Source organism: Carassius carassius, chromosome 24 (assembly GCF_963082965.1).
Source record: "Carassius carassius chromosome 24, fCarCar2.1, whole genome shotgun sequence".
Taxonomy (NCBI): domain Eukaryota; kingdom Metazoa; phylum Chordata; class Actinopteri; order Cypriniformes; family Cyprinidae; genus Carassius; species Carassius carassius.
Window position 1 is genome coordinate 11,562,586 of NC_081778.1, and position 72,089 is coordinate 11,634,674.

The 72,089-nt window shown below is 40.8% G+C and overlaps 3 protein-coding genes across 4 annotated transcripts in view; 2 read left to right on the forward strand and 1 right to left on the reverse strand.

The window, feature by feature from the left end:
* The window catches only part of LOC132102804 (caspase-2-like), a 3,307-nt gene extending 1,756 nt beyond the window's left edge, over window positions 1-1,551 (forward strand). The window contains exons 5-7 of one of the 2 annotated variants that reach the window (XM_059507460.1): window positions 256-450; window positions 553-662; window positions 965-1,551. In XM_059507460.1, the coding sequence (XP_059363443.1) occupies window positions 256-450; window positions 553-662; window positions 965-1,099 (440 nt within the window). In that variant the 3' untranslated portion in view covers window positions 1,100-1,551. The remainder of the gene's footprint in view (window positions 1-255; window positions 451-552; window positions 663-964) is intronic. The other variant, XM_059507461.1, reaches the window with a different exon arrangement.
* Window positions 1,552-6,576: 5,025 nt separating this feature from the next.
* Window positions 6,577-55,807, forward strand: LOC132102805 (chloride channel protein 1-like). The gene is made up of 23 exons (XM_059507462.1): window positions 6,577-6,936; window positions 25,620-25,839; window positions 25,933-26,064; window positions 38,687-38,815; window positions 39,289-39,422; window positions 39,655-39,732; window positions 40,753-40,831; window positions 42,189-42,314; window positions 42,756-42,840; window positions 43,122-43,223; window positions 43,411-43,495; window positions 44,364-44,519; window positions 44,610-44,679; window positions 48,882-48,992; window positions 49,150-49,363; window positions 49,560-49,693; window positions 50,321-50,502; window positions 50,710-50,791; window positions 50,997-51,073; window positions 53,069-53,113; window positions 53,223-53,327; window positions 54,463-54,549; window positions 54,648-55,807. Exons 1-23 carry the CDS (start codon window positions 6,886-6,888, stop codon window positions 55,011-55,013), a joined length of 2,850 nt encoding a protein of 949 aa, XP_059363445.1. The 5' UTR covers window positions 6,577-6,885; the 3' UTR covers window positions 55,014-55,807.
* Window positions 55,808-65,045: 9,238 nt separating this feature from the next.
* The window catches only part of LOC132103796 (uncharacterized), a 57,146-nt gene continuing 50,102 nt past the window's right edge, over window positions 65,046-72,089 (reverse strand). Inside the window, exon 8 of the mRNA XM_059508886.1 lies at window positions 65,046-65,514. Within this exon, the coding sequence (XP_059364869.1) occupies window positions 65,293-65,514 (222 nt within the window). The 3' untranslated portion in view covers window positions 65,046-65,292. The remainder of the gene's footprint in view (window positions 65,515-72,089) is intronic.

A 72,089-nucleotide genomic window follows, 5' to 3' on the forward strand; every position in this document is an offset into this window, starting at 1 on the left:
CATATTATATATATATATATATACATATATATATAAGCATATTGTATGGAAATGTGCTTGTTTTAATTAATTGAAGAATTGGTTTTATCAGCTAGAGCATTTAAATAGGTTTTAATAAAGTTTTTTTATTTATTTCAAAAATAGATTTTAAACTTTTATTATTATCATTTATATATTTATTTTATTTTTAATTGGCAATGAAATATAAAATAGTCATGGAAGCTATCAGCAAACAGACATTTGTTTCTATTTCAGAGGAAATGGACAACGGCGTGGACCAGTTGGATGGGCAGGAACAGACTCAGTCTCCAGGCTGTGAACAGAGGGATGCTGGCAGAGAGGGGGAGAGAGACGATGAAGAGAAAGAGGAGATAGACAGAGAGAGACTGAGAGTCAAACTGCCCCAGAGATCCGACATGATCTGCGGCTTTGCTACCCTCAAAGGTTTCAGTGTGTACACGTTGTTGTATCTTCATCTTATTTTATTACCATTCGTCATGACTTATGTCACAGGCTGTGCAGATTGCTGATGCTTTGTGTTTTGTTTTTTAGGCACTGCTGCAATGAGAAACACCAAGAAAGGGTCCTGGTTCATTCAGGAACTGAACACCACAATCAGACAGAGAGCCAGCGACACACACCTGGCAGACATACTTGTGCAGGTAAACGTTTTAATCCACATTTTGAATTCACTGATTTATGGCCATCGATGGTTTCCAAACAATGTTAACATTTTATGTTTTGTACCTGGCAATTTGATATTTAATTCAGTTGATAGCCATTCAGAATCATATTTTATTGTCAGGCTGTTTTATAAATAACACCTCATTCACAACTTGTAACAGCGTAATAATGTAAAGCCTGATATATATGAAATAAAATCCATATATTTTTTGCATATAAAATATGATAAAGTATCCTTTATAGGGTTAAAATGTATTTTGCTTTCCGTTGTTCTGTAAAGGTGAACAATCAAATTAAAAGCAGAGAGGGATACGCACCTGGTTCAGCCCATCATCGCTGTAAAGAGATGTCAGAGTTCACCAGTTCCCTCTGTAAAGACCTCTACCTCTTCCCTAAGTACTACCCCAACAACTAGACACACGCACACATACAAACACACATTCCCCAGGCATGAAGCACATGCAGAACACACTGCCCTAGGAACTGATTTTGATGCAGTAGCAGGAGCTCAGCGCTCGTGTGTGTGTGTGTACATCCATCACCTGCTGCAAGCTCAGCACACAACACACAGAGTCATGTAATTCTACTTATACCCGTTAAGATGTGTCATCTGTTTCACATTCCCTAGCACAATGACAGGTTCATAGGATGTGTGTTATGTACAGTGGATTTGCCAAGATGGATCAGATTTTTTTTTTTATCTTCTTGGGTGCACTTAGAAAATGCATGATCAAAAGCATTCTCCATTTATTCCTATTTTTTTCACCATTGAAATATGCTAAGGAAAGGGTAACGATGCCATTTGTGAGTATATGTGAAAAAATCCATTTGTTTTCCTGATTTATAGGGGGAAATGGGGGTTAAAAATAAGCAGAAAAATGAAATTTCATTCTTCTTTGTACATTGTTTTTTCTCAGTAATTCATTTTCTGTATGTTCTGCAGTTGTGTAGCCTTTTTATAGCCAACCCGAAATCTTGTTGGTACATTCGGAGCAGCTTAATGATACACCCCTCATCATCTGTCACACATACAGTACACGGTTGTATGCATAGACATGCATAGTAACATTGTGCCAGTACCATACTAAACTCCTCCATACCATTTCACTTATTAGATTGGAACAGAGCAGATCTGCTCTTACTTTATCTTTGGTTTCTATTAATGTTCTCTTTAAGTACTGTGGCATGACATCTGTCCATTTTCTTTAGTTATCCTGTGTGCACCATGGAAGCTTTTTTACATTTTGATAGGGCTTCCTGACTCAAGTTAAAAGTTAAACTATTTATCCATTTTGGTTAGCATATAATAGTTATTTTTTAAATCATTACTAGGATGCATATCAAAACACTTGATCGTTCTCCAGACATTTGTGAATTTCCAGGTGCATTCCAAATGGTGTTTCCACTCGTTTATATATCCTTCTAACAAGTTTTGTAATTATTCCTGTGCATATGCATGTTTCTCTTACTTTTGCACATTTCTTTACACTACAAAGATTCTGTGTGCTATTGAATGTACTGTACACTATGGAGACTCAAATATGCTGTCTTAAAGAAAAGCCTGCAGGTGGCGGTAGAGAGCTTTTCCCTATTTTATCAGCTCCCCTTTTGACATTTAGAGCTTCCAGGATTTAGACACACAGTCTTCCTGCTCTGCAAACACGACGTTATTCCTCCTGGGGATATAGACTGTAAATTTAAGTGTGCTGTTTTCCATGTGTGTATGCGTCTTCTTGATCCACTAGGCATGACCTTTAGGTTAATTGTTGCAACCTTTGACCTTTTGACACTGCCATGGCATGCCTCAAACTTTCTTCTTCATTCTACACTCATCACCTTTACCATAGGTTATCACTCAAGAGGTTAGAATGTTTTATGTAGATGTACACTGTTAATGCTGATATTGGAATCAAGCAACTGTTGCTTTTTTGGTTTTATTTTGGTATTTTTACTAAAAAGCTTCTTTGAACAGGTAGAATAATATGGGCATAGGTTCATTTCAAACAAACATTAAAATCCTAAGTGTAAAAATTAGGGGCTTGTGCAGAACTAATTTATATTCTTTCCTAATGTAAACAGTGCCATGATAATTTAGAAAAAAATATATTGAAATATATATATATATATATATATATAAATGGCTGGTTGTTTTCATGAAATACTAGAAGTTATTTTCATTAGTCAAATGTTGTTTCAAAATGAAAAATACACTTGTGTCAATTTCATACTCACAGTTGTACTGGACTGTGTAAGTATTTCTTTAATGCTGCAGTCGTTCCATTGAGAGAATGCCAGCACATTGATGTTCTCCAGAACCAGCCTAACATGAGAGGAAAGATGGGTTCATTTTAAACAACTACTCTAACAGTATTTATGCATTTTAATCAGTGTTTCTCAGGCTGTGTTAACCTGGTTTTGAATGTGTGTTCAGAATTGTAATGGTGAAAGCGTGACACTGAGTGCTACAGGTTCAAGTTGTGGTAACAAATGTTTAAAAATCCCCCTGTGAAAGTATTAAAACCCAAAATGGACATAGATGCATATAATAGAATCAAGTTTAGTCCCTGCCAGCCTGACTGTGCCAGATGTGTGCCTAGCAAACTTGATATTAAATGGTTTGTTCACTGCCCTTGTCATCTGTACTAACCAGCTCTGAAGGGTGCTTTAAATAAACTATAGGGAAATTTTCAATTTTGTATTTTTGTAATGCAAAAGCTGCCATGTAATAAAGAAATACTGTTCAAAAAACCATTGACTTGTGCTGTGGATTTCTTTCTGTAGTTGTTTGCAAGGATAAATGTATCTATTGTAGTGTGTTTGTGTTGGAGTGTATTGTCTGGTTGGTTATAATCGAGTGTCATAACCATGTTGGATGTTATATTCTGTATCGAGTTGTTTAGTATTAGGTGTCTCTCACTCCCTCTCCCTCTCCCTCTCTGTTTTTCAGAGTTGTCCTCGGCTTCCGTGGTGATGCATTTTTATCCGTGTGCTCGGGTTTCTCTGTCCTGCCATGGCTGCAGGAACGGCCGTCATTGTACCGATCCCGTAACACTTACCCATCTGACCTATTAGCGTGACTCCAGCACTGAAGCCTTTGCAGCAAGGCCCAGATGGTATGTATATAAACGCGTGGAGGATTACTTTAATCACTTTATTTATTTTTAAGCTTTATTTAGTCGTCCACCGAGACGTTTTTCCAGGTATATCCCGGCCAATCGATTGGCAGGCCAAGTTGTGATATAAAAGGCGACGACCTGCACAATGAATTTCAGATCCACTTGATGTCACGAAGGATTGTGTATGAGGTTTTGCTCTATGAGGTTTAGCATGTCAGATCAGCAGATGCTTTGCCAGGACGTCTCTCTAGGGTAATTCCTCTAAACATTTCGGACTCTAGAAGCCATGAGTTGGCGGAGAGTTTACACATTCATCAGCCCGTTAATCAGAGAAGAGGTTGAATCACGGCAAGAGTGAGTTGTATTTTAAGACTGTGCGGGGCATCTGAGTTTCCTCGCTGCTGCATTGACACTGTTGTATTGGGTCAAGTTGCCCCCCCTCTAGCTCCTTCCAAAACGCATGCTCACTCATCATGTTACACGGGTGCCCCCGAGGGGGTGGTGTCCTGTCAAAAAAAAAACACCCGTGCTCGCCAGAAGGAACAAAAACAAGAAGAGGTGGAAGTAAATGGAAATCCAGCTGGGAGGGGCTCAGACACTCAGATAGATGGGGAGGTATGTTGCTGCTAGTAACGGCTGAGAGTGGGGATGTCTTTAATGTGAGGTGAGGCGGCGATTAGCCGTGTGCCACAGCTAAGAAAAGACAAGCAAATCTGGACCTGTATTATCTATTTAACACAAAACACATGTACGCTCGTTTGGATTCATCTGTTTCAGTCACTCTCTGCCAGCTGTTGGTTTGAGTCTTTTGAGTTTTTACTCACTACACCACGCTTTATAGTTACTTTTTAAAAACTGTTTTCTTGCCCAATTCATAAAGTTGATCCTTATTTATTTTCTATATCCTGACAGTGCTTATTCTAGTGTTTGGATTATATGTTTGTATTAAAGAATGTGTAGATAAAACGAGTGGTCCCATAACAAGAATTTACCATGCAACCATAGTTTCCTCTAGAATAACATGGAGGCAGATTATTGTTAACATTGCAAAACAATGTGTGTGTGTGTGTGTATACAGTACAGACCAAAAGTTTGGACACACCTTCTCATTCAAAGAGTTTTCTTTATTTTCATGACTATGAAAATTGGAGATTCACACTGAAGGCATCAACACTATGAATTAACACATGTGGAATTATATATGGAATTATATACATAACAAAAAAGTGTGAAACAACTGAAAATATGTCATAATCTAGGTTCTTCAAAGTAGCCACCTTTTGCTTTGATTACTGCTTTGCACACTCTTGGCATTCTCTTGATGAGCTTCAAGAGGTAGTCACCTGAAATGGTCTTCCAACAGTCTTGAAGGAGTTCCCCGAGAGATGCTTAGCACTTGTTGGCCCTTTTGCCTTCTGTCTGCGGTCCAGCTCACCCCTAAACCATCTCGATTGGGTTCAGGTCCGGTGACTCTGGAGGCCAGGTCATCTGGCGCAGCACCCCATCACTCTCCTTCTTGGTCAAATAGCCCTTGATGCCTTCAGTGTGAATCTACAATTTTCATAGTCATGAAAATAAAGAAAACTCTTTGAATGAGTATATACACACACACATACACACGCACGCATATATATATATATATATATATATATATATATATATATATATATATATACTGTATGTATATATATATATAGATAGATAGATAGATAGATAGATAGATAGATAGATAGATAGATAGATAGATAGATAGATAGATAGATAGATAGATAGATAGATAGATAGATAGATCTTTTAGCTCTAAAGTCATTTATCAGGTAGAAATAATCTTCGAATTTGAAATGTACAAATATGTATACATTTTATGGTAAGGTTTTGCTTTTTAACATTAGTTTACATCACTTTAATATGAGCTAAAAGTCAAATACTTCTGAAGCTTATTAATTTTCGTTAATGGTAATTTCAACATTTATTAATACATTATTAAAATTAAAAGTTGTATATGTAAATATTACTTAATAGAACAGTTGTATTTTTATTAATAACTAACAATAATAGCGATTAATAAATAGTGTAACAAATGTGTTGCTCATTGTTAAAGTGTTCAAAATTGGGACCAATTTGTGAAGTGTTACCAATATTTTTAACATTACATATTAATATTAATAACTTTTCTGTTATTCAAGTAATTTTCAAACTTTTACCCAAAGTGATTTATAGAAATATCAGGCAATTTCAAAGGTGTGATTCCTGGGCAGGAAAGGTTTACAAAGTAATAAAATGGAAATATATATAAAAAAAGAAAAATTAATTGTTAAGAAATTGTGGGAACCCAGAATATTAGAAGTTTTCCAGAATATTTCAGTCATTCTGAATAGAATTAAAATTAGTTTACGGTATACATTTTTCAAGGTTTTTATGATCATGGAACATTTCATGTAAAAAAAAAAAAAAGGGGGTTTTAAATTAGTGATTTTAGGCCCTGGGATTTTTTTATAAGATTAATAAAACATTAACATATCTTGGAGATTAATTGATATATATAAAAAAGAGTATTGCTCTTTGTGAGTACAAACTATAAAATAATTTAAAATATTTATCCCGTACTCTAGGATTGGAATAATTCTGGAAACTCATAGCTCAATGTGATTAAGAACCCTGACCTTTTGTGTAACCAGCTTGCTTCAAACTAGCCAATACCAATTATTGGACAGAAACTAAGGATACTATGGTAATGTTTTGTAAGAGTTGTGAATATCTGCATGTTTGTGATGTGTTTGCATTCTTTGCGCCTTCATAAGTGTTGTTGTTGCAGTGTATTACAGGTAGGCCGACACTGACAGTTTGTGGAAGCGTGTTCCAGTGTATCTAATTGAAGAATCACTCGTCTCAGCATTTTTCTCGCAAGTGTGTGCTGCGGGTACTGTAACATAAGAGTGAGGCAGCATGTGTATGTCGCGCTTTGAGCTGGGTGGTATGTGTAACTGAATAAACGGGTAAGAGTCGGTGAGTGTATGTGTTTCATATGCTGTAACACAGGAGTGAGACTGCGTGTGTTTATTTTTGGCTCAGTGCGAGCGTGTCGATGGCTGCCGATGCGTCGCAAAGGAAAGCTCTGAGATACCAGCAAACCCTGGTCAGTCACTGTCTTTCTGTGCCTCTTTCTCTCTCCCGTTGTTTTGTTGTCTTACTCCGAGGTGTTTCGCTGGCTTGCTTTTGGTCGGTGGCTTGCTGAGGTTTGTCGAGGACAGTCTGGTCTGTTCTAACCTAGAAACGCTTGTCTGACCAATTTATGAGACTTTAAATAATCGGTCTCAAAGTCTTTCACTTCACTAGCCTCAGCTTTAATTGATTTTCCATTCTATTCTTAGTGGCGACACACATGGAGCTCACTGGGTTGTTCTAGCACAACTCATGAATAGGTATGAGAATTGTCATAACTTATGTCAACACCCTGCTGATTAAAGACAATTTGTCTCGTAAACTTCCATAAGAGTCAATACTGTAGATTTGTGATTCTTATCAGATGCTTATTGGGAGAAAACCACGTTTGCATGATCTGCTTTCCACCTTCTTGCTTTTTTAATGCTTATCGGTATGCTTATAGCTTCCCGTTGCAGAATTTTCTGTCCAAAATCAGTTTACTGGCCTCATTTGGAGTGGAAAGAGTCTCAGGTTTCTGAAGGTTCTGTAAAACACCTCGAATGCCTTTGAGGATTGTTTGCAATGTCATAGACTTGCTGAACTAAGCAGATGTGTGGACCAAACCTTGTGATTTGTGCGTATTCGTGCTAACCTACGCACTCCATCTCTGCTGCTATATGCTTGCAGAAACCTGAGCATGCAGGTTAAATATACACCTAGCTCTCTCCATCGGGCTGCTCTCGATGGCCGAGAGTAACGTATGGTTAGCTGGTCAGGTGCATTGAGCTATTTGTTTGAGTTTGGTTCTTTTAGACAGCTTAATGGGAATGACTGAGGATTGTAATAAATTAAAAGGAAATGGATTGAAAACAAAAGGTCAAGTGCCAAAAGAAACGTGAGAGAATAGTCGTAAGTTATGGTGTTTGAGAAATTGAGACAAGCGTCACTTCTTTAGCAATCAGTTTTGCACTTTCACAAGTCATTAAGTTCTCACACACAAGCTCCCCTCAACAGTCCATTTCTCCACCTGTTTTCCTCTCTTCTCTCGCTCGTGAGTTCCCATATCGATTTTCCTCTCCTGCCGTACAAAATATTGGAAGCAGTATTTTGTCTGCAGGACACAAAAGAAGATATTTTGAAGAATTTTGTTAACCACACAATTTTGGTTACCATTTTGGTTGCACTTTATATTGCAGTTCATGTACTTACAGTGTAATTACCTAAGAAAGTACTGGGTAATATAAAGTAACGACAGGTTAATTCATTCTAGATGTAGAGGTAGATTTTCAGTTAGTATCTAGTTATAATTGTTATAATAAATACATGTGGAACAGGAAATTATGGCTTTAATGTTTAGTTATTTTGAGCGAACTATCCATTTTATGAGGCAATGAAGGCATAGTACACCCAGAATGAAAAGTTTTCATCTGTGGAGTCCACAAGACATTGGACACCTTTGATTCTCATTGTGTGGATAATAAAATATATACATGTTTTACGTAAGAAAGTACGTCATATAGGTGTGGAATAAATAATGGTGAGTAAATTTTTGTGCAAACTACCCCTAAAAATGCTGAATGGTTTCTGAGAGGGTCAGGTTTAGAGTGATGGAAATTATAATTTGCTTGGTGTGAAACAAAAGAAGTCAATGGAAAGTTTCCACCACTTTGGAAAAACTAATGATAGTGATAGCATATATGGTATTGGATGGCCGATGTATTGGTTTACAGCAGTGTTTGCTTATACTAATGTTGAACAGCACTGCATGTTGTTTTTAATGGTCACAATTAAGTGATTTCACTTCCAGGTCGGGCAGCTTCTGATGACCTCTTCTTTAGCACAGAGGCCTCTGGGAGTCTGACTGCTGAAAGATTTTAAACGAATTCAACTTCAGCACAAACGACAATGAATGTAATGATGCAAAAAACTAATTCACATCCAGTTACCTGCAGTGGACTTCAGCTGACTGCCAGACAGGATTAGGAAGCCACAGTCCTGTGAATTAACAGTTGCTGACAGCCCACTGTCAACCACAGTCTGTAAATGAAGTGCTCTGCATTATGGATAATGTGGTTTACTTGGGTGTTAACCTACAGGACACCCCCTATAAGACAGAAACAGTTACTAATATCTGAATATCTTGTGGAGGTTAAAAGGAGAAGGAGACAAGGAACATGGGTACATAGCAGATAAAAAAGAAGATAGGAAACAGACTGACACAATAAAAAGAACACAATGATAAGGGAAACCATTTAACACTTTTTTGTTAAATGTTTTGTTTTTGTTCTGAATTTTGACCAGATTCCGGTGAGATTAAACATTATAATTTTTTAATTTTTTCTCGACACAAACATTTTGGTCTATACTGGACAGAATTTTATATACTGGGACTAATGGATGTTGATAATGTTCTATTTTATTACTTGGGATCCTTGGGATGAAGGCCAGTCTATATTTTTTATTTTATTATTAGAACTTCTTTTTTTTTGTAGTATTTACGTTTAATATTACTGCTAAAAAGAAGAGCAACACTTATGTGAGTTTAGTTGCTCATTATGTTGACCACTAATACAAACTAAATATGTCCACATTATTGCATATTAATTATTCATGTAATATTTTATAATGTTAATATAGTTTAATCTTAATATAATTACATTGATATTAAGTTTATGTGTATGTTTATATTTTTTATGATATAAAAATGTATGATATGATAAGTCTTTCTTGCTCTCCTGGTCAGTCAGTCAGTAAATGGGTCAGACTGAATTAGTATACTTACACATACACTGACCATTATATTTCTGTTTTTAATTAACTCTCAAAGTCACTATGTCCTTCACTGCTAATGTCTGTTAGCAATTTTCAGTCTCTCTGCTCTGTCTGTCTTCAGCTCTCTCTAGCTGTCTTGTCTTTGAGATAAGCCTACACTATGGAAATCAGTTAGAGGAACGAGGATAACAGGTGTCTGAGAAAGAGAGAGAGAATATATTGTCATGAAAGTAAATGTTTTTTCTGTTATAAAGCAGGCTCTCTCATGCTGTCATCCAGAATTAGTGTACTGACTTTAGAAAAATTAAGAGGCAATAGCAGAAACAACCTTCAGTCTGTTCTCTGTCTGACACAAGCTCTGTTATCTTATCATGATAATTTAATAAATGAGAAAATAATTAAAAGTTGTCTTACTCTGTCAGGATTATAGACTGTTTTGGGTTGTGTTTTCGTTCCCCACGTGCTCGTTACCCAGTTTCTCCATTGTTTCCTGCCCATATATGGTGTTCCTGGTCTCATTTTGTCTAATTGGTTACCTGTGTTCCCCCAATGCTCCTCATTATTGCCTCATTAAGTCATGTATTTAGTTCCAGTCTGTGCGTTCCTCCTCCTTTGGATTTACCCTGTGTATTGGATTTATTAAACAACAGTTTTATTTATCCACGGGTCCTTTGTTCCTTCCGGCAGCATAGTTTCACAGAAGACCTGACCAAAACAGTGTTATTTGCGTGTTTCCCCCTGTTTTTGTTTTCCGTGTTTTTTTACAGTGTTTTTTTTTCTGTTTTCCCTGTGTTCCTATGGATCCCCTTGCCTGGAAGTTTACCTCTCTTGCCTGAGAGGACCTTTCCCTATTGGAGTATGTGGTTGAGGTCAGTCAGCTTGCTGTTTTAATGGCACTCGACTGAGCTGGAGGGAAGCCATTATCCGGTGTCTGAAGAGTGACTACCCCCGATCCGGAACGCAGCCAGACCCAGATCCCAGCCCACCACCTCCCCACTGTGGGCGCATGGCCAGAACCCATCACGACCTTCGAGCTGTCGCCTAGGATGTGACAGAGCTGAGGATCACCATGGAGCCAGAGCCTCACGGATCGTCAGACCAGGTGTAAGAGCTGACTATAGCGCTCCCCACGAGGGAGAAAACCATGGACAGAGAGAGTGTGGAGAGGAGCTCAGCCCCCTGTGCTGTGGCTGAGGGTGAGCTGAAAATGGATTTGGGATCATGCAAAGCGAAGGAAAACATAATTGACTTGTTTACCGACCTGCCCCATTTCCTTCCTCTGTCAGTGAACTCTGTCCCTCCCATTCCTGAGTTTAGCCCAGAAATTTTCCTGTTCCCATGTCTAGCCAAGAGAAATTTCCTGTTCCCATGTCTTTCCAAGAGAAAGTTCCTGTTCCCAAGTCTAGCCCAGAGAAGGCTCCTGTTCAAACGTCCAGCCTTGAGAGGGTTCCTGGTCCTAAATTAAGCCCAGAGGCTCACAAATGCCTCTGTCCACCCACCCTTTCCTGCCTCCTCCACCACTGTCATCTGGCAGCTCCTCTGCTCGCCCTCAGCCCAACATCAACACGATGCGAGCTCCATCGGTCTGCCATCCTCCATCATCACAGTGGGTGCAGAATCCATTGACTCTCCCTCCTCTCCGCCGTGGCCCATCAGTCCACTGGCTCCACCAGACTCCCTTGTCCCTTCGGCTCTGCCTTGGTCTGTCATTGATCATCCGTTACCTCAGGACTCCACTCCTCCAGCTCTGCCTTATCCCTCTGGCTCTGTCAGGCTTCTCCATCCCCTTGGCTCCACCTCAGTCCTCTGTTGCTCCAGCTCCATCGCACCATTCGGATCCATGCCTCCGTGTCACTCGCCCCTATAATCTGCTCTGCTTCGGTCCTCCGGATTATCCCCGTCGTCCTGGCTCATTGGCTCTCCCTTGCTGCCTCTGGCTTTTTCGCCACCTTCTTCGCTGCCATGGATTGGCCCCCTGGAGTCGTCAGCCCTTTCTCCTCCATGGCTCCTCCATCCGTCAGCTCCACCATGGGCCAACATCATGGCTGTGGCCTGGGTCCAACCTGGCACCATATGCTCCAAGTCCCTACTCCCTGGCTCCCTCCTCCATCTGGTTCATATTGTCTCCCTCCACCTGTTCCTCTCTGCTCCACCATGGCTTCCTGAGCTCCCTGATCCACCTTGAAGGCCTTTGATGTCCCGGTCCTGCACCCGCCCGCCTTTCTCAGTGGAGTTGTCACGGTGAGGGACATGCTTTCCAAGAGGGGGGGGGGGGTGCTTATGTCAGGATTATAGACTGTTTTGTGTTGTGTTTTCCCTCCACATGTGCCCAGTTTCTCCCTTGTTTCCTGCCCTTATATGGTGTTCCTGTCTCGTTTTGTCTAATTAGTTACCTGTGTTCCTCCCAATGTCCCTCATTATTGTCTTGTTAAATCATGTATTTCCAGTCTGTGCATTCCTCCTTTGTCAGGTCTTCTAGTTGTGTATGTGTGTCTTCCCTCCCTTTCTGTGGATTTACCCTGTGTTTAAGATTTAATAAATGACAGTTTTGTTTATTCATGGGTCCTTCGTTCCTTACGGTAGCGTATCATGACACTCTCGGGGTGTTTGTTAAATTATTGGTCAATCAAGAGTATTTGGGTGTATGCACCAATATTCAAGTGCAGTGTATAAATGTTGTTGTTGTATAGCTGGATGTCTCATAGTGTGAAATGCTCTGTGGAAGAATGCAAAATCTCTATACAGTATGTTCAAGACTGCAGCTACACAAGGTGGGTTTGCATTCGTCTCTATATTGAATGCATGTCATAAAATTTAGCATTCTTGTTCACTTTCATTCAAATAAATTCTAAATTAATTCTAAATATAATTATAAAGTCATTAACAGTAATGAATATTAATAATCATAATGTCACTATATATGCTAACGTATATTACACATATAATTACAGACAATAACTTGCATGCACAAAAGCATATACATACATATATAAATATATGTGTGTATAAATTATATATGTCTGTGTGTGTGTTCACTTAGTCAGTTAATCCACATACTAGTACCTGCTTATTTAATGTACTGTCCTTTTTTCATACCATTAGTAAATAATCCTTATTACAGACTACTGGCCTACTGTATATTAATTGTTTGTGAATTAATTAATAAATAAAAAAATACATTGTCAGTTATAAGTGAATGAGAATAACTTAGCTTAGTTAAATTAAAACGGATATAAATTCTGGCCTGTAATTTAAAGGTCCTGTTTTTCATGCTTTTTTGAAGCTTTGATTGTGTTTACAGTGTGCAATATAACGTGTTCATGTTTCGCGTGTAAAAAAACACAGTATTTTTCACACAATTCACCTATCTGTATACCACTGTTTTCACTGTCATAAAAATGGGCTGATGACTTCCTTGTTCTATAAAGTCCCTCCTTCAGAAATAAGTAACGAGTTCTGATTGTGCCAACGGTTCCTGTGTTGTGATTCGACAGCAGCTGCGCGCCCACTGCCCTCCTGGAATCGCGATTGGGCTAGTTTTGAGAAGCAAGTGGGCAGGATTTGTTTTAAAAACCTGGCAATCCTAATCTGAACCATAGGCAATTGTTAGATGTTGCTGTATTTGACTGAGCAGTAGTTTGGGTGGCTCGCCAATGTACTAGATTTCTCTAATACATAAAATAAGTAAGCTTGACCAAAGTTCTTGTGGGGAGAAGAATTTATTGAAGGTAGCAGTGTAGCAGTTCTTCAGCAGTGATGTTAGCATGTCATCCTTCAAATAGCCTTAACCCAAAGTACTGTCTGTGAGAACAGACCTTTATACCTGTTAACAAATGTGCTACAAACAATACAATAACTCCACATGGAGAGCTAATGATAGTGTAACCTTTTGATGACTTGAAAGGATCTCTCCCATGGAGAGCCCATTCATTGACCTGATGTTGACCTAAGAGGCTGATTATATGTGCCAGTTGTTTCACTCTATTGTGAACAAAGTACAGTTGCATACAGTTGATAGCAAATACAAAATATATTCAACCAAAGTTAAATAAAAACAAATAATCTTTCAATCCCCCCTTTGATAATTTTTGATCACACATAGTAGAAAGAACATACAAAACAGTTATAATTTTAGTAGTCATGTACACATGCTGTATACAGGTTCCTTCTTGCTATACTTTTCAGTAATCATGAATACAGAATGCTGCATACAGGCTCCCTTACTTAAAATGACAGAATAAGAGTTCATGGTGAGGTTTGCATTATCTTGAATGCAAGTTATTTTTTATTTTAATGTTGCAATCTTGTGAAAGTGACGGATGTTGTTGTGTTCTGTGGATGTTAAGGCATGTTTATCTAGGTGGCCAGTGCAGTTTGGTCCAAGTGTTGGATGTCCTTGCTCATCCTCTGAAACGCTGGGACACCTACAATCACATACAAGCGAAAAGGGAAACACATCTTTCCAAAGAAATAGTTTAAACAAAATATGCCTAATTACCAATAAAACTGTCCCTATTTATTGTTGGTAGGACACTACAGTGTTTATCAGTGGTGAAATGTTCATGTCTTCGTCCTCAGGCGACAAGCTAGAGCCTAAAAAACCCTAGTCCCGCCATATCTGGACTCTGAAAAACACTACTGCCATCTATCCCTCATCTCTAGGCAAATTCACATCAATCCACTCATTATTTCCCTGTGTCTTAACTGCTGTGTCAGTTACTAAAAGATCCTCAGTTGGTCTTTCCCATCTGTATTCTTGTTGCGACACATCAGTTTTTTAATCTTTACCCGTTTATTGGGCACTATACCATGGCACTCCTTTGGAGGTGACAAAACTCGATTCTTGGCATTGTGTACTGCCAGGCAGAGTCTTTCATCAGTTTGGACAAGGCTGTCAGATGTTAGATTTTCAGTGGACATGGGCCGGCCTGTGACTTGTTCAAAAAGCATAGTCCATTTTCCTTGTGGTTTTCCTTAAGGCATTGGTTGGCATCATGTTTTTTTCCCTGTGGCTCCACAGCATTTAGCAGAGTCTGTTTTTGTTTGGCTGTCAACTGCTGAAACCTCTTCAACAGGTTGTCCTCATCACTTTGATGTCTCAAACTCAGCTTACAATCACGAATCCAGTGTCCATCCTCGTTGCAATTTCTACATCTTCCCTGAGTTTTCTCTCTTGAGTGTCTCTGATATTCACTTTTTTTATACCCCATTGTCCTGTTGCTGTATGACACGGTTTCGGATTGTAAAACTCTGAGATTGACTTCCTGTGTTCTTTCAATCTTTGCTGACCATTCAACAATTTGCATAAATGTTGTTCTAGTGCTGTCCCAGGCATCATACCTGATTTTAAGAGTTTTAGAAACCTCAGGTTTCAGTCCATTCACAAATGTGGTTTTAAGAGGCATGCTAGTGTCTTCACAGAGTTCTTCAATGTTGTTGTTCAAACCAGCATGTTCCATCCAAGTTTGTCTGAAGCGTTCTTCAAACTCTGCAACACTTTCTCCTGTCTTCTGCACACAAGAGGTAATTTTAGCCCAATTAACCTCTGCAGGTTTCAGTTCAAATAAGAAGGTTTAAACCGCTTCCCATCCAGCTTGAATGTTTTCTTGAGATTCACCAATCCTTCTTTCAACACTTTCTGCAAGTCTCATCAAATGTCTGTAGAGGAGCGCTTCCAGGACTCAAAATGTTAGCTTGAGGTGCTCTTTGGATGGGATAATCATAATATAGAACAAATTAGGGAACTCCAAGGCACTCTCTTTAAGAAAAATTAAAAAGCCACAAAAATCCTGTTCTATTAAGTACCGAGGAGGACATCTACTAGTCTTTTTATAATCCTACAACTTTGAACCTACCTCTGCCAAATGGAGTTTTTTGATTGGTTGTGTGAAGACTTATAAGAAGGACTCTTGTTTTGGAAACTGTTGACTCCCTGACGAAGGCTTGTATGCCGAAACGCGTCGGAGTTTTTAAAGGTTTATGATGACCAAGCCATAAAATAAAGGCTTTTTAATTTTTCTTAAAGAGAGTGCCTTGGAGTTTCCTAATTTGTTCTATATTATGATTATCCCATCCAAAGAGTACCTCAAGCTAACATTTTGAGTGCTGGAAGCACTCCTCTTCCATTTGATGAATCTTATATGCACTTGGGACGTGCTTTAAGGAGCTGCTCCACAGTTTTCTGTGTTTGGACCATTTTTTGACTTGGCACATTAATATGGATAAAACATTTTCTTATTCCCACTAAGAGGGACAACGGATTATCACAACAACTTCACTATTGGATGATTTTCCAGACGGAGAGCTACCCAAAGCTGATCTCCAAAGAACATACAAAGAACTGAGGCACCTATTGGAGAAAGACACATGGCTCCAACTTAATTCAGTTACTTTGTCAGACTACTGGAGAAAAGGATATATCCCCAGAGGTCTAAGGAATAATAAATTCCCACCCTACGGAGGAGATGACAAAAAGGATTTTAGAGACAGGAGGGAAGCCATTCTCATCTGATTTGATGCTACTTCTTATAGAAGAGTCGAATAAAGATAGAGAAGAAATGGAGGAAGAAATCGCTGAGGTGAAAAAGTCAATAGCACAACATTCAGACAACACCTCGATACAAGAATATGAAGATAAACTCAAGACAGATCTCATGAAATTCACCCAAAGCCTCAAAGAAGATAAAATACGTAAGTTTCAGAGGGATCCTACAGACTACAAGGAAGGCAATGTCTACACCTGGAAAAAGCGAATTACTAGGGGTACATTTGAAGGCACATCAGCAAGACCAAGATCTAGAACAGTCTTGTTCAACTTTTCCAGTAGTGAAGATGATAAAAGTTCCACACCTACTACAGTCCAGACACCTCGGGGGGATTTTTTAGAGCACCCACCCCACCCCAGCGAAAGAGGGAGTGGATCGGGGCGGGGACGTGGATACGGCCGAGGACGTGGCAGAAACAGGAGCAAAAGCAAAGGAAGAGGAGAACGCGGAGAGGCAGAAAGAAACTGGGAACCCAGATGGACACGGAGCAGAAACAGACATGAGTCGTGATTAACATCTCTGGCAAAGCCCTGTTGGAAGAGAGCATCCAAGTCCTTTCAAAAGGGTTATCTTTTGCACCAACCTACTCTGCTAAGGAATTTGATACAAAGATCGACCTCTTCCGCTTCTACAAGAATCTACACCTCAAGACCTGGTACAAGCCACATGCCACTTCTGCAAGCTCCATAGACAAAGGTCAGACAGTCTCTTTTCTCCATAGGCGACTTTTTAAGCCTAAATCAACTTTTTGCCCACTGGTTCAGAATACAGCATTACATATATTTGCTAAAAAGGTGAATTATGATATTGAAAATTTAAGCAGAAAAGACCACCCAAGCAGAGTAATCTGTCGTACAACGAAAAGAAGGCTTTGGAAGCATTATCCAAAGATAGGGATCTAGTAATTAAAAATGCAGATAAAGGTGGTGCTATAGTAATTTGGGGAAAGGATATGTACATAAAAGAGGCTTTCCGTCAATTGAACAACACAGAGTTTTACCAACCACTGACATTTAACCCCATTGAGTCTCTCAAAGAGGAATTGAAACAACTACTGTATGTGGCCAAAGAGAATGACTGGATCTCTGAATCTGAACTTGGCTTCCTGTGGAATGAAAACCCAAGGGTGGCATCATTCTACATGTTACCCAAAATCCATAAGTGTGTTGATAACCCTTCAGGGAGACCTGTCATCTCTGGGAATGATAGTCTGACTAAAACAGTCTCTAAGTACATTGACTATTTTATTAAACCCTGTCTTTCGTTACTTCCAGCATTTGTTCAAGACACCACAGATGTTCTAAATAAGATCACACAACTACAAAACATAGACTCTGATACATTTCTAGTCACTATGGATGTAGAAGCGTTCTACACCAACATTGAACATACGCAGGGCCTTGCAGCTTTGACACATTTTTTTAGTAGGAGACCTGAGTCAGAAATGCCACCCACAGAGTTTTTATTGTCCTTAACTAAATGGACATTGAATCCATTGAATACAGACATATATCTTCATATTCCAGGATAAGACTTTTAAACAGATAAAAGGTTGTGCTATGGGGGCCTGTTATAGTCCATCATATGCAGGTCTATTTTTGGGAAAATGGGAGGAAGATTTTGTCTTAAACCAGGAAAAGAATGCCTTCTTCAAACACATTATCTGGTGGGGATGTTACATTGATGATGTTTGTTTGTTTTGGTCTGGTTCAGAGGCAGATTTGAAAGAATTCCACATTTTTTTGAATAACATTAACCCCAACATTAAACTATCTTTGGAATATAGTAAAGATTGTATTAATTTCCTTGACTTAATCATCTTCAAAGACAATCATGGTGCCCTACACACTTCAGTGTTTAGAAAACCTACTGACAGGAACACTATTCTGCATGCTAAAAGCTTCCACCCGAAATGGTTGAAGGAAAAGGTTCCTTATGGGCAATTCCAGAGAGTTAGGAGAATTTGTGACCTAGAAAATTCTGTAAAGCAAAAGAGATGACGTCACGTTTTAAGGAACGGGGTTATAAAAACACAACTCTCCATAAAGCATATAGCAGGGCCAAATATGCAAATAGGGTATCACTTCTTCAAAGAAACGCACTTAAGCCAACAAAAGAGACCCATTTTTGTTGCCACGTATAGTACAGAGGCAGACCAAATTAAGAGAATAATTTGAAGAAATTGGGGTATTATTGAAAGCGATGAGATGCTTGGCCAGCTGTTTCCTGAGCCACCTCTGGAAGCTTTCAGAGATGTCCTACTATTCGAGATAAACTGGTCCGGAGCCATCTGAAACCAGAAGGCCAAAATATGTGGTTGGGATCTAAACCCAAAGGGTCTTATAAATGTCAACACTGCAATCATTGTGCAAATGTTTTGCAGTCTAAAACCTTTGTTGATACTATTTCCCAAAAACAGTTTACCATCAACCACTTTATAAGCTGTAAAACAATATTTGTTATATATAGACTGGAATTTCCTGAGTGTAAAGTGTTTTATATAGGAAGGACAAAGAGGCGCTTACAGGACAGATTGGCTGAACATAAATATGCGATTCGCACGGGCAACATGAACTATCCTATGGCGAGACATTACGGGGAACACCACAATAGTGATCCATCGACCGTACAGATCTGTGGAATTGATCATATTCCATTGTCACTAAGGAAAGGAGACAGGCAAAAACTACTAAACCAGAGAGATAGTTTCTGGATTGATAAACTGCAGGCGACTAGATATCCAGGCCTGAATGAAGAACTTGATCTCAGTGTTTTTCTCTAAAACTACAATTTTATTTTATTTTTTGTATTTATATTTTCTGTACTTTGGTGATGCATGTATTGTATGTAACCTTGGTGTGTAGCATAGACTGTAAAAAAAGATGGACGACTCGCCTTCGCTCTCTTCCATTGGTCAAAACTGAAGCCGCCAGTGTCCCGATATGGCGCTGACATCTTGGACTTGCGCCTGCGCAGATAGCGATCTAGGGACCAGTTCTGCGCAGTAGCTATGCGCAGTAGCAAGCAGGAAGTAAAGCCTTAAAGCCGCGAAATCAACGGCCCCGCCCCTGTGCCCCGCCCTCACTCTCCCTCGCAAAATGCACATACCGTAATCTGCACTGTTTTGGAAGTGGAGTCCTGCTCCTGTGAACTCTGTCTGCTCCGTTCCACTCCAATCTCATTAAAATAAGGTAAATACAATCTCCTCAGTCCTCCGAAGATCATGAAAAAAGCCTGTTGACGCTTCAGTGCCTCCTCCGGCTCAGAGAGCTGTCAATCACAGCTGTCAATCACGACGTCACACCACCGTTTTTAGAGCATTAAATAACTATCTAAAAAACAACTTATTTTAAAAACGAACACTTGAATTTACATTAGCGTGATACAAACTACAGTAAATGACAAAAAACAGCTTCGGAAAAAAGATATTTGAAGGGTAATTTAATTGTTTAGTTGGTCTCGCGTCCCATTGAATAACATGGGGAGGCGGGGTTTATGACCTGATTATTGTCGAAATCACACTCTAGATTTAATACTGTCACATGGAATTGATGTTGATGGTGTTGAAATTATTCAGCCAAGTGATGATATCTCAGATCATTATTTAGTTCTGTGCAAACTTCATATAGCCAAAATTGTAAATCCTACTTCTTGTTACAAGTATGGAAGAACCATCACTTCTAACACAAAAGACTGCTTTTTAAGTTATCTTCCTGATGTATCCAAATTCCTTAGCATATCCAAAACCTCAGAACTTGATGATGTAACAGAAACTATGGACTCTCTCTTTTCTAGCACTTTAAATACAGTTGCTCCTTTACGCTTAAGGAAGGTTAAGGAAAACAGTTTGACACCATGGTATAATGAGCATACTCGCACCCTAAAGAGAGCAGCACGAAAAATGGAGCGCAGCTGGAGGAAAACAAAACTAGAGGTATTTCGTATTGCTTGGCGGGAAAGTAACATATCCTACAGAAAAGCATTAAAAACTGCTAGATCCGATTACTTTTCTTCTCTTTTAGAAGAAAACAAATATAACCCCAGGTATTTATTCAATACAGTGGCTAAATTAACGAAAAATAAAGCCTCAACAAGTGTTGACATTTCCCAACATCACAGCAGTAATGACTTTATGAACTACTTTACTTCTAAAATCGATACTATTAGAGATAAAATTGCAACCATTCAGCCGTCAGCTACAGTATCACATCAGACAGTGCACTATAGACCCCCTGAGGAACAGTTCCACTCATCCTCTACTATAGGAGAGGAAGAATTGTATAAACTTGTTAAATCATCTAAACCAACAACATGTATATTAGACCCTATACCATCTAAGCTCCTAAAAGAGGTGCTTCCAGAAGTCATAGATCCTCTTCTGACTATTATTAATTCCTCATTGTCATTAGGATATGTCCCCAAAACCTTCAAACTGGCTGTTATTAAGCCTCTCATCAAAAAACCACAGCTTGACCCCAAAGAACTAGTTAATTATAGACCAATCTCGAATCTCCCTTTTCTGTCCAAGATACCAGAAAAGGTGGTATCCTCACAATTATATTCCTTCTTAGAGAAAAATGGTATATGTGAGGATTTCCAGTCAGGATTTAGACCGTATCATAGTACTGAGACTGCTCTCCTTAGAGTTACAAATGATCTGCTCTTATCATCTGATCGTGGGTGTATCTCTCTATTAGTTTTATTGGATCTTAGTGCTGCGTTTGACACAATTGACCACAACATTCTTTTGCATAGACTTGAACACTTTGTTGGCATTAATGGAAGTGCATTAACATGGTTTAAATCGTACTTATATGACCGCCATCAGTTCGTAGAAGTGAATGAAGATGTATCCTATCGATCACAAGTGCAGTATGGAGTACCTCAAGGCTCAGTACTAGTGCCGCTACTCTTCACGCTTTATATGTTACCCTTGGGAGATATCATCAGGAAACATGGTGTAAGCTTTCACTGTTATGCTGATGATACTCAACTCTATATTTCTTCGCAGCCCGGTGAAACACACCAATTTGAAAAACTAATGGATTGCATAGTCGATATAAAAAACTGGATGACAAGTAATTTCTTACTGCTAAATTCTGAAAAAACAGAGGTGTTAATTATAGGACCTAAAAACTCTGCTTGTAATAACCTAGAACACTGTCTAAGACTTGATGGTTGCTCTGTCAATTCTTCGTCATCAGTTAGAAACCTAGGTGTGCTATTTGATCGCAATCTTTCCTTAGAAAGCCACGTTTCTAGCATTTGTAAAACTGCATTTTTCCATCTCAAAAATATATCTAAATTACGGCCTATGCTCTCAATGTCAAATGCAGAAATGTTAATCCATGCTTTTATGACCTCAAGGTTAGATTATTGTAATGCTTTATTGGGTGGTTGTTCTGCACGCTTAGTAAACAAACTACAGCTAGTCCAAAATGCAGCAGCAAGAGTTCTTACTAGAACCAGGGAAGTATGACCATATTAGCCCGGTCCTGTCAACACTGCACTGGCTCCCTATCAAGCATCGTATAGATTTTAAAATATTGCTTATTACCTATAAAGCCCTGAATGGTTTAGCACCTCAGTATTTATATGAGCTCCTTTTACATTATAATCCTCTACGTCCGCTACGTTCTAAAAACTCAGGCAATTTGATAATACCTAGAATATCAAAATCAACTGCGGGCGGCAGATCCTTTTCCTATTTGGCGCCTAAACTCTGGAATAACCTACCTAACATTGTTCGGGAGGCAGACACACTCTTGCAGTTTAAATCTAGATTAAAGCCCATCTCTTTAACCTGGCATACACATAACATACTAATATGCTTTTATTATCCAAATCCGTTAAAGGATTTTTAGGCTGCATTAATTAGGTAAACCGGAACCGGAAACACTTCCCATAACACCCTATGTACTTCATTAGAAGAATGGCATCTACGCTAATATTTGTCTGTTTCTCTCTTGTTCCGAGGTCACCGTGGCCACCAGACCCAGTCTGTGTCCAGATCAGAGGGTCACTGCAGTCACCCGGATCCAGTACGTATCCAGACCAGATGCTGGATCAGCACCTAGAAAGGACCTCTACATCCCTTAAAGACAGCGGAGACCAGGACAACTAGAGCCCCCGATACAGATCCCCTGTAAAGACCTTGTCTCAAAGGAGCACCAGGACAAGACCACAGGAAACAGATGATTCTTCTGCACAATCTGACTTTGCTGCAGCCTGGAATTGAACTACTGGTTTCGTCTGGTCAGAGGAGAACTGGCCCCCCAACTGAGCCTGGTTTCTCCCAAGGTTTTTTTCTCCATTCTGTCAACGATGGAGTTTCGGTTCCTTGCCGCTGTCGCCTCTGGCTTGCTTAGTTGGGGACACTTCATCTACAGCGATATCGTTGACTTGATTGCAAATAAATGCACAGACACTATTTCATTGAACAGAGATGACATAACTGAATTCAATGATGAACTGCCTTTAACTATCATTTTTTCATTATTGACACTGTTTTCCTAATGAATGTTGTTCAGTTGCTTTGACGCAATGTATTTTGTTTAAAGCGCTATATAAATAAAGGTGACTTTGACTTTGATTTGGAGGTTCTGTCCCATGTCTTTCTGTTGTTGGCCTCAATGCATGACTATTGCCATTGTTTTGTTCAGAATCAGCCATGTCGGATACAGGAAAAGTGCCCTCAGAGGTGTGAAAACAGAACAAAAGGTGTTAGAACTGTTAAAGGTACTTATTCAGATTTAAATTCACAGCAGTCTGTTAGACTGACCATTTTCAGTTAAACAGACAAATCATTAGTTTAAAAGCTCAGCTTAGTTTTCAATCTTCCATTTAAAACAAAACATTTACATTCAGGCTAATTTTCCTTGTTTAATGTCTGAATTGAGTTTTAGCTCAGAAGGCTAAATTTCTTTATCAAATTTGTCCCTTAGACAATTTACATGATAGTTTTCTGTATTTTTATGGAAGGCAAACAAACTTATAGTTTCATGGTTTTATGCCATCATCTTCTAACTCGGTTTGAACATTCATTACAATCTACATTAGTGGCTACTGAATTAGCACCCAGTCAAGAATTCCCAATTCTTGCAGCAACATCAGTCCCAAATATCTATGACTCCTACAGTCTCTGGAGAAATGGACTAAGTAGTTTTTTTTACACAATCCTACAAACAAAAAGAGAACTGACCAAGCCTCTGCTTCTACAATCTCTTTATGAATGGACTAAATTGTTTCTTAAACAATTCCTACAGACATAAAGAGAAAGGACCAAGCCTCTGCTTCTACAGTCTCTTGATGAACGGACTAAATTGTTTCTTAAACAATTCCTACAGACTCCAGAGATCAGGATTAAGCCTATAATTACACATCTATGGCTCCTACAGTCTCATGGGAACTGACTAAACCTCTTTCTTAAATGATTCTTACAGACTTGAGAGCAGGACCAAGCTATGAACACTTTTTCTAAAGCTCTTACAGTCTCAGGACAATTACCTAAATCATTTAAAAGTTTCCTACAGACTCTAGAGAAACGCCTAAGCCAAACATTTCTTAAACAGTGCTACACTGGTTATTACACTACATACATCAAATGATCTGCTTACTTATGAAAAAGTCTTCTTCAAGTTCTTTTAGAGAGCTGATAGCTTCAATCACCAAATTAGAATCTTTGATACAGGATCAAGTTGATTAAAATAACTTATGTCCACAGACACGGTCTGTTGATCTTCAACACAAAAACTGTAGAATCTCCAAAACTCTTTTGTTCACTTCTTGTTGCAGTTGGTGAGTTCTCTTCTTGTCAGTCTCTCCTGGCTGGCTCGCCAAATTGTTAGATTTTGCTGTATTTGACTGAGCAGTAGTTTGGGTGGCTCGCCAATGTACTAGATTTATTTGATACATAAAATAAGTAAGCTTGACCAAAGTTCTTGTGGGGAAAATAATTTATTGAAGTTAGCAGTTCTTCAGCAGTGATGTTGGCATGTCATCAAACAGTCTTAACCCAAAGTACTGTGTGTGAGAACAGACCTTTATACCTGTTAACAAATGCGCTACAAACAATACAATAACATCACATGGAGAGCTAATGATAGTGTAACCTTTTGATGACTTGAAAGGATCTCTCCCATGGAGAGCCCATTCATTGACCTGATGTTGACCTAAGAGGCTGATTATATGTGCCAGTTGTTTCTCACTATTGTGAACAAAGTACAGTTGCATGCAGTTGATAGCAAATAAATTCAACCGAAGTTAATTAAAATCAAATAATCTTATAAATAAACAGTAAAAGAACGCACGTGCTGGAGATTTTTACTGACGAGATGTTTCTTTCAAGAAGTATAATCTTTGTGCGAATCCGGCATTAAACTGATTGAGATTGAGGAAGCTCGCTGTCCTCAGCAAAATGTGCTGCACATAGTTTTACATGGATTATAATTTCCGGGAACCAAGTTAAACATAAATTGTAACTATTAATCTCCAAGTATAGTGTCCGTGGGAAGGCCAAACAAAGGTGATTGGACTCCGAGATGAAAAGAACAGCGTTTCGATGACATGGCGACAAACACAAACGCAGCTCTTCCTCTTCTCTGTTGAATCCAACAAGGCCATGCTCCCTTTTTCGTGTATTCATGTGGGCGGAGGTTAGTCAAAAACTGTTTTAGGGAGGGATGTAATCGTTTTTTGTAGGCGAATTCTGTTAAATAAAATATCTAACTTGGCATTGAACTTTGAGCTTTAGAGTTTTACAGATATTATTTATACTCTAACAACAACATTACAAACTAACTAAAGTTTAAAACATGGGATCACGAAGAACGGGACCTTTAATATAGACTTCCACAAAAGTTCAAAAATAGTTTCTGGGCTCTGCATTTGGAAAACAAACCTACAGTAAATTTACATTTTGAGTAATGAAGAACACTGCTCATAATGCAATGTATTAAATGTAATTTATTAGTAAGACTCATACATAATGTCTGAATGATACAATAATGGTTTGGTTCATTGAGTTCTGTACTGAATTTTTTTCTTTTTTCAACATGTATACAGCTACCAAAAACAGCTGTTTATGTACTTTATTTATGCATGCACATTTACATTTTTTGATATATTTATCAGCTGTATACATATTATCATATGTTTATTGATTATTTTTTTGTTTTTGAGTGGGCATGAGGAGGCTGAATCTGATCCCTTCAGTCTCGCACCATGTGGGGTCTGTGCTGCTCAAGAATGTATGTAGGCTTGTGTATTGGGTGTAATGGAAGGAAGGTGAAGAATGTCATGGTTGATCACTTCCTCTATTATTTCTGTTCCATGTAAACCTGCATTCTGTTTTTTTCAGCTGTATGGGGAATATCGGGAACAGCTGGGTAATATTGCCAGACGAGAGGCCACACGTCTGTTGAATGAAAGGCAATGGAAGAGACATGCCGGCAATGCAGAGTCAACCAGGAGAGGGCACGGTCGAGCACATCATGCCAGCCTAGATGTGGGGCCCATGACTCCAGGTTTAAGCCCCTCCACCTCTATAAAGAAGCCACGCCCCTATTCCAAATGCCAGGGTGACTGACTAAAGAAAACCCATTTCGTTTACTAAGTGTGGATAAAATGCAATGTCTAGTGTGAATAGCCATTAAAATATGTTTAAATTGCAGACTGCCTGGCCCGGATCCAGAGGTACATTGTGACAAAGTTGGGCGAGGACTGGATCTTTCTGGTTCTTTTAGGTCTCACTATGGCTCTGGTTAGCTGGAGCATGGATTATGCCAGTGCCAAGAGCCTACAAGGTATAGAACAGTACAGTATGTGCCTATTTGGCGAAACCTATTGCCTATACATATTTAAGCAAAAAGGTTTGAGAGGCTCTGCTGTATTGTGATGTAATTGTGGCCAAAGTCTAATGCTGGGCACTGTCTGCAGCACGGCCTTAAGTTGCTTTTGTAAAATGGGTATTACAATGCACAGTAATGTTTTAAAATTCAAATACTATCCTTCTGCTTGAAATTAGACAACCCTTCAAAGGTGTTTAATCAAAAGTAAAATTGTTGTTTTGAAAAAAATTTATACTTTTCCTTACTCGGCAAGGAGGCTTTAAATTGATTAAAAGTGACTGCGTGACATCTAGGTATTACTGTAGGTAACATACAGTACAGTAAGGTCCCATTAGTTAATGTTAATGCATTGAGTAGCACTCAAAATGAGCAGTAGATTTTAAAATATACAGTAAAACAGTTATTTCAAATTGTAATAAAATGTCATAATATTACAGTTATTAAATACAGTATTTAAAAAATGTAATAAAATTTATTTAATGTAAATCTGATATTTTGTCATGTTTCAAAAAACATAGCATCAAAAATAAAAAGGAGAGTAATAACCTCTGTTAAGAAACAGTTGAATATGTCTATATATGTCGGTATATACCATACATATAACTATATAATATTAAAGGTATAGTTCACCCAAAAATGAAAGTTCTGGCTTAATTTACTTTCATATATGTTTCAAACATATATTTGAGTTTCTTTCTTCTGCTAAACGCTGAAAACTATATTTTAAAGAATGTTTATAACCAAACATTTGCTGGTAGCCATTGACTTCCATAGTATTTATTTCCATGGTAACACTTTAGTTTAGGTATCAATTCTCACTATTAACTAGCATGCATATTATTACGAGCATATTGGTTGTTTGTTAGTACTTACAGTGGGTATAGAAGAGAATCACCCCCTTTTAAAATAATCACATTTTGTTGCTTTGTAGCCTAAAATTAAGATGGAGACAGTTTTTGATTTATCCAGCTGCATTTACTCAGTGCACCATATGACATCCAATTGAAAGATGTAACCACAAAAAAAAAAAAAAAAAAAAATCAGATTCATTACATTGGAAAAAGGATCACAAACAAACTAAATGTTGATTATTTTAGAGGGGGGTGATTCTTTTTTAATATCCACTTTATAAAACACACACTATTAATGCCTTACGCCTGTTTCACATATAATCCATCTGCAGTGCTTCTGCAGTCCGAGTGCATTATGTATGTGGTGCTGAAGCAGCACGGACTCATTGTGCTTTCGCACAGGACGCGTTTGCAGTCCGCTACTGATCCGCGGCTGTTTAAGCCACAAAAAAACAACATTTGTCCATTATTTTGATATCAAATCATGTAAAAAATAAATAAAATAAATAAAAAATCTAAAAAGCTTTTTCAGCATTGTGATACTCTTTCATCACAGTACAGTAACAATCTTTCATAGACATATTTAAATTCAAATATAAACAACGTATTACTCATGCATTTGACTGCTAGGTTTTTATAATAAGTTGCTGAAACAAGCTGCAACACATTTAAACACAACATTAGCCTACTTTTCTTGTTAGGATATCACAAACATTTAAAATTAAAACTCACCACTGACCGAAACAGTCGACTCTTGTGCCTTTTGCATTTGAAACTTTATTACACGCAATCCAACGGGTCTTAAATCACTTAGTTTTTCTGCCTCTATAAAAGTGCATATATAATGTTGCCTTGTTTCTCTAAAGTTGCTCTTTTTCTTGTTTTAAATCTAGCTAAAACCCATGTGTTGCGTGTGAAACACAGTAGGCTTTAATTAGTATACATTTATTGTGTACATTTAATGACCGCATTTCCGTGTCAATCCATGTTCATTTTTACCGCGAACAATGCGCTGTCACTTTAATTCAGCACATGCAGCACAGCAAAAATAGACTCGGTACGTTAACGATTGCTGCACTGCTGCAGACGCACTGCTCCTGGAACGCACTGACAGACCGCAACCTTGTGCAGTGTGAACGCTGGAATCCGTTAACATGGGTGCGTAAACAATTACGCAACGCATACGCACCACAGATGGAGTATGTGAGAAACGGGCGTTATTCTGCGTGACCAATTCCAGATTCTTAATCCTACTCAATACATAAACTTAAAAACTACCTTACTTACTAAAAATAAGCAGCAAATTAAGAGTTTATTGAGCCAAAAGTCATAGTCAATAGTAATAGTGAGAATTGGTTCCCAAACTAAAATGTGACCTTTTCTAATATGGTAGTCAATAGCCGTGTTTCCACTGTCGAGCTTAAACCGGGCGTGCTTGTGCGTGTCAGGGCCAGTCGCGTTTCTACTGTTAAACGACGGGGTGAAAGGAGTGGCAGGAAGCAAGTGCGAGTTAACAATGTTTAATGAAATCAATGATACAGTATATAAAGAAGAGACAATAATAATAATAATAATTCATTACATTTATATAGCGCTTTTCTAGGCACTCAAAGTGCTTACATTGTCAGGGGGTATCTCCTCATCCACCACCAGTGTGCAGCATCCACCTGGATGATGCGACGGCAGCCATAGTGCGCCAGAACGCCCACCACACACCAGCTTACTGGTGGAGAGGAGACAGAGTGATGAAGCCAATCAGTGTATGGGGATTGTTAGGAGGCCATGATGGTCAGAGGCCAATGAGCGAATTTAGCCAGGATGCCGAGGTTACACCTCTACTCTTTTCGAAAGACTTCCTGGTATTTTTAATGACCACAGAGAGTCAGGACCTCGGTTTAACGTCTCATCCGAAGGACGGTGCTTGTTGACAGTATAGTGTCCCTATCACTACACTGGGGCGCTAGGACCCACACAGACCACAGGGTGAGCACCCCCTACTGGCCTCACTAGCACCTCTTCCAGCAGCAACCTAGTTTTCTCAGGAGGTCTCCCATCCAGGTACTGACCAGGCTCAGCCCTGCTTAGCTTCAGTGGGAAACCAGTCTTGGGCTCCAGGGTGATATGGCTGCCGACAATGATGATGCTGAAGGGAATACACAGTCCAGGATGGTGCAGGTGAGTGAAGGATCCGGATGGTGGAGATGAGTTGGCAGTAGGAGAGGGTGACAGAGGAACTGCGGGGAAGTGAGCCGAAGGTAAGTGATGTGCTGTAAGTGCTTTTGGTGATGTGCGAAGAGTGGACGGGGTTCCGGGGAGACACAAACATCCAACGCAGAAACACACAAGAAAGCAAACATCAGACGAAGTACATGAAACAACGCTCTTACAAATACAAGACGCTAGACAGACCAATATATAGGGATGAGTAATGAGTGACAGCTGTTGCTGATGACAATTAGCGGAGACGCCCACAAACTAATCAGTGCTGACGTGTAACACACAGACTTCACCCTCATAGTGCAAAACCCTGAGATCACGGTTTACCAACCGTGACAGTACCCCCCCCTAGGAATGCCCCCTGGAGTTCCCAGAAGGGCCTACCTGCTGATTGTAATCATCAATAAGGGAGTGATCCAGTATGTCCCTAGCAGGTACGCAACTCCTCTCCTCCGGACCGTAACCTTCCCAGTCCACCAAGAACTGGAATCCTCGTCCCCTCCGTCTCGAGTCCAGAATTTGGTTTACTGAATAAGTTGGTTCCCGATCTACGATACGCGGCGGTGGGGGAACCGGGGTAGGCGGATTAATACGTGAATAAAACACGGGTTTAATTTTGGACACATGGAAGGCAGGATGAATTCTCCTGTACCCTGGAGGTAGTTTTAGGCGGACTGTCACCGGACTAATAATCTTGGTGACAGGAAACGGGCCAATAAATTTGGGAGCTAATTTGTTGGAAACGGAGCGGAGAGGAATATTTTTAGTAGAAAGCCACACTTTTTGACCCACGACGTATACGTGAGGCTTTGACCCGTGTAAATCGGCCTTGGCCTTGTTGCGCTCCCTCATCCGGAGCAGAGTCTCGCAGGCTCTGGTCCAGGTGCGGTGACACCTATGGACAAATGCGTGAGCGGAGGGGACCTCGACTTCAGACTCCAGACTCCAGACTAGGAAAAACCGGTGGCTGGTAACCTACGCTGCACTGAAACGGAGAGAGGCCCGTGGCTGACACTGGTAACGAGTTGTGAGCGTACTCCACCATAGAGAGTTGTTGGCTCCAGGAAGAAGGATTCTTGAAGAGTAAACATCGCAACGTTCTCTCTAAATCTTGGTTGGCTCGCTCAGACTGCCCGTTACTCTGGGGATGATAACCTGAAGACAGACTAACCGTCGCTCCTAACAATTTACAAAACTCTTTCCAAAATTTGGATATAAATTGGGATCCCCTGTCAGAAACCACGTCTACCGGGAGGCCATGTAACCGAAAGACATGATCAATGACAGTGATCGCTGTCTCCTTGGCTGTAGGTAATTTGGGCAAGGGAATGAAATGTGCCGCCTTCGAGAACCGGTCCACTACGGTCAAAACGACCATCATGCCATTAGAGGGCGGGAGGCGGTAACAAAATCTAGAATGATATGTGACCAGCTTTTGAAGGGACAGACAGAGGTTGAAGAAGCCCATCTGGAGGTCGGTTAGATGCCTTACCACTGGCGCAAACTGAGCAAGCCAAAACAAAATCGTGGATGTCGTGAGCCATAAGTTGCCACCAGAATCGTTGCTTAATTAAACCCTTGGTTTGGCTTATCCCTGGATGACAAGCAACATTAGAGCATTGACCCCACTGAATAACCTCGGACCGTAACTCTTCTGGAACAAGTAAACGATTCGGTGGGATCCAGGCGGAGGCGTTACCCCTTCTAAGGCCATCTTGACCTTCGATTCGACCTCCCATACGAGTGCTGAGATGACTATTTTCTCAGGTAAAATACACTCGGGAGTCACCGGGCGTTCGAAAGGATCAAAAAGACGTGACAAAGAATCGGGTTTTACATTTTTGTAACCCGGGCGGTACGACAGAGTAAAATAAAAGCGGCCGAAAAAAGTGCCCACCGAGCCTGCCTGGAATTGAGTCTTTTGGCAGTTCTAATGTACTCTAAATTCTTGTGATCGGTCCAAACAATGAAAGGTACCCCTGACCCTTCCAACCAGTGACGCCACTCCTTTAAAGCTAACTTGACAGCCAACAATTCTCTGTTACCAATGTCATAATTGCGTTCAGCAGGAGATAAACGATGTGAGAAAAATGCCCAGGGATGCATCTTATCGTCCGAGGCAGCACGTTGGGAAAGAACTGCACCTACTCCCACCTCTGATGCATCGACCTCCACCACGAACTGCCGTGTGGGATCAGGGGCTACTAGGATGGGAGCCGAAACAAAGTGACTCTTGAGTTTGGTAAATGTAGTTTTGGCTGCATTAGACCACCTGAACTGAGTACTGGGAGAGGTCAAGGCGGTCAGAGGTGAGACTAGTTGGCTGAAATTACAAATAAAACGTTGCTAGAAATTGGTGAACCCCAGTATGTCATCCAGGTAAACATATATAAACTGATCTACCATGTCTCTCAACACGTCATTAACAAGTGCTTGGCAAACCCTGGCGAGTTGGAGAGCCCGAACAGCATCACCAAATATTCAAAGGGCCCTCTAGCGGTGTTATAGGCGGTTTTCCACTCATCCCCCTTCCTGATGCGGACCAAATGATAGGCATTACGTAAATCCAGTTTTGTGAATATGGATGCTCCCTGTAACCTCTCTAAAGCTGAAGACATCAACGGCAAAGGATAGGTATTCTTTATCGTGATGTTGTTCAGCTCTTGGTAGTCAATACAAGGTCGCAGAGAACCACCCTTCTTACCCACAAAAAAGAATCCTGCCCCTGCTGGAGAAGAGGAAGGGCGGATGAACCTCAATGCCAAGGAATCAGAAATGTATTTCTCCATGGACTTACTGAACACCTCCTTCAGGTCCAAGTACTCTGCGGGGCACGTTTGATAACACCATGGTCTCCTCCTGAAAGACAGAAACGGGCACAACAGGACAAGCAGAAACCAGACAAGACTCATGACAACTCTCAATCCACAAAGTGACTGTGTTGGAACCCCAATCCACTCGTGGATTATGTTTGACCAACCAGGGGTGACCTAAAACAATGGGAGCGACAGGGGAGTCCATGAGGTAAAAGGATATGGTTTCGATGTGGTTGCCTGAGGTGAGCAGAGCTATGGGTTCAGTGTAGTGAGTGACGTGTGGCAGTTCCTGGCCATTGAGTGTGGTGACATGGATGGGATGACACGGGAAGGACAGGAAGGTTCAGGTGACGTGCAAGGAGAGAGTCAATGAAATTACCTTCGGCCCCAGAGTCCAGAAGGGCGTGACAGTCGTGAGTGTGGTTCTCCCACCGCAGTTTTACCGGAAGGAGAGTCGAAGATGTAGTTGAGGATTTCCCGGCGGAGATCCCACCCGATAGTAGCCTCAAACTTACTACCGGGCTGGCTCTTTTACCAGGAATGAATGGAGGGAATGATCCGAGCCACCGCAACACAAACATAGTTCTTGGGACCTCCGCCTCTCTCTCTCCTTCCGGGAAAGCCAAGCTCTACCCACCTGCATGGGTTCGTGATCGTAGACGGGACCGACCATGTTCTCTCGACTCGAGTGGCCCGGTTCCGGAGAGACGTGGTGGCGTGATGGACTGGTTTGTTTACCAAGGCGATTAATCCGGGCGTCCACCCGGAGTGCCAGGTCGATGAGACCGTTGAGTGTTGGGGGCAACTCGAGGAGGTAGATCTCCTTATGAACACGGTCGGCCAGCCCATGCAGGAATCAATCCCACTGCGCCGCCTTGTTCCACTGGCACGCGGCCGCCAGGGTGCGAAACTGGATGGAGTAATCCGCCACCGATTTCCCTTGTCGGAGGTCCGAGAGTTGGTGAGCGACCTCCCTGCCTGCTGCGGCTCGATCGAATACTCTTTTAATTTCTTCGGAGAGGGCGTGGAATGAGGTGCAACACAGATGTCGATTCTCCCACACCACTGTCACCCATAAGACGCAACCTTGGACTCTTCCGTCGCAAAGGTGTGGGGCTGCAATGCAAAATGGATGAAACATTTGTTAACGAAAGTCTTGTAAAAGTTAGGCTCACCGGAGTAACTCTCTGGCACCGGAAGTCGCGGCTCTGGCCAGAAGTGGTCCTGGGAGATCTCCCGGGGGACGGGCGGCACAGGCGGTGCGGTGGGCGCAGAGTGAGAGGTGAGTTGATGGATCTGCTGGGTGAGCTCGGACACCTGTGTCACCAGCGCTTGGATCACGAGTCCAGTGTTCACAATGCTCTCTTGCTGCTGATCCATGCGGTTGATGCTGTGATGGATGAATTCCGAGAGTGAAGTGGTGCTCGCTGCTTCTATGTTTAGGTCAGAGCGTTCTGTAACGACGGGGTGAAAGGAGTGGCTGGAAGCAAGTGCGAGTTAACAATGTTTAATGAAATCAATGATACAGTATATAAAGAAGAGACAATGATGACACTGAAGGGAATACACAGTCCAGGATGGTGCAGGTGAGTGAAGGATCCGGATGATGGAGATGAGTTGGCAGCAGGAGAGGGTGACACAGGAACTGCGGGGAAGTGAGCCGAAGGTAAGTAATGTTGTTGTTGGTGATGTGCGAAGAGTGGACGGGGTTCCGGGGAGACACGGACATCCAATGCACAAACACACAAGAAAGCAAACATCAGACGAAGTACATGAAACAACGCTCTCACAAACACAAGAAGCTAGACAGACCAATATATAGGGATGAGTAATGAGTGACAGATGTTGCTGATGACTATTAGTGGAGACGCCCACAAATCAATCAGTGCTGATGCGTAACACACAGACTTCACTGTGCAAAACCCTGAGATCACGGTTTAACAACCGTGACACACTGTCACTTCCGGGGCTTGATCATGCCTCGCCGGGGCTTCCTTGGGGCCAACGGCCAGGGTTTTTTGGCCCGACGAAAACCTTGGGCCAAAGCAGGCCAGCTGGGGCTAGAGGAGAGGTTATGAACAAAGGCGGAGCTTCTCCGCGTCTGGAGAGCTCAGCGCTGCAGATCTTTTCAGAAAGATAACAGCTATAACACCAGTAAGACTAAAGACTTTTAAAAATAAGTTGAGCTCAAAACTCACTCTTAGTCAGCAGCGAGTGTTTGAAATAACTCGATCCAATGTGGATTATAATCACTAAAAAAGGCAATAATATTTATAAGCGATGTAAAAGACATTACTAAACATTAACGTTACCATAGTAAACATGGTAAATGCAACCAGGAGAAATCAGACGTCAACTTCTTATCCTCTATCACAATCGTGTATTTATTTATAGTAACTTATATTATCTGTCATAAATCTCATCTCGAGAGTTATTGTTACAGGTGAGGTAGTGCTAAACGTAAAACAACGGGAGAGAAGAGGATTTGGGACAAATAAGGAGTTTACTGATGATGGAGAACACAGACAATATACAAGATTACATTTAGCATACATTCAATAAACACATCTACAACGATCAACATCGACAATAATCACGGACAAGGGAGAACTAAACAGACCAGGTATTTAAACACACAGGTGATGAGGGAACTGGGGACAGGTGAGGATCAATCAATTAACTAAAACAAGAAAAGGAAGATGAGCAAATAAGGAAACCAAAAGTTCATAAACGTTACAGTTCGTCCCCTCCCGGAAAGGTGCGTCCTCGCACCACAAGAGGAATACCAGCGGAGGGAGGGTGGGGGTTCTGGAGGCGGGCGAGGAGCAGGCCAGGAGCAGGTGACGAGGAAGCATGGAGGTAGGGACCAGGGCGGAGTGAATGGAGGGAGGAGCCAGGGAGGAGCCCGGAGCAGGAGGAGCCAGATGGTCCACCAGAGACCAGCCAGGACGGAGATCCATGGTGGAGTCGACGGCGGGAGGAGCCACGGTGGAGAAGCGGCCGACGACACCAGGGGGCCGACAGGAGGAGACTGCACCGGTGGGTGAGGAGCCCAAGATGGAGCAGCATAGCCGCAGAGCCAGGGTGACGTCGAGGATCCGGAGGGCCTAGGTGGAGCAGAAGGCTCTGGCGACCAAGGCGGAGGCTGGGTCCTGGAAGACCGCTGTGGAGCCGAAGTGACGGAGGATGACGGTGGAACCAGAGGGAAGGAGGAGCCTGACAGAGCCGGAGGGATGGAGTGACAAGGAGGAACCAGAGGAGTGGGGTCCCGAGGCGGCGGATGGTCGACGACTGACCAAGGTGGAGCCGGAGGGACGAGGGAGCCCGGTGGAGCAGGTGGGATGACAGGCCACGGTGGAGACGAGGGAGCTAGGAGCCAAGGCGGAGCCGCTGGGTCGAAGGACGGAGGAGGAGTCCAGGGCTCGGAGGCTGGAGGTGGAGACAGGGCCTTAACATGCCAAGGCGGAGCTGGAGACTGGCAGTCCAGCGGCGAACCATCGCGCCCAGATGGCGCGGACTGAGGGTGAGCTGCGGGACTGACTGGCACCAGCAGGGATGACGAGGAACTGGCTGGTCTAGGAGGAGGAGAGAGAGGAAGGATGGGAGGAAACACAGGAGGATCAGGGCTGGACGGAACCAGCAGTAGTGGAGCAGAGGGACTGGCAGGTTTAGGAGGAGGTGGGAGAGGGAGGCTGGGAGGGAGTACAGGAGACACAGAAGATTCAGAGCTGGGCGGAACCAGCGGAGACGCAGAAGATTCAGAGCTGGGCAGAACCAGCGGAGACGCAGAAGATTCAGAGCTGGGCGGAACCAGCGGAGACGCAGAAGATTCAGAGCTGGGCGGAACCAGCAGAGAGACAGAAAATTCAGGGCTGGGCGGAACCAGCGGAGAAACAGAAAACTCAGGGCTGGGCGGAACCAGCGGCGAAACAGAAAACTTAGGGCTGGGCGGAACCAGCGGAGAAACAGAAAATTCATAGCTGGGCGGAACCAGCGGAGAAACAGAAAATTCAGGGCTGGGCGGAACCAGCGGAAATGGAGCATAGGAACTGACTGGAAGAGGTAGGAGTGGGAGACTGAGAGGGTATACAGGGGGATCAGGGCTGGATGGAACCAGCGGAAGATACAGGAATTACCTCCATAGACCAGTCAATTAGATCCAGAAGTTGCTCCATATTTCCCGAGATCGAATACAGCTCACCCTCAGTCGCAGGAGTGTGGGCAGGGCTTTCCTCCACGCCCTCGATCTCCACGAGGACTCCCACGATGCACGGTGTTGCCGGCTCACACACCTGGTCAGTCGCGCTCTCGAGATCCTGCTTCCTGTCAGAGGATGGCTCGGGCTCTGCGGCTGCGGTGGGCTCTGGCTCCGTGTGTCGAGATGGTGGCTGGCTGGTCTCTGGGTCAGGAGTGGGGCTGGAGATATCGTCCTCGGCGTTGCAGATGGTCCATGACGATCCATTTTTCTCCAGCACCCACTCCACAAAAGCGGCGAAATCCTCTCGGGGACCGTTCGCTGGTAGGCGTGCCTTACTCCGCTCGCTCAGGCCGGTGTAGAAAAAGTTAGAGAGCGAGCGGTCGGGGAAGTTAGTAAGGCACGCCAGATCTAAAAAGTCCCTGGTGTGGTCCTCCAGCGAATGGTCCAGTTGCTCCAGGCACAGGAGACGGACTGCTGGGATGGCCATTCCTGGAGAGGAGGAAAAGAAAGCAAAAAATAAATGAAAGAAAAAACGCTGCTAAATTAAACTATACTGTTTGGGTCCGTGATTCTGTTACAGGTGAGGTAGTGCTAAACGTAAAACAACGGGAGAGAAGAGGATTTGGGACAAATAAGGAGTTTACTGATGATGGAGAACACAGACAATATACAAGATTACATTTAGCATACATTCAATAAACACATCTACAACGATCAACATCGACAATAATCACGGACAAGGGAGAACTAAACAGACCAGGTATTTAAACACACAGGTGATGAGGGAACTGGGGACAGGTGAGGATCAATCAATTAACTAAAACAAGAAAAGGAAGATGACCAAATATGGAAACCAAAAGTTCATAAACGTGACAGTTATAGCTCCACGTTTCCTATTATAAAGATATAATAATGTTTTTGTCCGGGAGCTTTTATCAAAATAAAGATATTATCATTCATTCTAAATGTGATGTATAGGCTACTGTGGCTACAAATAAACAGAAACAGACTCGACTGAATAAGCAGGCTATTTTCATAAGCGTTAAAAATAAATAAATAAAATAGAAATACATTTATTTCTGTGTGATTAATTTTGAGTCCTGATAAATTAATTCATTATGATCAATGTATTATTTTTTCAATAGTAAAACATTGATGCTTTTGAATTGGAATATTAAACAAAGCATGCAAACAAACGGCCGCTTTTATCGTGTGTGATCGTGCTAGTTCCAGTGACTTATTTCTTATTTTTCTGATAACTTCTCTTTGTTGGTGAAATGATGAGGTTGCGTGACGTTGTTCCTGAGAGGCGTGTAAAGGGCGTGTTTTAGTGACGCGCAACAGTGCTTCAGGCCCTGACTGTGGAAACCCTGCCCTATTCTGGCCTCGGTGCTACTGGCCCAGGGCTATGAGCCCCGCCCGGCTCATTTTAAGCCCTGGCTCGCACTGGCTCCACAGTGGAAATGAGGCTCATGGCTACCGGTGGTTACACACATCCATCACACATTTCTTTTGTGCAACTTAAGAAAGAAAAAGACTAAATGATGACATAATTTTCATTTCAGGGTGAATTATCCCTTAATAGTGTTTTCTTTTAATCAAATTTACTTAGATTTTCAAAAAAAAAAAAAGCCCTCTTACTTGTAATATGGCATGATGGCCCAAATTAAAGGTCATCACTGGCCAACTTGCTTTGAGCGTCTCTGATTTAGTGCGTCTGCCAGTTCTGAGAAAATCTGTCCTTTGGAGCTGAAAGGGAGCCAATTACTGATACTGGGAACAGAGATAGAGTTATCTCCCAAGGAGTATTGTTTTGGCAATTGTCTTGCCAAAATGAAATAATAAATGCATTGTTAATGCATTCACAATCCCTTATACTGTAATACACATAAAACAAAGTGTGTAAATTTGTACCCTAAATGTAACAATTATTTTTATATAATGTGTTACATTTAATCAACACCCAATTTCTTATGTTGTATAATAGGTTTTCATGTTTTAATGCATTATAATGTTATAATGTATTATGTGTATTATATAGCATTTTGAAAAGAAATAGTTCACCCAAAATGAAAATTTGCTGGAAATGTACCCACCCTCAGGTCATCTCAGATGTCGATGTGTTTGATTCGTCATCAGATTTTTAAAAATGTAGAATTACATCACTTGCTCATGGATCCTCTTCAGCGAATGGGTGCCGCCAGAGTGAGCGTTAAAACTGATTATAAAAATGCCAAAGTAATCAACTTGACTCCAGTCCATCAATTAACGTATTCTGAAATAAATCAATTTTTGGGTAAACTATTCCTTGAATACCAGGCTTCAAGTGGTACAATATGTTTAATGAAATGAAAGAATTTATATTAATTTTTTTAACACTTCAATATTTTTCTTCCCCATTCGTAATTATTATGGGACCTGCCTTAGTGTGATCAAATACACAGTGTCCTACAGCAGAACTTCTCTTAAACCTATCTTTTTTCTCTCTCTCTCAGCATATAAGTGGATGTATGGAGAGCTGAAGGGGAATGTGGCTCTGCAGTATCTGGCCTGGGTCTCGTATCCCATCATTCTCATCGTGTTTGCATCCTTCTTCTGCCACCTGGTCTCTCCACAAGCTATTGGTTTGTTCATTTCATCATCCTCTAATTCCTGCTTTTATTACCTTGTATTATTTCTGTTTGTCTTCCGTTCTTTACCCTTGCATTTACGTCTCTATTTTGGTTCTCTGCTCACAATGTCACAAATCATTTTTGTGTCCCTCTGTTCTAGTACTCCGCTATTATGCTGCATATTCAATTTTTGTCTAGTTTTTTTCCTCAATCCACCTTAACCACCCACAACACTTCAAATCTTCCTGCCCTCTTTTCAAGATTTGATCATCACAGCCTCGTTTTCTCTTCCTTTCTCTCACCTCTGCACGCCACAGTTGTTTTGATAGCTTTCTCGTGTGCTTCACATCAGACTAGAGGATACACACCAGTCTTCTTTCTTCTTTTATAATCAGTGTGACAAGACCTAAACTCTTTTTTGTTTTATGGATTAATTTCATACGTTTTGCTCCTTCTCTCTTGAAAATCTTTTCTCTGTCCCTCAGGCTCTGGGATCCCTGAGCTCAAGACCATTCTCAGAGGTGTGGTGTTAAAGGAGTATCTGACGCTCAAGGCATTTGTGGCTAAAGTCATCGGTCTTACGGCTGGGCTGGGCAGTGGTATGCCCATCGGGAAGGAGGTAGACCTCTGACTGCTACTTTATCATTTAAAATATTTACGTATGAATGTACAATATTTTATTGAAATATATAGATCATTTTACATTTAGTTCAATTCAGTATTTGCTTACTGGTGGCGGGTCTTTGTTGGGTTCAAAGGAATACATTTTGTTACATAAACTCTCCTCATAGATACAGTACATTATTCATCTGCTGCAGTTTATTGATTAATATTCTCCATTACATCCTCAGGGTCCTTTTGTGCATATTGCCAGCATTTGTGCAGCAGTGCTGAGCAGGGTCATGTCCATCTTCACCGGTGTGTATGAGGTAAAAATCAGTCCCTGTGAGCTTGTTCGTCTGTGTTAGTGTGTGTGTGTGTATGTGTGTGTGTGTGTGTGTGTGTGGCACGAGGGTGTGAATAACTCTTCAGAAGCTGCTGATCTAGGATCAAGTTTCTTCTCATTGGCTTATAAATTCCCACTCCACACAGCAGCCCTCACAAGTTAGTTTATGAGTAGACTGATGCCAAAACCTGTCTCTGATCAACATTCAACAATTATGATGAACTTATGATGAGCTTTTGAATGTTATACTCAGTTTATTATTACAATTTGTGTGAGTGTCTAATGTTTATGAATTTAAATATATGCTTGTCATACTAATTGCATATTTCTCTCCTCTCATTCCCTGTATACTCTTTTTATCCCCATCTCATTGTCTCTCCCCTAACACCTCATTATTTTTGTCTGTCTGTATTAATAGTGATGGTATTTTTTGGCATGTGTCTTGAATATGTGTCCTGATGCAGTTATTTTAACCTCATCCAAATGACCCAGAATAGTGCCCATGTTCAGGATCTGATGGTGTGTGCCTGTGCGGTGGGTGTGGCCACCTGTTTCGCCGCCCCAGTGGGAGGCAAGTCACGCCCACTTTTACCCAGCATGCATTGCAGTGTGCCATGTATACACACTGTACACTGTACTTTACAACAGCATGTTTGTCCTTCTCATCTCCTTTCTCTTTTTTAGTGCGTTTTTGATTAGTTGGTATATGTGTACAGCTTTGGTTTGCCTCTCTTTGCCACACAATTGTGCATTCACATAATCCTTTTGTTTTTCCTTTGCTTCTCTTTATCCATCATTCCCTATATTTCTCCTTCCATTCGGCTTTACTCTTTTTTTATTCTTCTCTGTCCGTCCCTCGCATTGTACCCGCTGACATTCCTAATCTATTCTTCTCTTTACATCCCTTAATCTCCCTCCCCTCTAACACCCCTGTTCTCCTTTCTGCCTTCACCTCAAACTCCCTCTCTCTCTCTTTCTCTCTCTTCTGTCTCGGTGTCAGTAGAACCCCTATGGTTACACAGACATACTGACAGTAGGATGTGCTGTTGGGGTGGGCTGCTGTTTTGGGACTCCCCTTGGAGGTAAAAATCTCTCATTCTTTCTATCCCCGTAGTTTTCAGTTCCTCATCCTTCTTTTTCAGCTTGGTGCCTGCTGAATAATTAACCTTGTCAACACTTCATAGTTAAAGCACCCCGTGTGTTATAAATTCATATGCTGTGCATGCTTTATGTATTTTAAACAGTGTGTTCTCTCAGAGGAGAGCTTGTTAAAGAGCGTGCCAGAACATTAGAAGTACTTTTAAAGAGTGCATGTGGATTTCACAAAGTTTTTGAGTCTGAATGTAAATTCTTTTAAACGTATTTCATTATTTAATGAAGTATGAATTTTTTGGTGATAAAATACTTTTGAAAAGCTTAATATCCATAAAATATCTATAAGCCATTGGTCAGTTGATTTGAGTGTAAGTGTAAACACTTTAGCATTAATGCTACTCTAATTATTAAATTATCATTGTTTTAGAGTACACTTTTTCAGCGGCCTTGGTTCCAGAAGTATTTTTGCCATAGGTATAAAAAAATACTTTGTTAACAAGCTATAAGTTATTAACCAAACTAACTAACTACAATCAAATGAAGCATCGTGAATGACAATATCATTATTAAAACAAGGGAAGAAAAAAAATCTATTGATTTCAAGATGGTGGTTATATATAGAAACAATATTTTTTATGTTTATGGCAAAATATGCAGTTTGAGAGTATTGGGAAGTACAGTGTAGGGAGATTGGTGTCTTATTATGTCATTATCTGCTTTTCATGTGAATGGTCAGGTGCAGAAGTGCTCTTTGGAGACGATTTGCTTGTCAGATTTCTTTACAATATCATGGCCACTTTTGCTTTCACCAGGAATTCCATGGTTAAACAAAATTATTTATGAAAGAAGTTGAAATGATAGCTTCAACAAAACCATGGACAGTTGATTAACATCCTCATAGTGCAGAATAGGTCTGTATTTAGAGGTTTATAAATTAATATTATAAGACAACTGAAAGAAAATTATTGAGATTTTTACTTCTGGAAGCCAAATGTGTTGCTTTCCTTGACTGTGTTGGATTGTTTGTGCCTCTTAACCAGCCCGACACAGCAATGCTGTCTCAACCAATGGAGTGAGTTTGGGGCGGGGTATCTGTATGACTGACCAATAGCAGATGGGGAGAGTCTTTGGGGAAGACTGTTTGAAAAGAGTCATTATTTTTGCTTTTTTACATTATTTATTATTAATCTATTTTAATATATTTTTAATTATTAATATATTTTTAGCTATTATAATTTGTTTTTGTTAGTACTATTTCACTATTATGTTCTGTTTCTAAATTGCTTTCTCAGCTTTTATTTAACTTTTTTTTTAATCTATTACTATTCTTGCTCTATCTCTCAGGTGTGTTGTTCAGTATTGAGGTCACGTCGACATACTTTGCAGTGAGGAATTACTGGAGAGGATATTTTGCTGCCACGTTCAGTGCCTTCATATTTCGAGTACTGTCAGTGTGGAACAAAGATTCTGGTGAGACACACACACACACACAAGCAGATATGATTAATTAATAATAAATTAATTTCATGCTAGATGTTAAGTTGTCCACTGCTTACTGATCTCTATAAATGAAATAAATTATACAACATTTGGTTCTGGTCATCAGTTTTAATCAGCTGAGCAATGTTCCAAAAGTGCTGATGTACAGTTCAACAACAATGAGACTTTTCACTCTTTCTGTCAGTCTGCTTGTGTGTGTTTGCATGTTTAAGACAGGCTTTCAGTCTGTTTATTAGTGTTGTGTATTTTTCAGTGACTTATTTTGTAGGTTACATTGTTAAAGCAGTAGATGAGTGAGTCACTGAATCATTCACTCTTATATTCTTATAATAATGTTTATTTCACTAAACAGACACCATTGTTGACACACAACATTTAAATATGGTTAAGACATGTTTGTTTTTCCCACAGTTACGATAACAGCACTGTTTCGTACAAACTTTCGTATGGACTTCCCCTTTGACCTGCAGGAACTGCCAGCTTTTGCAATAATTGGGTGTGTGGGTTAGTGTGTGTCTATGTATGTACATGTACAGTTATTGATTCATTATGTGTATATGCACCTAAAAAAGATTGTTTACCATAAATGTAGCTGTATATATAAAGTGAAAGTATGGTGTACAGAGGTACAGAGACTCGAACTCGCTACATTTGGGTTACAAGTCCGACTCTCTAACCATTAGACCATGACTGCCCCATCAAATGTTGTATCTTCAAATAGATTTCACAATTTTTGATCTCCAGCTGATGTTTCAAAATTTGTGTGTGTGTTTGTAGGATCTCATGTGGGTTTCTAGGGGCATTCTTTGTTTATCTGAACAGACAAGTTGTTTTGATCATGAGGAGACCGACAGCTCTTACACACTTCCTCACAAAACAGCAAGTCACCATTTACATATGAATAAACTCTTTTCATAAAACAATTTTAGCTTTGAATTAATTTATTATTCTATTGTTTTACTTGTATTGCATATGACATTGACTGTGATATTAATAGCATCAAAATTTCATGATAATACAGCATTACAGTTGTAATTACGCCTGTCCTTTTGTTTGTTTGTTGTAGCCGGCTGATTTACCCTGGTGCTGTGACACTAATTATAGCCTCCTTCACATTTCCTCCGGGCTTCGGCCAGTTCATGGCTGGAGAGGTGTGTATTTGCTTGGATATAGTATCCAAGATATAGAGCAGTGTTACTCAGACTTAACTTAACGTTTTTTTTTTTTTTTTTTTTTTTTGCAAGAGCCAAATTTAAACAACCTTTGATCATACACTAAATTATTATGGTTTGAAACTAATATTTTAAATGTGCACTCAGGTTTTCCTGTTTTTACATTGACAGTTTGTTTGCTGAACTTCACAAAAAAACATGTTTGTTTTCTTTTCTTTTCCATTGATGTGTTTGGGGTGGCACTTTAAAGTCGACTGATTAAGTTGTTATTGTGTCTGCTTATGTATGTACATTGTGCTTGTTATATTGTTTGGTTTGTTGTTTATATGTGCTTTTATCTTTATGTTTTGTAAAGAACTGGCTTTATAAACTGGCTTTATAAGTGCTTTATAAACTAAACATTATTATTGTGTATTATTATTATTGTGTATTATTATCTACATAGTATTGTTATTATTATCTTTATTATTATTATTATTATCTATGCCTGAATGTCATGTGTGGGTCTCTGTAATCATGAGTAATTCTTGACCTGTTTTAAAAGGTCTGGTCATGTGACCTCAACATGGTGGCACCCAAATGGGGGTGACCCGCTCGATGTAGAATTAAGCAGCTTTTTATTTTTTATTAACCTCATGTGAGTATTTATCATATTACTGATATTTCCCGAACTTTCTTTTCATTTTAAAAAACTGAGTGCACCTTTAATTTGTGAGATTACATCCCTACGCACCAATTCTTACACCATTGTAGGTTTTCACTTTCTCACTTTTTATTAATGCGTTATTAATGCATCCTTTGGAAGTCTTTTAATATGTGGAATATCGGTTTCTCTTTTGTCACACAGCTGATGCCAAGAGAGTGCATTAATTCACTGTTTGATAACTTCACTTGGACAAAGATCTGGGATTCACCGGCTCCTCCCGGATTGGGTCGCTCTGCTGCCTGGCTCCACCCACAAGTCAGCGTCTTCGTCATCCTTCTCCTCTTCTTCGTCATGAAGGTGCTGGCTTGTTGTTGAAAGACTTTTGTAAACAAATTTTATAATATATGCGCCATGCGGAGTAATTTCCTTTTGGTCTCCCGTTCGCAGTTCTGGATGTCTGCGGTCTCTACTACAATGCCAGTCCCTTCTGGAGCTTTCATGCCGGTTTTTACATTGGGTCAGTCATTCCTTTTTGATTAGCATGTCATGTAACTTTCTGAGACCTAGCTATTTATTTTGCATATTAAATTGGACAAATCATTTTGTTTATATCTAAGTGTCCATATATGCAAAGTTCTGATGCAACTTAAATAAATCACTGTACGCTTTTATGTGCTATCAAATATTTAGTGGGTATGGCTAGTATAATATAAATCCTGTGAAGCTTGACATGTGAAATAAAAAAACAATTCTCAAATAACTTGATATAGAAGAATATGGAGCTCATGCTCATGGAGGAAAAAACACCTCAATTTTAGTCAGAGGATCAAAACTGATTTTGATCAACTGCAATTTAGTGCAGTTGCTGATATTTATTTTGCCAAAGGTAAGTGTCACACTATGCTGCCAGAAGGAACATGGAGCGAAAGAGAATCTAAAGCTACGTTCACACTGCAGGCTGAAACGACCCAATTCTGATTTTTTTGCCCCTATGCGACCTGTATCTGATCTTTTCATGACAGTCTTGAACGACACAGATCCGATCTTTTCAAATGTGACCCAGGCCACTTGGGTATGTGGTCCTGAATCCGATACGTATCCAATCTTTTGAAATGCGACCTCCGTCTGAACGGCCAGGCCACATGTATCCAACCCATACGTCATTGATACGCTACAAACGTCATAATTCTGCGTTGAAATAGGCGGGAACAAGAAGATAAACTGATGAATTCTGTATTAGTGAAGCCACTCACATCAGTATCCCACCACTCCTGGCTGCGACTCCGTACCCACACATTTCTCTGTTCCGACGTTGCCAACACTGCTCCACAAAACGCCATGGCCAAAAACCTTGCTCTCCTCCTTCTTTTTAATTTTCTTCTTAAAACGAGAAGATTGTAATTGTGCTGGCTCCGTTGGGAAAATAACTTTAATATTGCAAAAAGAGCTCCGCTGTTGACTACACTGTTGTTGATATCCATGTTTAACGTTAGCTACTTCCGCAAACAATGAGTGTGCGAGTGACGTCGTTGAGCGTTGAGTACTCTTCTGCGCATGCGGGTCACTTCTGGGTCATTTCACGTTCACACAGGAGATCACAAAAGGTCGCATTTAATTGAAAATGTGAACGGCCTTGCAAAAAAATCAAATTTTTTCAAAAAAATCAGAATTGAGCATTAAGCCCTGCAGTGTGAATGTAGCCTAAATAGTCTTTATTAATCCAACACAGGAGTAAACCCAACAGGGAGAACAGGAGGAAGACACAAATGGAAATTGTAACTGATAGACCTGACAAAACTGAACTGAAAGGACTAGGGTTATAAAGGCAGGATAATAGGGGAAACACAGGTGTATGGAATCAACTAATAATCAGACTAAACAATGACAGGAAACAGACCAAATAAAGGCAAAACAGGAACTGAAACACATGACAAAACAGGTCCAATCTTGACAGTAAGATGCAGTTCTGATAGCTTGTAATGTAAATCAGATCTTTATAACAGTATAGCAGACTGCTTACCGTATTTTCCGGACTATAAGTGACACTTTTTTTTTCATAGTTTGGCTGTTCCTGCGACTTATAGTCAGGTGCGATTTATTTATCAAAATTAATTTGACATGAACCGAGAGAAATGAACCAAGAGAAATGAACCAATAGAAAACATTACCGTCTACAGCCGCGAGAGGGCGCTCTATGCTGCTCATTGCTCCTGTAGTCTACACTGAAGACATAGAACGCCCTCTCGCGGCTGTAGACGTTAATGTTTTCTCTTGGTTCTTGGTTCTAAATAAATGCGACTTACAGTCCAGTGCGACTTATATATGTTTTTTTTCCTCATCATGACGTATTTTTGGACTGATGCGACTTATACTCAGGTGTGACTTATAGTCCGAAAAATACGGTACATATATGCATGTAAATATCATGCATATGTAAATTAGTTAGATTATATTTAAATGCTTAGTTTTATGAGTAAAGCTCTGTAATTAAATATTTATTTTTTTTATTGTGGGGGCTTAACATAATTCAAAGCAATCCAATGATGAGTGAGATTCCCCAAAAGCTTATTTGTTTATAAAAGCTTATATTAAAAGTTATTTGATAGTAACATTGTGAATTTTTTTTCTAAAAAATGATGTGTGGATAATCAAGTAAACCAAAGTTTAATCAAGTAAAAAAGTTACAAGTCTTCATCTTAAAATGTCACTAGCAATATAAAATATATTCTACATTTACTTCATGAAAATCTTTAAAGATTTCACATCAAAATGATGTGGACCCTTTTTAGAATGATACTCAAAGCCACACTAAAAGCTTTCAATTGCTAAAACAGTAAAAACGATCAATCAGACAACAAAAGGCATGTGAAAGATTGTGTACAACAGGTTTTTCAGCAACGTTTTGATCATGTTCATTTAAAGGCCTTATGAATTAGCATAGCAAATAACCCTAATAATTGCATAATGAGATATGTATGTGTATATATATATATATATGTGTGTATATATGTGTATATGTATATATATATATATATATATATATATATATATATATATATATATATATATATATATATATATATAACAAACCCGATTCCAAAAAAGTTGGGACACTGTACAAATTGTGAATAAAAACAGAATGCAATGATGTGGAAGTTTCAATTTTCAATATTTTATTTAAAATAAAACAAAAATGACATATCAAATATTTAAACTGAGAATATGTATCATTTTAAAGGAAAAATAAGTTGATTTTGAATTTCATGGCATCAACACATCTCAAAAAAGTTGGGACAAGGCCATGTTTACCACTGTGTGGCATCCCCTCTTCTTTTTATAACAGTCTCCAAACGTCTGAGGACTGAGGAGACAAGTTGCTCAAGTTTAGGAATAGGAATGTTGTCTCATTCTTGTCTAATACAGGCTTCAAGTTGCTCAACTGTCTTAGGTCTTCTGTGTCGCATCTTCCTCTTTATGATGCGCCAGATGTTTTCTAAGGGTGAAAGATCTGGACTGCAGGCTGGCCATTTCAGTACCCGGATCCTTCTTCTACGCAGTCATGATGTTGTAATTGATGCAGTATGTGGTCTGGCATTTTGATGTTGGAAAATGCAAGGTCTTCCCTGAAAGAGATGACGTCTGGATGGGATATGTTGTTCTAGAACTTGGATGTACCTTTCAGCATTGATGGTGCCTTTACAGATGTGTAAGCTGCCCATTTCACATGCACTCATGCAACCCCATACCATCAGAGATGCAGGCTTCTAAACTGAGCGCTGATAACAACTTGGGTTGTCCTCGTCCTCTTTAGTCCTAATGACATGGCATTCCAGTTTTCCAAAAAGAACTTCAAATTTTGATTCGTCTTACCACAGAACAGTTTTCTACTTTGCCACAGTCCATTTTAAATGAGCCTTGGCCCAGAGAAAACGCCTGCGCATCTGGATCATGTTTAGATATGGCTTCTTTTTTATACCTATGTTTTAGCCAGCAACAGCAAATGGCACGGTGGATTGTGTTCTCCGACAATGTTTTCTGGAAGTATTCCTGTGCCCATGTTGTGATTTCCATTACAGTAGCATCCCTGTATGTGATGCAGTGCCATCTAAGGGTCCGAAGATCACGGGCATCCTGTATGGTTTTCCGGCCTTGACCCTTACACACAGAGATTGTTCCAGATTCTCTGAATCTTTGGATGATATTATGCACTGTAGATGATGATAACTTCAAAATCGTTGCAGTTTTTCTCTGAGAAACTCCTTTCTGATATTGCTCCACTATTTTTCACCGCAGCATTGGGGGGATTGGTGATCCTCTGCCCATCTTGACTTCTGAGAGACACTGCCGCTCTGAGAGGCTCTTTTTATACCCAATCATGTTGCCAATTGATCTAATAAGTTGCAAATTGGTCCTCCAGCTGTTCCTTATATGTACATTTAACTTTTCCGGCCTCTTATTGCTACCTGTCCCTGCTTTTTTGGAATGTGTGTCTCTCATGAAATCCAAAATGAGCCAATATTTGGCATAACATTTCAAAATGTCTCACTTTCAACATATGGTATGTTATCTATATTCTGTTGTGAATAAAATATAAGTTTATGAGATTTGTAAATTATTCCATTCCTTTTTTACTCACAATCTTAACTTTGTCCCAACCTTTTTGGAATCAGGTTTGTATTTTTAATTGAGATAATATGATAATGTTTCTGAAACAAGCAGGAGCAGCATTTGGCCGTTTGGTGGGTGAGATTATGGCCACGCTGTTTCCGAATGGAATTCTGTTTGATGGGATCGTGTACCAAATCCTGCCTGGAGGCTATGCAGTGATAGGTCTGCAAATATTCCCCTTCCAGCCAACCCTTCACACCCCTAAAATCCAGTTTTACTCTTAAAGTAGCAGATTTATACTTCTTGTATGATTCCCCTTTCAAATGATCTGCATCTGACTCCTGCTTCTCTCTCTCTCTCTGTGTGTGTGTGTGTGTAGGGGCAGCAGCTATGACAGGAGCAGTCACACACACAGTTTCAACAGCAGTCATCTGTTTTGAACTGACGGGTCAAATCTCGCACATCCTGCCGATGATGGTGGCCGTGATTCTCGCCAACATGGTGGCTCAGGGTCTACAGCCTTCTCTTTATGACTCCATCATCCAGGTCAAAAAGCTGCCCTATCTTCCAGAGCTCAGCATTGGCCACATCAGGTACCAGTACCAGATCTCTAGAGACTGATGTATTCTTAGATGTGATATGGATGTGAATTGATGATAGTATCTTTGACCTCTTTTCCCTTCGTACAGTATGACCTCTTTAGAGGTTTATTTGATGGTTTTGAAATGAAAAAAATTCGGAAAAACTATATTGACAAAATATCTGTCTCTCTCTTTCTCTGCATGTCAGTAAATATAATATATTTGTGGAGGACATCATGGTGAAGAAAATCAAGTTTCTGTCACCTCAGTCCACTTACAGAGAGCTGAACGATCTCCTGGAGTCCACGTCTCTCAAAACCATCCCGCTCGTTGACTCCAAAGGTCTGTGTTGGGTGAAAAGACCACCTTGTAGTCATATTGCAGATTATATTTCCTATTGGAAAGACTAGTTTAGACTGGTGTGAATTTCCTATATAAGATGGTTGAAGACTTAGTGTCTAGTAAAGTCAAATTGTGAGATATACAGTGACAATTGAGGGAAATAAAGACACAATTATGCAACAATGAGATATTAAGTCACACTGGAAAATACAGAAGCCCATTTTCATCAAAGAATACAATATAAAAAGGTAATTATGAAGTAAAGTTGAAAATAACAAATAGTCATAATATTAGAGCAATTATGAGAATTATGAGCAATTGTTAGATACAAAGTCACATTGTGAAAAATACAATTGCAATATTGGGACACAAAATTGCAATTATGAGATATAAATTCACGATGGGTTTTTTCTGTGGCTTCTGCACCATAAGCACACTGTTCATCAGCAAAATAAAACTGGCTAAGCTGGTCAACCAGCATGGTATTTCTGGTTAAATATGGTTCGAAATTTAGTTAAATATAAAAAGCTAGTTAATATATGCTTTTTAGGATTGTCTAACATGTAGATATGTGATTAATCTTTTTGGCAAAAATGTCAAAAAAGTAAATTATTTTCCCATGCTCAGAGTCAATGATTCTGTTGGGCTCCATTGAGAGATGTGAACTTCAGGCCGCCTTGGACTGGTGTCTCTCAGCCGAGAGGCGGGTTTATAACCAAGGTGAGGGCGTTTCCAGCGCGGGGTCACAGGTCAACTGGGAGTCCTTCGCCTTTGTGGATGAGGAGGTTGGAGAGGAGAATAGAGACGAGGTGCAAGGATCTCCACTAGTATTATCACACAGAAAACCCCCTAAGAGAACATCTTTGTTCTCTTGTTTTTTTGCTCAGATGCAGATTTTAAGTTCTCTGATCTGACATCAATAAGCAGAGCTATATGCCAAATTTATGTTCTTTTCTGAAAATCAAGCAAATTATTTGAGCGTACTAATCTCATACTGCTGCTAAAATGATTAACAGGGTAACAGAGTCTCTGAAGAGTGTAATGGACCACTGGGGTCCACCAAAACCACAGACATCTCCACTAATCACACCACATCTGGTAGGTTTATATGTATTGTTGATCTTAAAGGTTCTAGCTGATTAGTATCCAGCTCGACTCCAATTCAGCATATAGAGCTCGTGTTAGAATGTACTCACAAAACCAATTCAATCTCATTCATTCCAGCTAAATGTTCACCAGTGGAAGTTTCTGATGTCAAAGTTGGCTTGTTTAAATTGAACCGGTTTTCTTCAAATCATAACAGGTGCCCTGCAGTCCATGAGGAGGAAGCTTCATCGTCTTTTCTCCTCGTCTTCCCCATCAGGGCAGACTGAACCAGAGGTGTGTTTTTTGGCATGATTGTCATATACTGTACTAGGACAGTGTAACTTACTGAAGACATGAGTGGAGTTAACATGTATGAGTTTAAACTATGAAATCATCTATGGCATGCTTTTAATTATCTCATATCCCTCATTTTGTAAAAACAAATAAACTTTTGTGTACCGTAATGGACCAGCAAGTTTATTGGGTACACGGTAAATGGTTATGGCAGGAGTTTGGATTAAAAAGTAATTAAAAAGTTCAGTTCTTGTTCTGAAGCCTGACAGCATAGGTTTTATTTTATATTACTTAAAAAAATCAAGTAAAAAAATTATAATAATACACCAGCAAAAAAATAAAATAAAATAAAAATTGAAATTGAATATGTATCTGCTAAGCCAGTTACGCAATTGCCTAAAATTAAAGGCTTATATTTAAATAGTGTCTCAATTTTCATGCAATAACCAAAACCAACCAATCAATTGCTATTAAAGGGTTAGTTCACCCAAATATAAAAATTATGTCATTAATAACTTACCCTCATGTCGTTCCAAACCCTTGAGACCTCCATTTATCTTTGGGACACAGTTTAAGATATTTTAGATTTAGTCCGAGAGTTCTCAGTCCCTCCACTGAAACTCTGTGTACGGTATACTGTCCATGTCCAGAAAGGTAAGAAAAACATCATCAAAGTAGTCCATGTGACATCAGAGGGTCAGGTAGAATTTTTTGAAGCATCGAAACATTTTGGTCCAAAAATAGCAAAAACTGAAGATGAACACTGAGCCGAGCCAGATGACGAACGAAAGATTGACTCGTTCTCGAGTCAAGAACCGGTTGCGCTCGACGTAATGGCCTCATTGGCGATGATTTGCTCTTCATTCAAGCCTCGGATTACCCGCGCTCATAACACTAACACAGAATCAGTTCGGTTCAGACTGTCTGCTTCCCGCTGAATCACACATGCACAGTATCATCAGCTCCTCGATTCTTGAATCGGACGCGAGTGACAGAAACGGTTCTTGACTCGTGAACGAGTCAGTCTGTTGTTCATTATCTGGCTCGGCTCGGTGTTCATCTTCAGTTCTCTCTTCACAGCAGTTCAGTCAGTGTACTGTGTGAGTACATGAATTACTCCGGGATATTGGTTTGTTTGAACTCCGAGGGAGTGTCAGCCACATTAAAAAAGTTAACAGCTTAAGTCATTTGTGGATTAATGCGTATTGGAGACGCAAACCGTTTCAAACGATTCAGTTCGATTTGATAAACTGGTTCAAAAAGATCCGGTTACATCGAATGATTGGTTCGCGAACCAGATATCATACATATATATATATATCATATATATATCATTTGAACTCTCTCAAAACAGACATGGAAGAGAAGACAATGATGAATAAAGTCGTAGTTTTTCCTATTTTTGGACCAAAATGTATTTTTGATGCTTCAAAAAAAAATTCTAACTGACCCTCTGATGACACATGGACTACTTTGATGATGTTTTTCTTACCTTTCTTGACATGGACAGTAGACCGTACACACAGTTTCAATGGAGGGACTGAGAGCTCTCGGACTAAATCTAAAATATCTTAAACTGTGTTCCGAAGATAAATGGAGGTCTCACGGGTTTGGAACGACATGAGGGTGAGTCATTAATGACATAATTTTAATATTTGGGTGAACTACCCCTTTAACTCTTGATTCTGTTTTTTTATTTAATATATTTAACAGTTTATTGTTGAAGCTGGCATATTTTAACTTAAGATCGAGATAAATAAAAAATAAAAGCTGGTTGTGACACATTTAGTCTTTTCACTTTCCAGTCCATGAGATTACAATTTTAGTTATCAGCTCACATCAGCAGGTGGCGTCAAACACGCTGTGCAGGGCAGGTGGAGTCGCAAAACAGGATAAAAAAGTTACAGCGTTATTTTAGTGCAATATGATGTTATCCTCCAAACATTCATGCACTACTTCTGACCCTCTGTCTCCCTCTCATTCCTGTCTCTGTAGAGCCCTGCAGCTCCTCCTGTAGTTGATAACATGACTCCTGAAGAGGTAGGGTGATGAACTGATTTATTTCCACTGCATTCAGACAGATGGCTATAGTTAGCATGTCAGACCCAAAGCTGTCTGTGAGCTGATTCTCTTGTATTGGGGTGTTCAGATCAAAGCCTGGGAAGAGGAAGAGCTGGAAAAGCCGATTGACATTGATCAGATCCGTGTTGACCCCTCACCTTTTCAGCTGGTGGAGAGAACATCTTTGCATAAAGTAATCCACAATCCGACTGAGATCACATATGAAATACTGTGTATCATATTGAGGATTTATGACTTTCCAAGTGAATCATGATTTAGTCTTTATCTGTAATTGAATGTCAGTCCAAAGCACTCATTATTTCATGCCCTCGGGTAAATGTGTTTTTCGATAAAAAACAGCACCATTATATCCTGCATTCAGGTGTTTATATGTTAATATATATATATAACAGTATTGTATTCTGAATTCATTTAATAATATTTATAATATAATAATAATAAAGAAATAATATATTTATATATAATACAATTTTATCTATATATTTTAGAAAACCTTTGATGTGGAGATTAATTAATTGAATTAATCGTAAATTAATCAAATTTAGACTAAGAAATTACCTAAAAAAATAAAGCAATTATTGTGTGAGAAAAGCATCAAATAGGTTTCTCTCACACACACACGCACACACACACAAATTTAATTTATATTTATATTATTTTATATTATATTATATTTATATTTACAAACTGTGTTTTGCAGCTCAGAGCTGCAATTACAATTGCATAAATAATGGCAAGAGATTAATGGGTTTTAAATGGATATTAATATTTTACTAATATGAAAATGAGACATTATTCTTTAATACAAAAAAAACATTTTATAATGTTTTTTTTTATTATTTATTTTTTATTTATCTTATTTTGATGCTTGAAATAAGCAACTAAAACTGCCAGTTGGTGGCAGTAAATGCCATTCATTCGTTCGATTCCTCCAAACAGCTGATTTATTCAGGAATGGAGTGAATGACTCTCTTTATGAAGGAACCTAGAATCATCGGTTCACCCTATAAGTTCAAAATGCACATTCACTCAGAAATGAAACACCATAATATAAATATGTGGGTCATTATTGCCATGGTATCTTCAAAACATTTTTTTTTTACATCGTTTATCACTAATCAACTGTATGAAATGTAAGTGACCTACGTGGGTCTGTGGCAGGGCTTGTATGTTAAATGCACTAACAATTTTAACGCATCAATTTTTTCCCCTTAATTATTTATTAAATAAATGATCCTTTTTTTTTTATTGACAGCCCTAATATAAACACATACATACATAAATGAAACATTGCTTGTTTGTTTCAGACTCACACCCTGTTCTCTCTCCTGGGTCTCAGTCATGCGTATGTAACTAGTATTGGTAAACTGGTCGGAGTGGTCGCACTAAAAGAGGTAAAGATGATTTATCATCTCTTGACTACATGCATTCCTGCACACTTTCAGTCATATGCGAGTGTGTAAGAGTAAATCATTGTGCTTCTCTCTTCCAGCTCCAGAAAGCAATCGAGGGTTCGACTCGTAGCGGAGTGCGACTTCGTCCTCCTCTGGCCAGTTTCAGAGACGCCAGGCGCAAGGCCAAAAAGCCTTCTCATTCCCCTTCTGTCCCGTCCTCTCCCACAAGGGACAGAGAGCTGTGGAGTGAGGGAGTGAAAAGAGAAACTCAAGACGAGTCTGCTGATAGTTGTATCCAGACAGACGTCAAAGAGTGTGATATCACCACAGGCAGCAGCAGCAGAAGTACCTCTCAGGAGCATCTGCCTTCCCCTTCTCCTTCCACAGTCCCTCTCTCCTCTCTTCATTCTGTGCCCGAAGGAGAAACGGATGCTGATAGAGAGAGTGATGAGGAGCATTTATAGGTCTATTGTTTAAATTTTTTTTTAATTCAGCCCTCCAGGGGGAGGCAAACCATATTATGGTGGTGCCTTTGAGCCCAGCACGAGCCACTTGCACAAGACTTGTTGGTTGATTCTCTACTCTCCGGAAACAGGACTCTCTATACTCTTTCTTTCTAGATGTGTTTTCACTTGGGTTTTATTTTTTGTTGTCTATAGATTTGTACATACAGACAGTCGGTCTTACACATCTCACTAAATGTCTTCTCTCTCTTTGCTACTCGATCCCTGTGTTTGTCTGCTGTACCTGATATTATATCACTGTAAAAAAAAAATTTTTTACAAGTTATTTGCATCTGATCTGACCCTTGTCTTAGTGTAACCTAATGTAGTCAGGTTAATTTAGTCATACTTCATTTTTGTGACATTTTTGGTTCCCTGATAAAACTTTGTTACTGTATAGATATGAAATTTAAAGCAGTATTTCAGGTTCAGTATACAAGTTACATTTAATTCAGTGTTAATGTTAGCTATAATAAGTTTGGTAATGGAAATAAAGCTGAAATAATACAGAAAAATTCGATTAAAAACTTACAATTAATTTAAAGGGATATATGATGGATGGATGGACTTTGTTTTGCTTTAAAATCTGGTCCATCATTTACTGCCATTATAAAGGTTGGAAGAGCCAGGACATTTTTTAATATAACTCCGAATTATTCATCTGAAAGAACAAAGTCATATACACCTAGGATGGCTTGAGGGTGAGTAAATCATGGGGTAATTAACTTTTTGGGGTGAACTATCCCTTTAAGTCAAAGTTCTTTTAAAGTCTTTTTTATTAAATTTTTTGGCAGCACTTTACAATTAGGTTCCATTTGTTAACGTAAACTAACAATGAAAAATGCCTCTAAAATATGAATTAATCTTAATTAATGTTAATTCCAACATTTGCTTATATATTGTTAAAATCAAAAGTTGTATCTATTTATGTTATTTCATGGACCTGAGCTAACGTAGACTAACAAGGAACCTTATTTGTTCAAGAATTAACCTTTATTTTATTTTTTTTTACTAAAATTAGTAAATTAAAACTAAAATTAAAAAATAAACAAAACTTTTGTTACAATATTGATTAGAACAACAACAAAAATTGTCCTTTGTTTTATTTAAAAAAGCAAAAATCAATGTTCAGTGAAGCATGGGCCAGTTTTTGGATTTAAAGAAGAAATGTGAAGCTTATAATTTTATAAAAGCACGTACATTAATTCTTTAAGAAAAAAAAAACTTTTAAAATCATAATTGTTATTGTCATTTTAGGGTTTGTGTTTGTAGCATCACATTGTCATGGTTACAAAGTTGTGATTTTATTCACACTAAAACCATGTTCACATTAACATTTTTTTATGCCTTGTGTCTATAATGTTGAAACATTGTGTATTTTAACATTAATGTAATGGCCCCATTCACTTCCACTGAAAGTGCCTCACTGTAATCTAGATTTTTGTTTTTTTATATATAAGCAGTGAAATTATTGTGTTGCCACAAGTAATGTTGATCGATCTTGTGCTGAATCTGGTAGGCTATATTCATTTTAATCACTAGACATTCATTATGAAGCTGATTTGTTTACTTCATAATTTAAGATACAAAGTCATTACCATTAAATCTTTGTTTGATTATTTGAACTATTGATGAATATCTGATGAATTCTTATCTGTTTTAATGGTCTGAAGAGCATGCAGACTTTTTGCCACGTCTTAAAAATACACAAAGTGCGCAATAATGATTTGTTTGCTTCATTTATTTGTCATTATTTTGGGAAAAATAAAGGATTAGCAATATTCTTGAAGGTCCGGGAGTTGTTTTGTTTGTGCAGGAAAAAATGAGTTGGGCAAGAAAGAGAGTCCGGTGGAGGAAGAGGAAGAGCACATTGGAAGATCCATTTAAAACCTTCAGTATATATACATAGCATGCATAGATATACGTACTTCTTATATCACACCTCGTACAGCTCAGTCAGTCCAAAACGACTGGATTTGTGCCTGTATTGACTCCATGTATTTCAACATTATCATAAACAAATTTGATTACAATAGTGTTTCTTATCCAAAGCATTACTTCTGAATACGATTCTTAGACCAAGAGGAGACAACACAGGGTTTGAGTAACAGACCGATTATAACATACGAAGGGAAAGAGAGAGGAAGAGGAGAAGGAGAGAGGTAGAACAATGGACCAGTTACAGCATCATGCCAACAGACAGTTTTGTAGTGAAACATGGCAGTAGAATCATACAAAAAAAAATCCAGTTGAAATCAGTTCATCTGTAAACACAAGTGATAAACAACTGCATCCAAGGAAATACATTTGGCTTTTTGTTATTTATTCATTCGTATAATCCTTATCTTACATAAAAAGCAATAAAAGAGAACATGACATCACTCCTTTGGTTGCAGCAGCGTGATCTGGCTGTGTGATGGCCACTGATGTACAACTTAGTCCTACATTCACCAAGTTGTCATTATCACGTGACCTACCAGCATCAATTCAGTTGTGTCAGTCGCCATTACAACCAAAGGTGCATTTATCTGAAAATAACAAATAGATATCATACAGGCTGCAAAGTTAAATCCCTCCCCTATGTAATTTTTAAATAAATAAATGGGCAAATATTATTCCATGTGAGCAACTTTTGGAGTTCTGTATGCTTCACGTAATATAAGAACTTATGACACTGAATATACAGGTACATATAGCAGTTTTGTTTGTTTAACGGTTGGTTTATGCAATGATGTAGTAGTAGATAACTGTTGTTATGTATTGCTAATATAAAACATTATATTAAAACATGAACCTTATGACCTACAACAAGATGTTTAAGAAAGTGTGTATGATTTTTCAGTGACAAATACTGTACACAGAAATCTGTACACAGAGCCTCTTGAGGAGCTCAGCAGTGAAATAATATGTACCCCAACACATAGAGGAGGGACTGCACACAATTCTGTAGAAAAATAAACACTGACCCAACATTGCATAAATAACCAGTCAATAAATAAATTCATTTAAGTCAATACACTTCATATAGCTATTAATGCTATTTCTTCTTCTCAAGTTTGTATTACACATGAGCATCAAAGTTGAACCGTGTGTCCTCCAAAGAAAGCGTCGTAATAACTGTTCTTTTTTCTCTATTTTCTTTTTTGTTTTGTTTGTTTAAATCCTTAGTGAATGCATGACATCACAATGCAGGACGATGTAGTTACTTCTGTTTCTGAACCGGACTTCTGCTCCTACTTTGGGATACATATGCTTCATGTTGTTGTACGAGTAAGTACACAGTCAATGCTAAATTTGTAGCATCATAGTTACTGTATAATCAGTGACCGTGACAAACAGGAAGACGCCTGTGCAGTTGGAAATTCCAGATGGCCTGAGTTGTTCATGAGGTCACTTTGAACTCGAATCAAAGTCCATTTCCATTCCCATTCTGTGAAAACCTTTTTCCTTGTTATCTTGGTAAAGGATATTTACAGCATGTGAATCCAGGTCCTTTTCTATTCTCCTTTTGATAGATAGTGATAAGAACTGTATAGGCAATGGAATACATATTTTGGAACAGAAATTAAGACATGCTTTATTATAAAAATAAAGTTATCATCAAGAACCAGTCCTGCAAGTGTAACAATAAGTATGAGTCGCCAACAGGACTGTTCTGACAAAAATGTTTACTGTAGTATTCTTCTATTTTTTGTAATTAGAGGTTATGAGGAGCATTACCTATCCATCTTTCTCCTCTCAGTTGACATTTATCATGAAAAGAAGCTAAATAAAAATGTTATCTATATATTTCAAAACCATCCTGAAGCCAGTGTTTGACTAAACCAGAGCAAAAACTAAAACTTTCATGTGATTAAAAGAAGACGTTTTCAATGGGAAGTGTCTTTTTGTCTCATAAAATAATGCTTAATCTAAAATACACATGTCCTTCTCCCGACAACCAATGCAAGTGCAAAAAAGTTTTTTCCCCTCAGACATTTCTCTCCTTTAAGCAGCCAATCAAGTCGCTAAACACACAGATCTCACAGAGTCAGTCTCAGGCTCAGCTCAGAGTACTGAGGTCCAGTGCAAATATCTATACAATTTTGTATAGGACTCCAGAGTACACTGACAAACATCATGTATGTCAAACGGCACACAGAGAGGGAAGCACGTTGTGTTACAGTCCAGTATGAAATATATCTGTGAGTATGTGTGGTGTGCGCATGAGAAAGTTCATATTACTACTACAAAAAATAAATACCAAATGTTAATGGGTCTAATTATGTGGCAAATAAAATCTAAAAATGTTTAAAGATGTTTGTAATAGGTTGGGTGATTTAATCAGTATAATTAGCTTTATTTTAGACCAAAAGCTGCTATGCTGCCATACAAAGCCAAAACAGTCAATCAGTGAACCAACTGAATTTTTCTTAGTTCTAGTTTTGCTGTAGTTACTGCATTTTTCCTTTGTATGGCATATTGGGAGAACATCTCAGGTGTATATATTTGTGTATGTACATTACCTTTCAAAAGTTTGGGGTCAGGAAGAAATTATTTTATTAAGAAGCATTCGATTTTATTATCTTACATTAGATCAATCAAAAGCAACAGTAAAGACATATCGATGACATTTCTATTTAAAATAAATGCTGTTGTTTTTAACTTTCTCTTCATTACATAATCCTGAAAAGAAATCTGTCGTGGCTTCCACAAAAATATTAAGCAGCCCAACTGTTGGCAAGATTGATAACGATTTAGAAAGCTCATGTGACACTGAAGATTGGAGAAATGGCTGCTAAAAATGCAGCTTTGCCATTACAGGAATAAATTACAATATAGAAAATAACAAAAAAATTGAAACAGCTATATTATATTATAATATTATTGTTTTTATATAGCATTTTTGATCAGATAATGCATCCCTGGGGAAAAGAGGGTTCTTCCAAAAATATTGAAAAAAATCATACTGACCCCAAACAATTGAATGTGTACTACATCTATTTGCTTGAGTTTATGAAGGTTTGAATACTGTACATATTCAATAAACTACAGAGCCCCTAAGGGGTCATTGTGGTGGGAAAAAAATCAGAGTGAGTGAAAAAATTTGGGGTTCTCTCGCAAAACTTTTGTGTTCTCTCGCAAAGATATTTGCGTTCTCTCACAAAACGTTTGCATTCTCTCGCAAAAATATTTGCATTCTCTTGCAAAACTTTTGCATTCTCTCGCAAAGATATTTGCGTTCTCTCGCAAAACCAGCTGAGTTCAGACAAACACTTCCTGTTTCGCTTGTAGTGGTTCATACAGCTCCATAAGTCCACAATGGAGCGGTTCATATAGTTTTGTTTTGAACTTGGAGAAATAGTCAGTGCATACTTATTAAGGCACGGTTTTGGGACATAGTAAAACGCTTAATGTAAAACACTGTATGACGAGTGCCGAGGGAACGTCTTGGTTACGTATGTAACCCTCGTTCCCTGAAGGAGGGAACGGAGACGTTACGAATGGGATCTCGCCCGAGAGCCAATGGTACACAAAGTACCTTGGTCTGCGGGATTTGCATCGCGAGCTCCGCCCCGCAGAGCAGGTATATAAGGAGCAATGCGAGCAACTCGCATTCAAGTCTTCGCTGAGGAGCCGAGCCAGTGACCCGGCCATTCAGCGGCATAGAAATGTGACAAGGGGACGTAACATCTCTGTTCCCTCCTTCAGGGAATGAGGGTTACATATGTAACCAAGACGTTCCCTTTCAGTCGGTCACGTTCGACGTTACAAATGGGGTCCCTTACAAAACGCCACATGGCTGTCTTCCAGCGACCCATGTGAGTGATAGCACCCTGTCGTAAGGCCAGCACGAGTGAGGGCCTATAGCTCACACCGAATACACTGGGTAGCATATTCCAGCTCGACGTATGCTAGCAGGCTGCCTGCCCGTGGGAGGACTTACAGAAGGCAGGTATCCACCAAGGTGGTGATACATAAGAACTCTGAGGTACCCAGCCCGCAGGGTGGAAGTTTCAATGACAGAGCTGGCAAGGGGCTTGCCAAGGGAAAGACACATGCTGCAGAGAGACTTACTGTGGACATACACATGTGGGATTGCCCAGAAAAGGGGAATCACAACACATGGAGGCACCTAGTCCCACACAGAGCTGACCAAAGGGCATGTACGCAAGTGTTGGACATTAACAGTGCTGGAGGTCTGAGGTCCTAAGTTTCGGCGGAAGGCCGGAGTGATGGTCACTCGGAGTGTGCCCTGTTGCCATGCCCATCTCGGGACCTCTGTCATGAAGCCAGTGCTGAAGCAGTCTCATATGGAGTAACCCCAGAGTGAGCTAGGATCAGCCAGTCATCGAGGTAGTTGAGGATACGGATGCCTTGTTCCCTGAGAGGAGCCAGGGCTCCCTCCGCAACCTTCCTGTACTGATATGACTGCCCCTCGAAGCAAACCGAAGAAACGGTGTCGAGGAAGAAAGTACGCATCGAGGAAAGTGAAAGTACACATCCTTCAGGTCGAACACTGCAATGGATCACTGCAAACCAATCCATTGGACGAATGCATTCGAAAATGCGCTTGGGCGTTAGCATCTTGAACGGGAGTCTGTGCAGAGCTCGGTTCAAGGCACGCAAGTCCAGGATTGGCCGTAACCCACCTGTCTTCTTGGGTGCTATGAAGTAAGGGCTGTAAAAGCCGGACTTCATGTCGGCTGGTGGGACCGGCTCTATCGCGCCCTTTGCCAGCAGGGTCACGACCTCCGTGCGCATGACAGGGGCATCTTTGCCCACCATCGTCGCGTGGACACCCCGAAACCTGGGGGGGACACCGGGCGAACTGAATCGCGTAGCCGAGCCTGAGTGTCCGGATGAGCCAGCGGGAAGGCCTGGGGAGCTTTAGCCAGGCTCCCAGAAACCGAACCAGCGGGGTCAAGGGGACTACAGGCATACCCACGGTGGGGCAGCGTGGTGGAGCAGACAGCCCCGGCATGGGAGGCATAGCGTCCCTTAGCGGGGGCGGAGTGCGGGCACTCGTCTGACTCCAAGTAGCAAAGAGGGAATGAGAAGGCGAAGCGTTCTCATGCCGGCTTTGCATGGAAACTGGCAAGGGGAGAGGAGAACGAGACCGGCGAGGAAGCACGTCGTCAACTGTCGCTCGTGGCCTCTTGGGACCCGGAGGTAGAGGAAACATTTCTTTTAGTGAAGGTTTGGGTACCACCGGCTGCAGGGCCAGTGGCAGAACAAAAACAAAACGAGAACAAAGGATTCTCCCCCGGCCCTCCTCCGGGGGAAGAAGTGGTCCTGCTACCATCTCCTGACTAGCTGACGTCTCCAACTCCGGGTCGCCAATCTCAGGAACGCCGCTTGGCCTGGCGTTTGGCAGGCTTAGGGCCAGATACGGGTTGCGTCACCCTTCTGCGGCCATCTCCTCGCTGCGGGCGGGGTGAAGGCTGCTGCTGTGGCCGAGCGGGAGTGGAGGAGGTTGCAGGGGTGCGCCCTCGGCGACGAGCAGGCTGAGACGGCTGCGCCGGCGGTGGGGTGGAGGCAGCATTGGGCCGCCGGGGCAGGATGTGTCTGATGGCCTCAGACTGCTTCTGGGCGGCAGAGAACTGCTGGGCATAGCTCTCTAACATGTCGCCGAAGAGGCCATCCTGGGAGACCGGGGAGTTGAGGAGCTGAGCCCAATCAGACTCCCTCATGTCTGCCAGGTTCAGTCAAAGGTGGTGCTCCTGGACCACAAAAGTGGACATCACCTGACCCACGGAGCGCGCAGTGACCTTCGTTGCCCGGAGAGCAAGGTCGGTAGCAGTGCGCGCCCCTTGCAAAACCCCTGGGTCAGCACTGCCCTCGTGCAGCTGCCGGAGCAGCTTGGCCTGATAGACCTGAAGTGAGGCCATGGCATGCAGGGCAGAAGCGGCCTGGCCCGCAGCTCTGTAAGCCTTGGCCACAAGCGTGGATGAGAACTTACAGGCCTTGGAAGGCAGCTTGGGTCCGCCAAGCCAAGCGGAGGCGCTCTGTGGACACAGTTGCATCGCAACAGAATGCCCCACCGGGGGAATCCCAGCATACCCCTTGGCTGCCCCGCCATCGAGGGCAGTGAAGGCGGAGGAAGTACTAGAACGGTTTCGGGCAGTTAAAGGTGCCTTCCATGAACTGGTTACTTCCTGGTGCACTTCCGAGAAGAAAGGAACCAGAGGGGATTATGGCCCGAGGAGGTTCGCTCATCGGGGAAGCCCACACAGTAACCCTCAGATCACCCTGGCCACCAGCCGAAGTAGCCCTCTTATGAGAAGAAGAGCTAGAACGGGGTGTGGCAGAGGGGACTCTATACCTTTTAAGGTAATCGAGTCTCGATCTCAACGCCGAGATGGTCATGTCCCCGCAATGAGAGCATGAGCCATCCACGAATGCAGTCTCAGCATGCTGGAAGCCCAGACACGTGACAAAGCAATCGTGGCCATCACGAGGAGCGATGTATCGACCGCACCCAGAAACACACGGGCAAAATGACATCTTTAAAAAGACGCAAATCGGCCTGTTTCTCTTTTGTGAAAGATATTTGCTCTTTCAGAGGTGTTGAAGCGCTCAGGGGAACACTGGAGCTGTCGCAGGAAACCCAGCCGAACTCTTGTAGCACTCCGGTGAAAGCAGCACACGGTGTGCTCGGCTCCGAAGCGAAAGCTTGAATGCGAGTTGCTCACGTTGCTCCTTATATACCCGCTCTGCGGGGCAGAGCTCGCGATGCAAATCCTGCAGACCAAGGTACTTTGTGTACCATTGGCTCATTTTGTACCACTCAAAAGTGATTGGGCTCTCGGGCGAGATCCCATTCGTAACGTCGAACGTGACCGACTGAAAGGGAACCGAGCGAGGCCGTCGGAGCACCTGCGCCATTCAACTGTATCGAGTCCCGCAGGAGCTTCGGAGGAGGGACTGATGACAGTGTCGGATGAGAGAGGACCAGGCTCGGACTTTATTTTGGGTTTTGGTTCTGTTTGTGTGCGACAGTCGTCCACGAGAAGGGGCTGTCGCGCTCTTTTAGGAATATTGTATTATTAAAGTTTTGTTTGAATGTTCGCCGGTTCCTGCCTCCTCCTTCCCGTGACTATGGACGATTGTTACACACGAAAGAACGCAAATATCTTTGTGAGACAATGCAAAAGTTTTGCGAGAAAAAAATATTTTTTCCTCCCACCTCAATCACTCTGATTTTTTTCCCACCACAATGACCCTTTAGGGGCTCCATAATAAACAGCCGACAGAACTGTGTAGATCAGTGGTTGGTTTCAGTTAATTGATTTTTATGTTTCACAGCACAGAAACTTCTGTATTGAACCTCTGTTTCTCCAAACAGTGTCATAAACTGCCAAATCCGGTCTTTTACATAGAAAGGGGTGTGTTTGGAAGTATACAGGGTGAAAACCGAAGAAGAAAAGAGGGAATTTGTGTTGTAATGAGTGTATGTGATCTCTTTTGGTAAGGGTCTTTATGGGATCTGAAATTCTGAAGAGCATGGGTTGAAAAAGCTTGTGTTACAGTTTATTTTATATATATATATATATATATTAGTTTGTTGTTTTCTTAGAAAAGAATAGTATTATTATAATCATTATGGTTTATTAACTATAGTTTCTTTATTTTGAATACCTAGTGTCAACACTCCTTGTAAAAGCATGCACATATTTAACCGAATGTTCTTTGTATTACATACATACAAACTCTATCACTCCTTTCCTAACATGGTGAGTTTTCCTCCTTCTTTCCTTTCCCAGTCCCAATAATTTCCCGGTAGCACTTTATTTTACAGTCCTGTTCCTCATGTACATACTATGTACTTATTATAGTAATTACAATAACCATGTAATAACTAGGTACTAACCCTGAACCTACCCCTAAACCTAACCCTACCCCATGTAGTTACCTTGTATTACCAGAACTTTATTAGATAAATACACTGTAAGTACACTATAAGTACATGTTAGTACATGTACTGTAAAATAAAGTGCAACCAATTTCCCATTCTGTGCCTTCCTTTTTCAGACATCCATAATATAAGGCTTACAAAAGAAATAAAAAGTAACATTAAAATATTATAGTGTTCACGTAAGCAGTGCTGTAACTTTCAGTTCTGCTTTTCCATTTTGGGTTCGAGCAGTCACTTGAATTCCATCACAATGGTGTTTGATTCCTGAAATAGGAGTTGATATTGTTTGATAATGCTGATTGAAATGTCTTTCATAACCAGCTCAAGTTTAATGCCGGCCACTTAGTTGGTTGCCGTGATGTCTACAGATGATGATTCGGACGACTCCTTTTCCTCAAGCTCTTCAATGACAGATGGTGAGACATCAGACGCCTTGCGCTCTGTGCTGGACTCTCCAGGGGCTTGACCTGAAATGCTTCCTCCCGTCGAGGTCACTTCCTGCGTTACTGGAGATGGAATTAATGTTACTGGTTCTGGTTCCATATATAACGTTACCTCTTCCTCCTGGAAAAGAGGCTGGATGTTAGACTGGGTAAATGTAATTTCCTGTTTACAGCTGCAGTGTGTAATTTCTGTGCCAACAGTGGTCTATGCTCTCAATTTCAAATGCAGAAATGTTAATCCATGCATTTATGTACTCAAGGTTAGATTATTGTAATGCTCTATTGGGTGGTTGTTCTGCACACTTAGTAAACAAACTACAGCTAGTCCTAAATGCAACAGCAAGACTTCTTACTAGAACCAGGAAGTATGCCTATATTAGCCCGGTCCTGTCAACACTGCACTGGCTCCCTATCAAACATCCTATAGATTTTAAAATATTGCTTATTATTTATAAAGCCCTGAATGGTTTAGCACCTCAGTATTTGAATGAGCTCCTTTCACATTATAATCCTCTACGTACGCTACGTTCTCAAAACTCAGGCAATTTGATAATACCTAAAATATCAAAATCAACTGCGGGCGGCAGATCCTTTTCCTATTTGGCGCCTAAACTCTGGAATAACCTACCTAACATTGTTCGGGAGGCAGACACACTCTTGCAGTTTAAATCAAGATTAAAGACCCATCTCTTAACACATAACATACTAATATGCTTTTAATATCCAAATCCGTTAAAGGATTTTTAGGCTGCATTCATTAGGTAAACCAGAACCGGGAACACTTCACATAACACCCTATGTACTTGCTACATCATTAGAAGAATGGCATCTACGTTAATATTTGTCTGTTTCTCTCTTGTTCCGAGGTCACCGTGGCCACCAGATCCAGTCTGTATCCAGATCAGAGGGTCACTGCAGTCACCCGGATCCAGTACGTATCCAGACCAGATGGTGGATCAGCACCTAGAAAGGACCTCTACTGCCCTGAAAGACAGCGGAGACCAGGACAACTAGAGCCCCAGATACAGATCCCCTGTAAAGACCTTGTCTCAGAGGACCACCAGGACAAGACCACAGGAAACAGATGATTCTTCTGCACAATCTGACTTTGCTGCAGCCTGGAATTGAACTACTGGTTTCGTCTGGTCAGAGGAGAACTGGCCCCCCAACTGAGCCTGGTTTCTCCCAAGGTTTTTTTCTCCATTCTGTCACCGATGGTTTCGAGTTCCTTGCCGCTGTCGCCTCTGGCATGCTTAGTTGGGGCCACTTCATCTACAGCGATGTCGTTGACTTGGGGGTGGATGCACAGACGCTGTTCGACTGAACAGAGATGACATCACTGAATTCAGTGATGAACTGCCTTTAACTATCATTTTGCATTATTGACTCACTGTTTTCCTAATGAATGTTGTTCAGTTGCTTTGACGCAATGTATTTTGTTTAAAGCGCTATATAAATAAAGGTGACTTGACTTGACTAAACAAAATTACAAAACAACTTCTTTTTTTTCTTTTTTCTTTTTTTGTGGCTGGAATGAGACTCAAACAGGTTTTGTTTTGGGACAAATAACATTTGGGACTCAAATAAACAATTAAGACTATTGCTGAAAGTTGTTTTAGCAACCCTTGTAGTAGTTCGGTTAAATCATTTATAAGTTGTTTTTCATGAAATGTGTACACTTTGTAGCGCTATAAAAAAAAATTGTGCAATCTATCCAACCAGGAATGCATTTTCAATAAAAGGATGTAACTTGCTGTTTAACTACCACTTATTGAATATATTAACTAGCTAGTCATGACGAAACTATAGTAATTTGGTCATACTTCCATTATTTGAACCATGCTGGTTCAACAATACAGGACTGCTATTATTGACTTGGGGGTGGATGCACAGACGCTGTTCGACTGAACAGAGATGACATCACTGAATTCAGTGATGAACTGCCTTTAACTATCATTTTGCATTATTGACTCACTGTTTTCCTAATGAATGTTGTTCAGTTGCTTTGACGCAATGTATTTTGTTTAAAGCGCTATATAAATAAAAGTGACTTGACTTGACTAAACAAAATTACAAAACAACTTATTTTTTTCTTTTTTATTTTTTTGTGGCTGGAATGAGACTCAAACAAGTTTTGTTTTGGGACAAATAACATTTGGGACTCAAATAAACCATTAAGACTATTGCTGAAAGTTGTTTTAGCAACCCTTGTAGTAGTTCGGTTAAGTCATTTATAAGTTGTTTTTCATGAAATGTGTACACTTTGTAGCGCTATAAAAAAAATTTGTGCAATCTATCCAACCAGGAATGCATTTTCAATAAAAGAATGTAACTTGCTGTTTAACTACCACTTATTGATATATATATTATAATATATATATAATATATATATTAACTAGCTAGTCATGACGAAACTATAGTAATTTGGTCATACTTCCATTATTTGAACCATGCTGGTTCAACAATACAGGACTGCTATTATTGACGTGACTCACAGGTGGTGAAGTATTACTAGGTTCCCTTACATTATTCTTGCATTATTCAAAAACAGCACTGATTGTTGATTGTTGTTGGGGTGGGATTATCCATCGGCCTGACCAATAACAGCAGGGTGTTGTTGTTGTTTTTTTAAAACCTGTCTGAAAACCTGTCATTTTTTTTGCAGTTCCTTTTGGTGCAGCTGTTGGCAAAAAAATGACACACTTCAGCACTAAAATAGTTACACACTGTAGCTGTAATAACTGATTCAAACTTTGACTCATACCTGATTCCAACAGTGAGAGGAGTTAGAAAACTTAGACAGGTTTAATACTTTTATAGCTGCTGACAGAAATAGCATTTTTTTAAAAATATGTATTTTCATAATAACTGTCTGTCGAGATGCTGTTCTATTCGTGTTTATTTCATACCATAACTTGTATTAAAGTAGAAGAGCCCCGCGCAACACTGCTGCTTAAGTCTGAGGCACTACAGCGTGTCTCAATACACTTAAAAGAATCAAAGCTGCTTTCATTGTTTGAATTTCATGATAGAATGGACAGAATTTGAAAGATGAGACTTTGTTTCCGATCAGAAGTACGAAAGCACAAAGCTCTTTGAGATTACTGGAGGTTTATTGCAATGAACAAAAACGTCTCAGGTTACGACTGTAACCTATGTTCCCTGAGAACAGGGAACGAGACACTACGTCAGAATGACGCTTTGGGGAACGCCTCAGGCGTGACAGGTGTCTGAAATCACTATCAAATCACGGCAATCATAATGACCGGCGACAGCCCGTGAATCATTAACGTGAATGATTAACGTGCGACCTGCAAGTATAAAAGGGAGCCTTGCAAACATGACAAACATCCTATCGTCTGAAGGGACTGTTGCAGGCAGGCCCCGAGGCATGGCAGGAAGACGTAGTGTCTCGTTCCCTGTTCTCAGGGAACATAGGTTACAGTCGTAACCTGAGACGTTCCCTTTCGAAAGGGAACTCTACACTACGTCAGAATGACGCTTTGGGGAACGATATACCAACGCCACCATGCTAAGGGGAGTGCCTGCCAAGCGGCAGTGACAACTGACAGAACTAGCAAATTCAAATGAAAAACTAGAACCACTCACCCTCAGGTCACACTGGGCTGTCAGTGACAGCACTCCCTACGGTCATAGCCCAAGCTATATGATACCACAGAAAAACCTCCATAAACATAGTTTTAGTGAAAGGTCTACCTGGGCCTGCTCAAGGGCCTAGGACCACACTTCAACTTCTTAGAAGGGGTCCCTTCTAGGGAATGTGGCTAGGGAACCTGAGGGAACCCCAGCCAGTCACTATTCAGGGGAACGTGCCACCTGAAATGCCACCAGGCAGGCCTGACCTGGTGTCACCATACAAGACACTATAGTCTGGCCACTTCCTGTCTGTCCGAAGACAGAGCCTCTGGACACTTGCCTTTAGGAAGGCATCCAACCCGAGGGACTGCGAAGCAGGCAGTGAACCACTCGGACCGGATCTCAGAGACGGGATATCCTGGAGAGTATGACTCAGCATAGTGCATTACAACCCTTGCCAGCGAGGGGAGTTTCTCTACTCGATCCACGGATCAACCCAGTGTTTGTGTTTCAAAACACTAAGGAGGCCTGTGAGGGCCTAAGGACTGATCTAACTGGGAGGCCTCATGAGAGGCCTACGACCGACTGATCAGACTCAGGAGACCACATACTCATACTGACCCTCAGTGAGGGGAGCATTAGATCTACCTGGTAGGCAACCAGGCTGTAGCAAGATAAAGAGGTTCCAGGAGGGAACCCGTAGCAGAGAATAAAAACTTGAGTCGAGCCAGGGCGCAAGCTCACCTTTGGTAGCTGCCTGATAAGGTCTGCTAAACTGAAAGTAAGCGGCCACTAGCTTACAAAACCCAGCACCACTGTGAAACTACTCAGGGAGACCTGGAGAGGCCTACTACCTGACAACCACAGTATGTGGGAGCTCACCATCAGAGAGGCCTGGTGCAGCCTACTATCTGATAACCATAAAACGTGAGAGCTCACTTTCAGAGAGGCCTGGAGAGGCCTACTACCTGAAAAACCATGCTCAGTGGAACACACAGTAAGTGGGAGCTAACCTTCCAAGGAGGCCTGGAGAGGCCTACTACATGATAACCACAGTATGTGGGCGCTCAACTTCAGGGAGGCCTAGTGAGGCCTACTACCTGATAACCACAGCGCATGGGAGTTCACTTACAGAGAGGCCTGGAGAGGCCTACTACATGACAACCACAAAACCTGGGAGCTCAACTTAAGGGAGGCCTAGTGAAGCCTACCACAGTACATAGGAGTTCGCTTACAGAGAGGCCTAGAGAGGCCTACTACCCATTACCAGAAAACCCACATTAAGTGGAAACTCAAAGTATGTTGGAACTCAACTCCAGGGAGGCCTGGTGAGGCCTACTACCAGAGAACCATGACATGAAGGAGCTTACTTTCAGGGAGGCCTGGAGAGGCCTACTACCTGAAAACCACAGCTGACAGTGGGCCAGACTGGCAGTCCAGTTGACTGTCTATGGGGCTTTGCCTTCAGGGAGGCCTTATGAGGCCTACTACCTGATAGCTCAACCTCAGGGCCACTTAGTACCACAGTATGAGGGATTCAGCCCTCAGGGAGGCCTAGTAAAGCCTACTACCTGATCTCCACAAAAAATGTGGGAGCCCATCTTCAGGGAGGCCTGAAGAGGCCTACTTCCTGAAACGGTCTAATCAGCTGGATGTGTACTGCTGCTGGGGACTCGCCTAACAGGGAGGCCCGGTCGAGCCTACTAGCTGATAGCGAGTCTTTCTGCTACTTTAATGAACACTGCTGGAACCATACTAATAAAAAACTTTCCTAAAGTTTTGACCTAGTGTATGCTCCACAATGTTGTGACCCACCTCCGAGGAGGCCTGTTAAGACCTACTACTCGATAGTGAGTCTTCTGCCCAAACTACCAGGGCCAACCACCAAAGGTGAGCTGGCCTAGGAGCCCTATCTTAGGGGTTACCCAGTCAAGGAGGCCTGCTGGGGCCTACTACCTAACTGTGCAGCCTTCAAGGCAGAAAAACTGTTACTACAGCGCTTACAGCATCCTGGTACCTAATCACATTGCCAAAGGCAGTGTAGTCAGCAAAAAGCAATACCCTCATAGCAGGGGAGTACAACATACGCCACTCTGCCTAGTGGAGGCCCCATTTTAAGGGCCTACCTACTAAATGCAAGGGCATCAGCTCATGGCAATGCTCTGGCTTCAAGGGAGCGGAGTTCAAATACCGGAATGAAATGTAGTTAGAACTCCCTGCTCAACCGGAGCCATCATGGTGTGAGGTAGATAATACAGAGCTGAGAATGGATTACTCAAAACTACCCTGCGTTAGCGGGGGAGTAACACCATATGCCCCTGAAATGTTAGACAGGGAGCGGGCCTGCAAGTGGCTCCAAAGGGTGACAGGGATTTGTCCTGTGCCCAGCCTGGGGGAGCGGAGCTTGCTTGCAAGCCAACCAACTTTCACCCATCGTCCGAGCGGTTCAGCTCAACGGGCTGAGTGGAGCCAGCTCTAGAGGCCTAAAAACAAGTAGCTCTGTTCGGCAGGGTCTGGCAAACTATCACATCGCAGAGCGAAAGACAGCCTGACCCGCCTGAAGGATCATACCTCAACTACCACCCTGCATTACTCTATCACCCCTGAATGCAGTGAAAGGGGCGGGCTTTGGCCAACAACTCCCATTTAAGGGAGGAGGCTGAAATCTCGGGGAGGAAGCCTACACATAATAAAATGCGGCAGCTATACTTAGCAAAACGCCTCCAACATCCCAGCTACAGAGGCGGCCAGGGTTAGGGCCGACCTACAAGCATAGATCTACCTGAGGGCTCGGAGGAGCCACAGCCTACTTGATTGAGAGGCTGTGAAACACTCAACCTACTGCCAGGGGAGCGAAGTACTCAGGATACCAATGTCACAAACCGAAAGGTAGGACATAAGATCTATCTGAAGCGCCAGCGTCAGTCTAAACCTAAAGTAAAAAAGTTTTTTTTTTTTTTTTTTTAGGAAGACCAACTACTCTACCCCTAGGCGGCTTAAAGCCCTGAGGCTAACATAGAAATGAGTGGTGGCCCACCACGCATAAAAATGTCATGACAGGAAGGCCATCACCTACTCACACGGGAGTCAAATCTTTTT

What these genes read in the sequence shown, in the direction of transcription:
- LOC132102805 (XM_059507462.1), top strand. Translation starts at nt 6,886, where the DNA reads ATGGCTGCCGATGCGTCGCAAAGGAAAGCTCTGAGATACCAGCAAACC. An exon ending in GCCAGTTCATGGCTGGAGAG is followed by an intron (nt 43,496 to 44,363) that starts GTGTGTATTTGC and finishes TTTGTCACACAG; the next exon opens with CTGATGCCAAGAGAGTGCAT. An exon ending in ATAACATGACTCCTGAAGAG is followed by an intron (nt 53,114 to 53,222) that starts GTAGGGTGATGA and finishes TGGGGTGTTCAG; the next exon opens with ATCAAAGCCTGGGAAGAGGA.